General features: G+C 46.3%; 1 protein-coding gene across 1 annotated transcript; it reads right to left on the bottom strand.

The window, feature by feature from the left end:
- Positions 1 to 7150: 7150 nt before the first annotated feature.
- SLC20A2 (solute carrier family 20 member 2) lies at positions 7151 to 54517 on the bottom strand (the record flags this gene model as incomplete). The annotated part of the gene is made up of 10 exons (XM_079726756.1): positions 7151 to 7315; positions 18146 to 18230; positions 19505 to 19690; positions 28357 to 28924; positions 30424 to 30627; positions 35063 to 35179; positions 44318 to 44414; positions 47120 to 47205; positions 48472 to 48612; positions 54229 to 54517. 10 exons carry the CDS (start codon positions 54515 to 54517, stop codon positions 7151 to 7153), a joined length of 1938 nt encoding a protein of 645 aa, XP_079582882.1.
- Positions 54518 to 63522: the final 9005 nt, after the last annotated feature.

The raw sequence follows: 63522 nt of genomic DNA, 5'->3' as shown, positions 1-63522 counted from the left end.
TATCCTTTTGTCTCTGTTTATTCTTTTTTCTTTTGCCCTACGCAGGTATGTGGGGAGCTTCTTGCCTTTTGGGAGGTCTGAGGTCTTCTGCCAGCGTTCAGTAGGTGTTCTGTAGTTGTTGTTCCACGTGTTGATGTATTTCTGGTGTATCTGTGGGGAGGAAGGTGATCTCCACGTCTTACTTTCCTCCATCTTCCCCGGAAGTCTAGGAGCTGCATCCTATTTTTAGTTTTTTAAGGAACCTCCATACTGTTCTCCATAGTGGCTGTATCAATTTACATTCCCACCAACAGTGCAAGAGGGTTTCCTTTTCTCCACACCCTCTCCAGCATTTATTGTTTGTAGATTTTTTGATGATGGCCATTCTGACCGGTGTGAGATGATATCTCATAGTAGTTTTTTTGTGTTTTTGTTTTGTTTTGTGGTATGTGCATCTGCGGTACACGGGCCTCGCACTGTTGTGGCCTCTCCCGTTGCAGAGCACAGGCTCCGGATGCGCAGGCTCAGCGGCCATGGCTCACGGGCCCAGCCGCTCTGCAGCATGTGGGATCTTCCCAGACTGGGGCACGAACCCGTGTCCCCTCATCGGCAGGTGGACTCTCAACCACTGCGCCACCAGGGAAGCCCTCATTGTAGTTTTGATTTGCATTTCTCTAATGATTAATGATGTTGAGCATTCTTTCGTGTGTTTGTTGGCAATCTGTATATCTTCTTTGGAGAAATGTCTATTTAATTTGTATGGAAACACAAAAGACCCCGAATAGCCAAAGCAATCTTGAGAATGAAAAACGGAGCTGGAGGAATCAGGCTCCCTGACTTCAGACTATACTACAAAGCTACAGTAATCAAGGCAGTGGTACTGGCACGAAAACAGAAATATAGGTCAGTGGAACAGGATAGAAAGCCCAGAGATAAACCCACGCACATACGGTCACCTTATCTTTGATAAAGGAGGCAAGAATATACAGTGGAGAAAAGACAGCCTCTTCAGTAAGTGGTGCTGGGAAAACTGGACAGGTACATGTGAAAGTATGAAATTTGAACACTCCCTAACACCATACACAAAAATAAACTCTAAATGGATTAAAGACCTAAATGTAAGGCCAGACACTATCAAACTCTTAGAGGAAAACATAGGCAGAACACTCTATGACATAAATCACAGCAAGATCCTTTCTGACCCACCTCCTAGAGAAATGGAAACAAAAATAAACAAATGGGGCCTAATGAAACTTCAAAGCTTTTGCACAGCAAAGGAAACCATAAACAAGAGGAAAAGACAACCCTCAGAATGGGAGAAAATATTTGCAAATGAAGCAACTGACAAAGGATTAATCTCCAAAATGTACAAGCAGCTCATGCAGCTCAATATCAAAAAAACAAACAACCCAATCCAAAAATGGGCAGAAGACCCCTGTTCTTTTGCCCTCCACTTAAACTTGACGTTCAGGTTCTGCCCTCAGCCTTGGTCATTCTCCACCTCGACGCCCTGGGGGTATGTTGGAGTGAGGAGCTTTTTCGAATGCACTGGCCTGTCCTCCTCAGTGTAAGGGCAACAGATCCGTCTGCCCTCCCTGGGGCTATGAACAGACTGCGGGTCAGGACAAGGTGGCTTCGTCCTCACCACTGTGAATGCTACCTGACACTAGCTCGGGGCGACAGTGACAGCAGTCAGCAGTGTTGGGCCGGGCTGCCCAGCCTGGGTGGCACGGAGGAGAGGGGCGCTTGTGCTCCGACCGGTCATTCTCCCCAGTGCAGCAGTCAGACGCACTCCCTCCCACAGAGAGTCCGGAGTGTGATGCTGACAGTGGCCCATCACACGGAGACGTCCGGCATGTTCACACCTGCTGTGTGCGCTTTTAACCCTCCCTCCCCGGAGAGATGGCCAGGCAGGCTCCCGGCTGGCGCTGAGTGCGGCGTGTGCTCCCTTCCACAGCCTCGAGCTGCTTCTCATCCCTCACCGCCCACCGCGCCCATCTTCCTTCCTGGACGGCGGAGCCTCTCTGGAACTTTCCTGCGAGCGGCCTGTCAGACGCCTCCGCTATTCCGCCGGCATCTAAAAGGTGCCATTTCCCAATAGAACTAGTGCTCTCACTGCCACGCTGCGCTGGGAGTCTTTGCCAAATTTCTGCCTCTTCCGTGAAAGCTTCCCTTCCCCAGGCTCCCAGCCTCCAGACATATCCCCCCCGCGGCGGCAGTCACACCCTACTGCAGATTTCCTTTCCCAACTCCCCGTGAAGATGAGCTCCCAGAGACCGATCCTTCTATCCTCCTAGCCTTCTGTCCTCTAGCCTCCTGTGGCCAGGCCAGCACTTGGCACATGATGGGCGTACAGTGGTCGTTTACTGAATGAAGAAAGTGAGCCGTCAGGCAGGTGGGCCTGGTTTGGAGTTTCTGCATCCGGATTGCGGTCCTCCTTTGGCAGGTACTCATAGTTACCTGTGGCCATCAAAGCAGCACAGATAATTCCTGACATTTCTAGGAACTCTTTGAATTATGACATAATGAACATTCCATGAGGTGACTTCACTGCTGCAATTTTAAAAGTTCTGGAAAGAGGGCCATGACCGCAATTACATCTGAGTCCACTAGGTGCCGCTGTTGTCGCTGCCCATGGAAGGTGTTGGCCCGGGGGTGGGGTCCCTGCCTTCTGTCCTGGAGGTCAGTCTGTCTCCTTCCTTTTGACCTCCTCCCTCCCTTCCCCAACACCTCCCAACTCATAGTTTGGAATCTACATTTCGGGTTTGGTTTAACCTCTGAATTTCAGGCCTTGGGGAACAGGCACCAAATCCATCCTGCTGTGGCTCTGTGGATGGTCTCATTTTGTTCCAGGCAGTGGAGATTGAGAGCAGTTGCTCACCCTTACTGAGTCTGAAATTCCCTACTTAAAATCCGATTTAATTCCTCGTGTTTCTTTATAAAAACAGTCAGAATAACCCTCTCACCCTTTTTCCTGGGCTTCCTTTCCAAGGTCTTAATCGTGTTCCTTCTCTGACCCTCTCTTGGCCATGGCACCGTCCTTTATCTAGAGACCACATTTGTGGACACGGTCTGACAGCCGCTGAACTGGAGGAAACAGAGATCCAGTCAGGCCCGGGGCTGCTCTGTCCTGTTACCATTGGGCTGCCTGAACTTTTTCTCATCCCGTGCCTCAGTTTCCCCAGTGGCTGGCCAGCTCCAGGTTTCAAAGGCCAATGTTTCAAAAGGAATGGTGGTGGGGTGACGGAGTGTAGGTGATTTTTTTCTTAATATGTTTCGGGGGCGTTTTATTGTCTTTTCAGTAATAAAGGATGCTGTGCTGTAAAGGTATTTAGGAAGGTGACAGTCCGAGAACAGAGTTACATCCCCTCGTGAGAGTTTAACCACATTCCACCGGCGTCCCCAAGCCTGTAGAGAAGCCATTCTCCCCGTTCTTTAGCCTCTAGTTTTGCCTCGCTCAGCTTACCGCAGTTAGTCTACTTTTCTTCATCACCTAATTCAACGATGCCCTTTGAGCGCTCCTGTGGGAAATCATTCTTGAAAAGTGGTAGGAGAACAGGCCCCTGCTTACGGAGCCCTACTGTGGGGACCCGCTCCGGCCCCTCTCCTGCCACTGTCCCAGGGACCCTCACGGCCCGTGTGGTCCCATTGCCCCATGAGGAACGTGCGCCCCGGTGCCCCCCGGAGAACCTGGAGGCAGTGGGTGGGGTGGCCTACACACAGCCTCCTGTGAGGCCCCACAGAGCCTGTGTAATCTTCCCTCAGGCGCCCTTTTCCTGCCTCCCTCTGTACTTGAATAAGCTCACTCATGCCACAGATCTTTACACTCTACCATTTTCTGAGGGATGAGATAATTTTAAATCTCTACTGTGCAGCTTATTCTGAGGAGACAGGGAGATCGATTCTTTAAATTATCTTCTAGAAAATGAACAAATGTGTTTACATATTTGCTCAGGAGGTCAGTTCATTTGGAAAAGCAGAGAATGAAGTACAAGAACCTTGTCCTGGAGCTCGAGCTCCTTCTGCAGCCTGTGCTGCATGCAGGCTCTGCCCCAAGGGGAGGCCGTGTCCCCAGGTGCTCCTGAGCTGCACGCCACTGTCTCTGCACAGCGCAGTATCTGGTGATAGAGTCACGGTAAGGTGCCAGGGATGCGGGAGGGTCCCTTGTCCGAAGAGTGTTTGCATTTTTAGAGGAAGAGGCTGATTAACTCAAAGGAAAGACTATCAGGCGTCCCCTCCCCTGGCAGGGGGGATCCCTCCTCTGCCCTCATCCCAGTCATGTAACAGGCAGGGAGGGGCAGCGGGGAAGGCTTGTCTCTGCACACAGCTTAGTCATTGCCTAGTCTCAGTGTTGTGGTTGGAAAAGATGCTTGATATGATTTGTTTTCTTAAATTTACTGTGGGCCTAGCATGTGATCTATCCTGGAGATTGTTACATGTGCACTTGAAAATGGTGTGTATTCTGCTGCTTTGGGGTAGAATGTTTTATAAACAGCAATGGACTGGCCTGAAGGCCAGTGTTTCTGGACTGATTTTCCGTCTGGATGATCTCTCCACTGACGTCAGTTAGGTGTTCAAGTCCCCTGCAAATATTGTGTTACTGTCAGTTTCTCCCTTTATGTTTGTTAATATTTGCACTATGGATTTAGGTGCGCCTATGTTGGGTGCATATATACTTACAATTGTTATATCTTCTTGGATTGACCTTGGATTAATCCTTTGATCATTATGTAATGTCCTTGTCTTCTGTTACAGTCTTTGTTTCCATTTGTATGGAATATCTTTCTCCATCCTTTCACTTTAAGTTTGTGTGTCTAGATCTTTTTTTTTTTTTTTTTTTTTTGCAGTACGCAGGCCTCTCACTGTTGTGGCCTCTCCCATTGCGGAGCACAGGCTCTGGACGCACAGGCTCAGTGGCCATGGCTCATAGGCCTAGCCGCTCCGCGGCATGTGGGATCTTCCCGGACTGGGGCACAAACCCATGTCCTCTGTATCGGCAGGCAGACTCTCAACCACTGCGCCACCAGGGAAGCCCTGTGTGTCTAGATCTTAAATGATTCTCTTGTAGGCAGTCACTGAGAGCCCAGTGTGGGTGTGGCCTTTGTCCCACTTCATATCCAGGGCCTCTGCCACCCTGGCTGCGGGGCTGAGACAGCAGCCTTTCTCCCAGGACACAGCTTGCAAATTGACACCGTGTCGTGCTGTTATTTTTCTTACAAAGTTTAGGAGGAAAGAGAACTTCTTGAATGCGTGGTTTTAACAAAAGCAGGGACATGAAAGGCTTAAAATGCCATTTAAAAATCAGGGTGGGCAGGTTTCTTTGTGGAGGAGAACTGTTTACACCTGGCCAGCTCTCCTCACCTCTTACCTTTCCGGCTCCAGAGGAGATGGACTCCTGCTGCAGAGACTGGAAGAGTTTCCTTCTGAAGCTCCTGATGCTTCGTGGAGCTGGGTTTTTGAGCTGCTTGAGCAAGAAGGGAGATAGGACATGCGTTCCTGCTGGGTCCTCAGCTCTGGACGTGTGAGCTGCGGCCCCAACTCCCCTGAGTCTGGCTGACTTAAGAGCGAAGTGGGAAGACGGAGCAGAGTGTGACGGTCCCTTTAACAAAGGTCCCATGGGGGACCAGTCCTCCTGGCAGACGGCTCATCACCGAAGGCTCAGTGTGTGTGAACGCATGGCAATTTTGGGATGCCGGGCTGTGCGGGCCATTCTTTCCTTTTCTCCCTCATGTGTACTTTCTGCACAAACATGTAGTAGTAGTAAAATAAGAGGAAAAAGGTATTTGAAAAATAGAAGTAAACAAATTATAGCTTTTATTTTTGTGGAAACTCAATAAGAAACATTATATACGTATTTAGAAAAAGACTTGAGAGGCCAAACTTTTGAGGGGCATGTTTTTATTATAAATGTAATATGGTTGATTAATGAAAAATCACAATGAAGTACCGAGAAAATGTTTGTCAATATAAAAGTTTTAGCAGCATTTCCATAGTTTCAGGCTCTAGCATTAGTTACACTTCCTCCCGCTATCGAAAAAGAAGACGCCAGTGGGGCTCCAGCAGCCCCACTTGGTGAAGGCCTCAAGGAACTCCTCAAGTCCAGTGTATTGTCTAACAGCTCAGCCCTCCCCACTCCTGAGCTTCCACAATGTCAAAGCACTTGCCTCCGTGTCTGAGGTTAGAGGCCCATCCTTCAGGCTCCAGGGGAGGACGGGGCGGAAATTTAAGCTGGACTTGATGTGTAGTGCTCGATCACGCGTCCTCACCGCTTGTACCTTCTCTACACGGACAACAAGGAAGGGCCAAGATCTGGCACGGGGCAGCGGTGGCAGCGTGGTGGCGGGGAGGGGGACCGGAAGTGGGACGTGCACAGGTGGGGGGCTGGTGCCTCACCATACACCCTGCTCCAGGGCAGCTCAGAGCATGGTGGTCCTGCCGCATCCCAGGCTAATGGTAGGATTAGTGAGAAGGGGAAACAAAGAGTATGAAAATATAATACTGGCAAACTATTCCCCTGCTTCTTTGGTACTTTCCAAACTTCTCTGATCAAAAAAGGATAAGGGAAGCACACCATTAAAAAATTACAGTTTTAAGTATTTACAGAAGCAATTATGATATATTACATAATCAATACACAGTATATGAACAAATTCTTCAGTGAAAGCACTTGTGAACTCCTGTTCCAGTATTCAATAGCACACTGACACACATACACCTTCCCAAATGGGTATCATCCATCCTGTATCTCACTTACGTTACAGTATATTCAATGGGAAAAAAATACCGTTTTCCAATCTACACTTTCCTTTTCAAAGGTTCTTAAAATTTGCCACTGAAATCAGTATGTACAAAGATTTGTTGAATATCGAATCCTAGGCAAGTGTCTCCACTCCCATTTCGAGTATGTCTGAAATAGCACTACCTATTATTCTATGTATACCATATATATTTAATATATAAGTAACCGCACCATGTTATATCACCACGATACCAGTTTAGTGCACATGATTATGTACAGTAGTCAAGTTAGCTCTGGAGGACGACTCTACACCTGGGTGGACGGTGTGGTTTGGAACATCACAGAGGGTCGTGGAGGCGCTGGCGGGAGACAGCACGCAGCGCCCACACGCAGCCCGGCCCATCCCTCGTTTACCGGCTGGAAGAGGACCGGTCACACGAACGGAAGGATCCCGTACACGAGCAGAGCCATGACAGCAGCACTGAACAGCCCTGCTACAGGCACGGTCACGAACCAGGCCACAAAGATGTTCCGGAAGAGGCGCCAGTCCACGGCCTTCCGCGAGCGAATCCAGCCCACGGCCACCACCGAACCCACCTGGAGGGGCACAGGTGTTTCAGAGTCAAACCAGAGGCGAGACACAGTCTACACACTCGACCGATGTTAACTGGCTAATCTCAGAAATAAACTACATCACAGGATTCCCAATTCTTCCCCCTAAATTGGGTAAAAGCTTTTTAAAAGACTTTTTAGATTTTAGGTACAATTATTTTAGGATTATTCCATTCAGAATACGGTTCTGATGCACTTTTCCACCTGTATTCTGCTCTATTTGAGTGGAAGCTTAGCCAACCAAATGTTTTCTATTCCCCCTGCACTTTATCAACTAGCGATGACCGCCCTCATTTTAAAGATTTAAAGTATCCCAGGCAGGATACTTCTTATTACAGTACGTGAACCTGCTATAAGTACACAAGGAAATGGCAATAAAGTATCCTTCTCCTGGAATAACAGCATCATAAAATGTTGGAGCTGGAGACCTCTGCAAATATCTAATCCATCTAATCCCCGTGGCTCAGTTTCCAGAGAATAAAACATTTCCAGAGGGTCTGGGGCATGAGGAGATTTGTAAATCACGGCAGGTTGAGAACTAGAGCTGAGGCCTCTTGATCTTAAACTGGTTTTCTCCACTATCTCCAACTGCCTTGCAGTCCTTGTACTTTAGCTGATTAAAAAATTAATTAACTAAATGGAGCATAAATATAATTGGATCTAAACTGTCAATCATGCCTCACAAAATGATAGAGATACTTGAAAATCAGAATGTTAACCTGGATTAAGATATTCTTCTGTACACTCGCAGTTCATTTTGTGATTTGTTGAAAATGTACAAGGGAGAACCCCACAACTTTAAGTATCTAAAAATGGAAATCATAAGAAAGTACAACTCCTGTAGCATCTCACGCCTCACTCAGGCTCTGGTGAAGCTCAGAGATGTGCCCTTGACGGCGCCCTTGGCCACTGGGAGGTGGCCCCTGAAGATCTCCAGGAAACAGGCTTCGTCTCTACTGACCCACAAATAGTTCAGAGTCAGAAGGGGCCAATGAGGTTCAAAGAGCAACTGAGGTCTATTCTGGGGTCAACAGACAAAATAAAATCCAACACTTTACTTGTTTATGGAAGCAAACTGGAACACCAAAACCAGCAGCATATGTAAAGGCAGTTAATCTGACATTTTGACAACCCAAGCCGTGATTAACCAGCGATTCCATACACCTCCAGGTAGCAACGAACAACCCATCAAAGGGGCGTCAAAATGATCATTCTATGTAAACCCTTTGTCTATAACCAGTGTACTGCACGAACCTGATTATCCTGCTTAGCAGTTCCTAGCACACGCCAGCCAATTGAGACTTTTCTACTGCAAAAGGACTAGCTAGGTTCTGCTGGTCCTCGAATATGGTCAAATCCACTAACACTAGTTTCCGAGATTAGACTCTCCTTGTTACCATCCCTCCAGGGCCTGTCCCTCTTCAGCGCACTTCAGCTCGGCTCACACACAGAGAACATGCTCAAGTTTCAAGGTTATCTATGCCCTCTTCCTTTGTTAAAACACTTTTCTTAAAAAAGCATAGAAGTAATATAATCATATTATAGCAAGTTTATGTAATAGGAGTGGACAATTACCCACTACTAGTGGGTTACCCAAAAACACCACTATTGTCATGTTTATATATTCCTTTCTACTATTTTTTTATAAATATACCTTTATTTGTAAACAGTAGGGTACACTACTATTTCCTTTCTTTAAGAAAGTAAGCATCTTCCCGTAGTGCTCACAGACTTCATGAGTATCATGTAAAATGGTACACCCTATAGGTGTATGTACCTTAATTTATTTAAACATTTCCAATTTGCCTCTAATCTTTCCCTATTAGAAATAACTTCATGATTAATATACTCATTCATATAGCTTATATTTAGGCTTTAAAAAATAATATTCCCTGAAATGGATTATTAGTTACAGGGGGCATTTAAAAAATATCTTGAAATAATGTGGAAACTTAGAGAAAATCTGCAAGAACTCTCACACACCCCTTACGCAAATTCACCAATTTTTAATATTTTGCCACAATCATGAAGAAACATTTTAATACCACTGAAATATCCTGTTCCTCACCAACTGCCCGCATGCCCCCCCCCCCGCCAACTTCTGCTAAAGATTTAGCAATCCAAGCTTTATTACAGGGGTTGCAAAGTGGTGATTTACCAACTCCCTTCCCATGTTATCAGATGGAATGTTACTTTGAGAAAGAACTCTTTCCTCTCCTAATGCATCTTAGGATCTTGATACCTACTGCCAAATCAGTTGTAAATGTACAAGGGCATCCATCATCTGTGAATTTCAGCATACTATAACGATCCTGTAAATTGTTCTCTTTTTGCTCATCAATCAACAAAACATGTGTTACTGTTGCTTTTATTTGCATATCTTTAATTACTACTAAGGCTGAACTTTATTTATATATCCAATTTTACTCCCTCTAGTCTTTAGATATAAAAACTGTCCCTTCCATAAAGATGCAAAGCATGACACCAAAATATAAAACATGGGAGATGGGGGAGGAGTAAAAAAACGTAGAGCTCTTAGAATGTGTTGGAACTTCAAGGACTATCAGTTTGAAACAAGTAGATATAGGTTGATGTATATGAACTACACGAAAACCACAAATCAAAAACTTGTAACAGATGCACAAAAAGCAAAGAGAAAGGAACTCAAGTATAACACTAAGGAAAATCATCAAACTATAAGGGAAGAGACTAAAAGAGGAAGAAAAGAACAAAGGACTACAGAAACAACCAGAAAACAAATAAAGTGGCAACAAGTACATACCTATCAATGATCACTTTAAACATAAATGGACTAAATGCCTCAATCAAAAGACACAGGGCGGCTGAATAGATTAAAAAACAAGACCCATCTATATGCTGCCTACAAGAGTCTCACTTCAGAGCTAAAGACACCCATAGACTGAAACTGAAGGGATGAGAAAAGGTATTCCATGCAAATGGAAATGAAAAGAAAGCTGGGGTAGCAATACTCATATCAGACAAAATAGACTTTAAAACACAGTCTATAACAAAAGATAACAAAGGGCATTATATAATGATAAGAGGGTCAATCCAAGAAGAGGATATAACATTTAGAGACATATATGCACCTAACATAGGAACACTTATATAAAGCAAATATTAACAGACATAAAGGGAGAAACTGACAATAATACAATAACAGTGGGGGACTTTAATTCCCCACTTACATCAATGGATAGACTGATCATCCAGACAAAAAATCAGAAAGGAAACACTGGTCTTAAATGAAACATCAGTTGATCATCTACAGAACATTCCATCCAAAACCTGCAGTATATACATTCTTTTCAAGTGCACGTGGAACTTCCTCCAGGATGGATCACACAAAACTAGTCTCAATAAATTTAAGAAGATTAAAATTATATCAAGCATCTTTTTCAACCACAACAGTATGAAACTAGAAATCAATTACAGGAAAAAAAATGGAAAAAACACTAAACAACAAAAGACTAAACAACCTGCTACTGAAAAACCAATGGGTCAATGAAGAAATCAAAGAGGAAATAAAAAGATACCTTGACAGATAAATGAAAGTAAAAACACAACTGTCCAAAATCTGTGGAATGCAGCAAAAGTAGTTCTAAGAGGGAAATTTATAATGATACAGGCTTACCTCAAGAAACAAGAAAAATCTCAAATAAACAACCTAACTTTCCATCTAAAGGAATTAGAAAAGGAAGAACAAAGCCCAAAGTAGCAGAAAGAAGGAATAATAAAGATCAGAGAGGGAATAGAGACCAAAAAAAAAAAAAAAAAATAGAAAAGATCAGTGAAACCAGAGATGTTTTTCCTCAAAAAAAACAAAACAAAACAAAACAAAAAACCTGACAAACCTTTATCCAGACTCATGATAAAAAGAGAGAGGGCACAAATCAACAAAATTAGAAACGATAGAGAAGTTGCAACCAATATCAAACAAGCATAAGAGACAACTACAAACAGTTATATGCCAACAAACTGGACAACTTAGAAGAAATGGATAAATTCCCAGGCACATACAATCTTCTAAGACTGAGTCAGGAATAAAAGATCTGAACAGACCAATAACTAGTATTGAAACTGAATCCATAATCAAAAAACTCCCAATAAAGAGAAGTCCAGGACCAGAGGGCTTGACAGAGGAATTCTACCAAACATTTAAATAATTAATACCTATCATTCTCAAACTATTCCCAAAAATTGAAGAGGAGAGAACACTTCCAAACCTGTTTTACGAGGCCAGTATTACCCGGATATCAAAACCAGACAAAGATGCTACAAAAAAGGAAAATTACAGGACAATATCCTTGATAAACACAGATGCAAAACTCAACAAAACGTTAGCAAACTGAATTCAACAATACATAAAAAAGATAATACACCATGATCAAGTGGGATTTATTCCTGGGATGCAAGGATAGTTTAATGTCCACAAATCAATCAACATGATACACCTCATTAACAAAATGAAGGATAAAAATCACATGATCACCTCAATAGATGCAGAAAAAGCATTTAACAAAATTCCACATCCTTTTATGATAAAAAAATCTCAACAAAGTTGGTATGGAGGGAACATATCTCAACATAATAAAGGCCATTTATGATAAACCCACAGCTAACATCATACTCAATGGTGAAAAACTGAAAGCTGTTCCTCTAAGATCAGGAACAAGACAAGGATGTCCACTCTCATCGCTTCTATTTAACATTGTATTGGAAATCCCAGCCACAGCAATCAAATAAAAAGAGAGAGAGAGAGAAATAAAAGGCATCCAATTGGAAAGGAAGAAGTAAAACTGTCACTGTTTGCAGATGACATGATCCTATATTTAGAAAACCCTAAGGACTTCACCAAAAAACTGCTAGAACTAATAAATGAGTTCAGTAAAGTTGTAAGATACAAGAGTAATATAAAGAAATCTGTTGGATTTCCATACACTAATAATGAACTATCAGAAAGAGAAACCAAGAAAACAATCCCATTTATAGTCAAACCAAAAAGGATAAAATACCTGTGAGTAAATTTAACCAAGCAGGTGAAAGACCTGTACTCTGAACACTAGAAGACACTGATGAAGGAAACTGGAGACAATACAAATAAATGGAAAGATACCTTGTGTTCTTGGACTGGAAGAATAATATTGTTAAAATGTCAACACTACCCAAAGCAATCTACAGATTTAATGCAAAGCCTATCAAAATACCCATGACATTTTTCACAGAACTAGAACAAATAGTCCTAAAATTTGTGTGGAACCACAAAAGACCCTGGATAGCCAAAGCAATCTTGAGAAAAGAGAACAAAGCTGGAGGTATCATGCTCCTTGACTTCAGACTACACTATAAAGCTACAGTAAAGCTACAGTAATCAATACAGCAATATGTTACTGCACAAGAACAGACAAACAGTTCAATGGAACAGAACAGAGAGCCCAGAAATAAACTCACGCACTTATGGTCAATTCATCTATGACAAAGGAGGCAAGAATATAAAATGGGGAAAAAACAATCTCTTCAATAAGTGGTGCTGGGAAAACTGGACAGCAACATGTAAAATAATGAAATTAGAACATCTTCTCACACCATATACAAAAACTCAAAATGGGTTAAAGACCTAAATGCAAGACCTGACGCCATAAAACTCCTAGAAGAAAACAAAGGCAGTATGGTCTTTGACATTGGTCTTAGCAATATTTTTTTGGATATGTCTCCTCAGGCAAGGGAAACAAAAGCAAAAATAAACAAACAGGACCTAATCAAACTAAAAAGCTTTTGCACAGTGAATGAAACCATCAACAAAATGAAAAGGCAAGCTACTTAATGGGAGAAGATATTTGCAAATGATATGTCCAATAAGGGGGGAATATTCAAATATATAAACAATTCATACAACTCAATATAAAAAAAGAAACAACCCGATTAAAAAATGGGCAGAGGACCTAAATAGGCATTTTTTCAAAAAGACGTATAGATGGCCAGCAGGCACATGAAAAGCTGCTCGAAGTCACTAATCATCGGGGAAATGCAAATCAAAACCACAATGAGACATCACCTCACACCTGTCAGAATGGCTATCAACAAAAAGACCACAAATAACAAATGTTGGCAAGATGTGGAGAAAAGGGAACCCTGGTACACTGTTGGTGGAAATGTAAAATGGTGCAGCCACTATGGAAACCAGTATGGCGGTTCCTTAAAAAATTGGAAATAGAACTACTATATAATCCAGCAATTCCACTCATGGGTATTTCTCCAAAGAAAATGAAAACACTAACTTGAAAAGATATGTGCACCCAACATTCACAGCAACATTATTTACATACAAGAGCCAAGATATGGAAGCAACGTAAGTGTCCATCAACAGATGGATAAAGGAGAAGTACTGAGGCACAAGGGAATATTACTCAGCCATAAAAAGGAATGAAACGCTGCCATGTGCAACAACATGGATGAATCGGGAGGGTATTATGCTAAGTGACATAAGTCAGAGAGACACAAATACTGTATGTTTTTACTTATATGTGGAATCTAAAAAATAAGACAAATAAATATAACAAAACAGAAAGAGACTCACAGAATCAGAGAACAAAATAGTGGTTACCAGAGGGGACAGGGGTGGGGAGAAGGGTAAGAGATGAAGGGGATTAAAAGGTACAAACCACTAGGTATAAAATAAATAAGTTATAAGGGTGTAATATACAGCACAGGGAATATAATCAATATTTTATAATAACTTTGCATGGAGTATCATCTATAAAAATATCAAATTACTATGTTGTACACCTGGAACTACTATATTGTAAGTCAACTATAATTCAATTTAATAAACACCAGCTAAAATAACATCATGATAACATAAAAAAATCTCTTCATGTATTTTGCCCATTTACATATTGGAATCTAAATGTGTCTCTTATTTGTTTATGTGGTGTTTAAATAAATATTAACTCTGATATTTAATGCAAATACTTTCTCAATCCAGTATTTTGCTTTCACTTTTAAGTTTCTAATTTCATGCAATATAATATGCTATGCTTTCCTTCTGTGATTTATCCTTAGCTTGAATATTTGATAAATTCTCATTTATTTTAAATTTTCTAAGATAAAATTCTGTTTTATTCTAAATTTTAAAATAGTTTAAAAACATCAAGCCATCAGATATATGTTCACATATTTTGAGAACTGTGGGTCTACTTTTATTTTTCTAGGGTGATAGCCAGTTACTCAACTTCACTTATTGGTTAAAATTTTCCTGCCCCAAACTATATGCTCATATTACTAGGTTCTATCTCTGGTCTATCTACTTTTTTATACAAGTATCTAATTTTCTATTATTGTGGTAAAATACATAATGCAAAATTTATCATTTTAACAATTTTTAAGTGTACAAGTTAGTGGCATATAGATCCTCATTGTTTGGCAGCCATCACCACCATTTATCTGCAAAACTTTTTTGTCATCCCAAACTGAAACTCTCTGCCCATCAGCCCTCCTTCCCCCCACCCTCCTGCCTCCTGTTTCCTTGCAGCAGACTTCCCATCTGGTGAGGCTACTCCCTCTTCATCGCTTTTCTCTGTAGATCATTTTATATTCTTGCTAATTTAACCTACCAAATTAACTTTAGCTTTATTTTGGAAAGTTATGAGAAAAATTTGGGTGGGCTAGTGTTTGAGGACTTTCCCACCCAATGACAGTGTGTCTCACATTCAGGTTTTCTTTTACCTCTGAGCAAAGCTTTGTGCCTTTTTCATGTACATCATTCACTTTACTAGGATTTTCAAATGTCTTTTTGGCACGTATTTCAACAGATGACCGTACGTTGTTTCCTAATGGATCGCTGAGCCGTGTGTTACTGAGGATGTCTGTAAACACCCATTTGTTGAGCCCTGTGAGGGGCCAGCCCTGCATAGGCACCAGCCCTGCCCTGTTCAGAGCCTGCATTCTGATAATCCAGATCAATGTGGTCCTGCTGAAACGTTCTTTCATGATATTGTTGATGTCATTTACTAGCATCTTAAAGTTTTAAAATCAACATTCATATGTAAACACAGCTTTCATTGTTTGTGATCTTTTTAATCAGGTTTCGGTATTAGGGTTATTCAGTATATGTTTTATAGACCAAACGAGAGTTTCCTGTTTTATTTTGGTTTTTTCTCCTACATTATGGAAAGTTCATATAATGTGAGAATTATCTATTCTTTTAAGATGGAAAAGATTAGCCAGTGAATCCATCTACAACTGGAGTCAGCAGTGTCCTCCTCCTTTTTGCCTTTTCAGGTGAGAAGAATTGTTTTTGGAGAACTTCCTTAATTTCTTCCTATTGCTCTGGTCAGGTTTTCCACTTTTTTTCTACTTTTTGTGTCACACTTATTTGTCATGTATATTTTTGCAAAAAATAATTCATTTTACAGAGGTTTTCAAATCCTTAGCATACAGCTATATGGTTTTATATTTTAAAATTCTCTCCCAAATCTGTTATGATGACTTTCGTCTTTCTAACTTAATTCCCCTCCTTTTCTTTTCTAAGAATTTGATGTTATTTTGTTAGTAAACACTTTCCTCTCCCCTTCTCCTTCACTAGTTTTGTTTTAAAATTTATTTTGCCTTTATATTCTTCTTGCTGTTTCCTGAGAATTTTTATTGTTCTGAACTTTTTATAAAATACTAATCTGTTTGGTTCTTTTATTTTCCCTTTGCGCAATTAAAGCATGTAAATATATGAATTTTTATCTGAGCATAAGTTTGCTATGTATACACACACGGACACACAATTTGTTTTTTTCTCTTTTCCAAGAAATCTATGATTATAATTTTTCAACTCCTTGATTCAACTGTTACTTAAAAAGAGCATTTAAAAATGTCCAAGGGGATACTTCCTTTTTTCAACATATATTTTTAGTTTAACTTATTTGGGATTAGAGATTGTGTAGAATATCTGTTCTTATTTTATAAGTTTAGTTGTGATTTTGATCATGGTCTTCTGAATTTATGACTAATTTTTATAAACGTTTCATGATATGTGACAAGAAGGCATAAAAATTTGATATATATTTATTAATTATACTGCTATAAATCAAATCCTTTGTATTCCTAAGTACTTCTGTCTTCTTCATTTGTTACAGACTCAGACACATTAATTTCTGAGTTCTAACAGCTTTTGCCTTATGTTTTTAGTTGTTATGTTATTTGGATCACAAGGGGCCCAGAGTCCCATGTCTTCACTACTGATGAGGTCTTTTGTTGATATAAGGTGGTATTCTTTGCTGCGTTCCGACTTGCCTCTTAATAAGTTGAGTGTGTTTCCAGATTAAGTCCATCACCAGGCACTAACAGCAACAGAATTACCGAGAAGTAGGGGAACCAGACAGCATCGATATTACAAGTCATCTAAGGTAGCCCTTTCATCTTCCAGACTAGAAACTGAAACCTAGAGGCTAGTGGTCCTATTTGTACTTATTTTTTAAATTGAAGTATAATTGATTTACAATGTTGTATTAGTTTCGGGTGTACAGTAAAATTATTCAGCCATATATATGTATTTTCAGACTCTTTTCCATTATAGGTTATTACAAGATATTGAGTATAGTTCCCTGTGCTATACAGTAAGTCCTTGTTGTTTATCTATTTTACATATAGCAGTGTGTATCTGTTAATCCCATACCCCTAATTTATCCCTCTTCCTCCGTTACCCCTTTGGTAACCATAAGTTTGTTTTTTATGTCTGTGAGTCTGTTCCTGATTTGTAAATGAGATCATTTGTATCATTTTTTAGATTCCACATATAAGTGATATCATATGGTATTTGTCTTTCTCTGTCTGACTTACTTCACTGAGTATGATCATTTCTAGGTCCATCCATGTTGCTGCAAATGGCATGATTTCGTTCTTTTTTTATAAGCCTTTCACATTTAGCGGTGCTTGTTTACAGACACACTGGTTGGAGTTTTCAGGCTGTGTGTAAATGGAGAGCCCCTCGCTGTCTTGGTCACTGCGGTACCCTTGGTGCCCAGAGTGGGAACAAACAAGCTTTTCAGGAATGACAGGAATCTACGAACCTAGGAGAATCTGCAAGTCGCTTTTGCTTTGTTGAAGTTGTTGGTGGGTATATTTGTATATAGGGGGCCCATTGGAGATATTTTAGAATTCCTCCAGGTACTGGGCAGCCCTCGGTTACGAGGCCTGGGTTCCAGCCCCGACCCACCCCGGGGGTCCTTGGGTAACTCCCTGAAACTCGCGGGGCCTGTTTCCTCTTCTTTCATCTTTAAGGTTCCTTGTGGCTCCAACAGTCCAGGTACTAGACAAGGAATTCCCTCTCCCACTGAGTTCTAGAGCACACGACAGTGGTTAAGATCATCCGGAATTCACTCGAAACGACTTGAGTCGCTTCAACCACCTTATAGAAGAAAAAAGAACTGAAACAATCGTGTCTTACGATTCCATGGAAACGATTTCTGCCTACGTCTGTCCCCCTGTCAACTCCTGGGCCCCTGGGCCTACAAACACGGTTCGTGGACGCACAACCTCAATGCAAAAGCCACTGTGGAAACAACAAGAGAACCAGGACACGTGGAAGGAGGGTGAGCTCCCGCCGGGCACGCATGGAGCGGCCAGGTCTGCGGGATGGGAGGCGACCCGCACCGCTGTCGGCGGGAAGGGCCGGGAGGGGCCGTCTGAGGAGGCAAACGCCCCCGGGAGACCCCCCCGTGGCTCTTCCACCGACCGCGTGCCGAGCGCTGCCCGAGGTCCCCTCGGCCCCGGGTGACCGGGCAGGACGCGCGGGCGCCGGCCTACCTTGCAGTGCGTGGTGCTGACGGGCAGCCCGACGTTGGAGGCGGTGACCACGGTGAACGCTGAGGCCAGCTCGATGGTGAAGCCGCTGCGGAGGAGACAGGGGACGCGTCACAGGCGCTGCCGGTGGCTCGCCGGCCCTGGGTGCCCAGGCCTCACCAGGACGCTCCTTGGGTGGACTGTGCCCCACGGTATCAGCAGAACCAGGGACTGCGGCATAGCGGCAACATGGCACCAACGCTTGGCATGAGGCTGCTTGCGGCCCTAAGGAGCCTCGTTTTCCCGGTATGTTTTCAAAAACCACACCCTGTAGGAGCTGGGTCAGCAATTCCTGCTGAGCCGAAGACGGTGAATTGTCATGTCTAAAGTGGCGCAGGGAAAACTACGCTCTCATTTTTAAAACGTGTACGTATCATAAAGGAGTGAATTTTTTCTCAGATCACTAATTTTTCTTCAAATCAATCTTATAAGAGAATCTTTCATTAAAATGACTTTCAAGGGGGAAAAGATCTCTTACAATAGGTGGTTTCAAGTTTTAGCTGTATTTGGAAAGTTCTCCTGTGAATTTGTTATTTAATCCATAGCTCTAAAGCAGTGGTCCCTGACCTTTTTTTGGCACCAGGGTCCGGTTTGGTGGAAGACAACTCTTCCGCGGGGGGATGGTTCAGGCGGTAATGCGAGCCAGGGGGGGGATGGTTCAGGCGGTAATGCGAGCCATGGGGAGCCATGGGGAGCGGCAGATGAAGCTTCACTGGCTGGCTCACCCTCGCCTCCCACTCACCTCTTGCTGTGTGGTCTGGTCCCTAACAGGCCACGGACCGCTGCCGGTCTGCGGACCAGGGGTTGGGAACCCCTGCTCTAGAGGATACACACTAGAAGGACCATAGGAAACCACGTGGGAGTCTCCAAACCCCACCCCAGGGCATGGGCACCCCTCCTGCCGGCTTAGCCCAGGAAGCAAAGGAAGGCTGTAGAGTAAACCTTGAAGGGCCGCAGGGGACAGCTGCCTGCAGCCAGCAGGTGGCGCTGGTGAGCAGAGGATGTTCGGGAAAGGCAGGCGCAAGAGCGCTTCTCTCCCTCCCCACCTGCTTTCCGGACCTCAGCAGTGGGAGTGCCGGAGGGGAACGGGGTGCGGGTGTGGCTGCAGGTGGATTCGCTTTTTCTCTTCCCTTCCTGCTTCTCCCTCCATTCTCATCCCTCCCACTCCCGCCCTCACCTCGTGCCACCGCGGACCAGGGCTGAAAAGTGCATGAGGGTGACGGGTGAGGATGGCGCACGGGGACCCCGCTGCAGACCCGGCTGTGCAGAGAGCCACGCTGGGACGTCCAGACACACCCCCTCCGCGCCGCCCCGGAGGCTTACCTGGACGGCGTGATGGGGGTGAGGTCCTTCCCCATGGTCTGGATCACTCTTCTCCCCCAAACCCAGAGGCCTGTACAAATTCCAACCCCTCCGTAAAACAGCAGCCAGACGGGAGTCGCTGCTTCTTGTAGGACCGCACCTTGTTCGTAAATCAGCCACAGAGCTACCAGGGGACCAATGGCATTACTGGGAGGAAAAAAGAGGTTAATTGTACAAACATGGTACATGCATACAGATGACGCTGTACATGACATGCAGGGGCTTCTCTTCTTGAGAACAGCCCATCTGTCGCATTTGTGGCTTGCCTACGTAATCTACAGGTGATAAAAATGATTTAGTACCTTTCTTGGTTGTGGTTTTAAAAAAACAGAAAGTTTACCATCTTGACTATTTTTAAGTGTACAGTTCAGTAGTGTGAAGGATATTCACACTGTTGGGACACAGGCCTCTAGAACTTTTCATCGTGGAAATCTGGAACTCTGTACTCGTTAAATAAGAACTCCCTCTGCCCCCATCCCACCCCCGGTAACAACCGTTTAACTTCATCTCTAGTTGGAGTAGCTCTGCGAGGTTTCTCCTTAAGGGCAAGCGTATAGTATTTGTCTTTTTGGCTAGTTTATTTCACTTAGCATAATGCCTTCAAGATTCATCCATGTTGTAGCATATAACAGAATTTCCGTCCTTTTTAAGGTGGAATATTCCACTGTGTGTGTGTGTGTGTGTGTATACATACACACACACACACACATCTTGTTTAGCCATTCATCTGTTGATGGACGCTGGGGTTGCCTCCACGTCTTGGCTATTGTGAATAGTGCTGCTGTGAACACGGGTGTGAAAATGTCTCTTTGAGACCCTGCTTTCCATTCTTTTGGGTATAAGCCCAGTAGTGGGATTGCTGCGTCATACGGTAATTCTATTTTTAATTTTTTGAGGAATCTTCAGACTGTTTTCCACAGTGGTTACACCATTTTACATTCCCACCAACAGTGCACAAGAGTTCCAATTTCTCACATCCTTACCAACACTTATTTTGTTTTTAGAGTAGCCACCTTAATGGTTGTGTGATTTGTTAATTTTTTTTTTTTCTGGCTGTGTTGGGTCTTCATTGCTGTGCACGGGCTTTCCCTAGTTGCGGTGAGTGGGGGCTACTCTTTGCTGCAGTGTGCGGGCTTCTCACTGCGGTGGCTTCCCTTGTTGCGGAGCATGGGCTCTAGGCGCACGGGCTTCAGTAGTTGCAGCACACAGGCTCAGTAGTTGCAGCACGTGGGCCCTAGAGCACGCAGACTTCAGTAGTTGTGGCATGTGGGCTCTAGGGCGCACGGGCTTCAGTAGTCGTGGCACGCAGGCTCAGTAGTTGTGGCTCGCGGGCTCTAGAACACAGGCTCAGTAGTTGTGGTGCAAGGGCTTAGTTGCCCTGCGGCATGTGGGATCTTCCCGGGCCAGGGATCGAACCCATGTCCCCTGCATTGGCAGGCAGGCTCTTAACCACTGCACCACCAGGGAAGTCCCTAGTTTTTTTTAAAGTACTGAAAAATCACAAGAAGTGGATACAAGTTCTTTTTTTTCTTCCTTTCTTTCTCTATTTCTTTCCATTTTCACTGCCAGCACAGCTACTAACATTAGCTACCATTTTGGGGCAGCTGTGCCAGCCTCCCCACTATGGGATCACAAACATTACTGCTAATCATTAGTTCTCAGGCCCACCCCTTAAACTGGCTATTGTCACTCCCATTTTACTGATGAGAAAACTGATGCCAAAGTCATGTCCCTAGCAGGGAGCAGAACTGGGGTGTGAGCTTAGGACTCACTCAGGTGCTTACCCCTCCCCCCAGACCCCCTATCATCACTCAGGCCCTTGGAAGGCATGCACTGACTTTTTTGGGGGGATGCCACAGCTCTTTTTCTTTTTTAAATTAACACTTTATTTCTTTAGAGCAGTTGAAGATTCATAGCAAAACTGAGGGGAAGGTACAGCGGTTTCCCATATACCCTCTGGTCCACACATGCATAGCCTCCCCATCATCAACATCCCCACCAGAGTGGAACATGTATTACAACCGATGAACCCACACTGACACATCAGAATCATCTGAAGCCCATAGTTTACAGTAGCGTTCACTCTTGGTGTTGTACATTCTATGGGTTTAGACAAATGTATAATAAATGACATGTATCCATCATCAGGGTATCGTACAGAGAACTTTCACTGCCCTAAAAATCCCCTGTGCTGTACGCATTCATCCCTCCTTCCCACCCCACCCCCGATCTTCTGTCTCCATAGTTTTGCCTTTTCCAGAAAGTCATACAGTTGGAATCATACAGTATGCAGCTTTTCATATTGGCTTCTTTCTTTCAGTAATATGCATTTAAGGTTCCTGCCTGTAATTTCATGGCTTGATAACTCATTTCTTTTTAGTGCTGAATAGCATTGTGTAAATGTACCAGTTTTTATCAATCCACCTATTGAAGGACATCTTGGTTGCTTCTATGTTTTGGCAATTTTGCGTAAAGCTGCTATAAACATCCAGGTACAGGTTTTTGTGTGGATATAAGCTTATTAGGATAAATACCAAGGAGCACGACTACTGGATGGTATAATAAGAGTATGCTTAGTTTTGTAAGAAACTCCCACTGTCTTCCAAAGCAGCTGTACCATTTTGTATTCTCACCAGAAAGGAATGAGAGTTCCTGTTGCTTCACATCCTTGCCAGCACTTGGTGTTGTCAGATCAGTTGACTGTCATATTTATGTGGGTCTATTTCTGGGCTCTCTATTCTGATTTATTGATTTATCTGTCTATTCTTTCACCAATACCATACTGTCTTGTTACTGCGGCTTTACTAGCAAGCTTGAAGTCGGGTAGTATCAGTCCTTCAAGTTTGTTCTCCTTCAGTTTTGCGTTGGCTAGTCTGGGTTTTTTGCCTCTCCATATAAACTTTAGAATCAGTTTATCAGTATCCATAAAATAACTTTTGGAGGTTTTGATTGGGATTGCATTGAATCTATAGGTCAAGATGTGAATAATTGACATCTTGGCAATATTGAGTCTTCTTATCCTTGAACATGGAAAATCTCTCCATTTATTCCATTCTTTGATTTCATCCATCAGTTTTACAGTTTTCCGCATATAGATTCTGTACACATTTTGTTAGATGTATCCCTAAGTATTTCAAGGTGCCAGTGTACATGGTACTATTGTGTTTTTTAATTTCAAACTCCACCTGTTCTCTGCTAATATGTAGGAAGTGATTGATTTTTGTATATTAACCCGTATCCTGCATCCTTGTTATAATTGCTTATTAGTTCCAGGAGTTTTTTGTTTTTTGGTCAGTTCTTTCAGATTTTCTACATAGATGGCCATGTCATCTTCAAACAAAGACAGTTTTATTTCTTCTTTCCTAATCTGTAAATGTTTATTTCCCTTTCTTGTCCTAGTGCATTAGCTAGAACTTTCAGCACAGTTTGAAAAGCAGTGCTGAAAGGGGACATCTATGCCTTGTTCCTGATCTTAGTGGAAAAGCTTTGAGTTTCTCACCATTAAGTATGATATTAGCTGTAGTTTTTCTGTATTTTTTGTCAAGTTGAGGAGTTCCCCTTCTATTCCTAGTTTACTGAGAGTTTTTATCACGAATAGGTATTGGATTTTGTTAAATGCTTTCTTCTGCATCTATTGATATGATCATGTGACTTTTTCTTTTTAGCCTATTGACATGATGGATTACATTAACTAATTTTCGAATGTTGAACCAGTCTTGCATACCTCAGAGAAAGCTCACTTGGTCATGCTGGATAATTCTCTTTATACATTGTTGGATTCAATTTGCTAATAGTTTGTTGAGTTTTTTCTTCAGCAAAGTTCATAAGAAATACAGGTCTATAGTTTTCTTATAATGTCTTTCACTGGTTTTGGTACTAGGATAATGCTGGCCTTACAGAATGAGTTAGGAAGTATTCCTTTTGCTTCTATCCTCTGAAAGAAATTTGTCGACAAGTATAATTTCTTCCTTAGATATTTGGTAGAATTCATCAGTGAACCTATCTGGGCCTGGTGCTTTCTGTTTTGAAAGGTTATTAATTATTGATTCAATTTCCTTAATAGATATAGGCCTATCAGATAGTCTATTTCTTCTTGTGTGAGTTTGGGCAGTTCTGTCTTTCAAGGAATTGGTCCATATCAACTTCATTAATATTTTCAAAGAACCAGCTTTTTGTTTCATTGATTTTCTCTATTAGTTTCCTGACTTCAATTTCATTTATTTCTGCTCCAATTCTTATTATTTCTTTACTTCTGCTTACCTTGGATTTAATTTGCTCTTCTTTTCCTATTTTTCTAGGCTGGAAACTTAGATTGATTTTATTATTATTTATATTATTATTATTATTTATTATTTACTGATTTTATATCTCCCTTCTTTCCTAATATATGAATTCAATGCAATTTGAACCAGTCTTGCATACCTCAGAGAAAGCTCACTTGGTCATGCTGGATAATTCTCTTTATACATTGTTGGATTCAATTTGCTAAGAGTTTGTTGATCTGCCTGCCAATGCAGGGGACACAGGTTCGATCCCTGGTCCGGGAAGATCCCACATGCGACGGAGCAACTAAGCCCACGCACCACAACTCCTGAGCCTGCACTCTAGAGCCCACGAGCCACAACTACTGAAGCCCGCGTGCTGCAACTACTGAAGCCCGCATGCCTAGAGCCCATGCTCCACAACAAGAGAAGCCACCGTAATGAGAAGCCCGTGCACCGCAACAGGAGTAGCCCCCGCTCGCCACAACTAGAGAAACTCCACGTGCAGCAATTCAATTCAATTTTCTAAGCACTGTTTTTTGCTGCTTCCCACAAATTTTGATGTGCTTTCATTTTCATTTAGTTCAAATATTTTAAAATTCCTCTTGATATTCCTTCTTTGATCCAAGTGTTATTTAGAAGTGTGGGTTTTTTTTTTTTTTTTTTGCGGTACGCGGGCCTTTCACTGTTGTGGCCTCTCCTGTTGCAGAGCACAGGCTCCAGACGCGCAGGCTCAGCGGCCATGGCTCACGGGCCTAGCCGCTCCGCGGCATGTGGGATCTTCCTGGACTGGGGCACAAACCCGTGTCCCCTGCATCGGCAGGCAGACTCTCAACCACTGTGCCACCAGGGAAGCCCAGAAGTATGTTGTTTAATGTCCACATATTTTGGGATTTTCCAGTTATCTTTCTGTTATTGATTTCTAGTTTAATTCCATTGTAGTCTGAGAGCACACACTGTATTAGTTCTACTCTTTTAAATGTGTTACGGTGTGTTTTATGGCCCAGAACGTGGCCTATCTTGCTGAATGATCCATGTGAGCTTGAGAAGAATGTAAAGTCTGCTGTTTTTGGATGAAGTAGTCTACAGATACGTTATGTGCAATGGACTGATGGTTTGTTGTGCTCAGCTATGTCCTTACTGATTTTTTGCTTGCTGGATCTGTACATGTCTGCTCTGTCTGAAATCAATACAGTTATTCCTACTTTCTTTTTATTAGTGTTAGCATGCTATATTTTCCTCCTTCCATTTACTTTTAACCTGTATGCATCTTTATATTTAAAGTGGGTTTCTTGTAGACAACATAGAGTTGGGTCTTATTTTTTAATCCACTCTGACAATCTCTGTCTTCTTTTTTTTTTTTTTTTTTTTTTGCGGTACGCGGGCCTCTAGATGTTGTGGTCTCTCCCGTTGCGGAGCACAGGCTCCGGACATGCAGGCTCAGCGGCCATGGCTCACAGGCCCAGCCGCTCCGCAGCATGTGGGATCTTCCCGGACCGGGGCACGAACCCGTGTCCCCTGCATTGGCAGGCGGACTCTCAACCACTGCACCACCAGGGAAGCCCTGTTACGGTGTTTTTGATCTCCAGAATTCTTTTTGGTTCTTTCTTAGGATTTCCTTCTCTCTGCTTACCTTGCTCATCCAATGGATGCCTACTTTATCCATTAGAGACCTCAGCATATGAATCGTAGCTGTTTGAAATTCCTCGTCTGATAATTCCAACATCCCAGCCGTGTCTGGTTCTGAATTTTGCCCTGTCTCTTCAAATTGTGTTTTTTTGCCTCTTGGTATGCCTCGTAAATTCTTCTGGATAACCCGACATGATCTCCTGGGTAGAAGGAACTGCTGTAAATAGGCCTTTAGTGATGTGGTGGTAGGTCTGGGGATGGAGAAGCCTTTGGTAGTCCTTTGATGAGGTCTCGGTCTCTCAGTAAGCCTGTCCCTCTGGACTGTGAACTTCACAAGTGTTTCTCAGTTTCTGCTTCCCCCATAAGTGGGACAGGATGGCTGGAGGTGGGTGCTTCTCTTCGCCCAAGTGGAAGGTGAGGGAAGTCTGGAGTGCATTTCCCCTCCCCAGGTCAGTTAGGCTGTGGTAATCCCCCTGCAGGCTGGGCTCCGGGACCTGGTTTCCCCTGGGAGCAGGCCTGGTTAAGCACACAGTTGCTCTCTTCTGTCAGATGCTTTCCCTCCCCCGACAGGAGCAGGAAGGGATTTCTCTTCCCTGATATTCACTGTGAGAACCTGGTACAGCTCTTGGATGTAAAACTCACAATATCATGGGGTCCCCCTACTATGGGTCCCCTGGAGCCTCTAACTCTCTACTTGTCCCCCCTGAGCCTCCAGGGTCCACCATTCCAGTCCCGGTTTCCCTGGTTCCCATGGCAGCTTCCACTCCTGAGTCACTCTTCCAGGACTCCCTGCATCTGTCTGTCCCTCCAGTCTTGGGGGCAGTGGTTTGTCCTGTGCCCTCCTGTCCTTTCCGGATCCAAGAAGAGTTGTTGATTTTTCTTTCAGTCCATTCGGTTTTCTCCTGTTGTTAGGGTGGAGTGACAACTTCCAAGCTCCCTATGGGCTTTCAACAGCCTCTGTAGCTCTCAGCCCACCCTCCACTCTGCAGACTGAGTCACAGAGAGCCAGCTCCCAAGTCTGCTTCTCTCCAGCTGTGTGACTCTGGGCAAGAAAGTCACATTTCTGAGCTTCAGATTCCCTGTCTCTGAAGGATACCACTTAGGACTGCAAAGGACTGCTCTGTGGAGGGTTACGGTAAGTTACAAGTGGTTCAGCTCTGAGCCCTGGTACACACTTGATAACTTCTTCTGGAATGAACAGAAGCCCCCTCTTCACATCACACTATTATTTCTAAAACCTTGCTTTCATCAGACCATATCCCTGCTCAAAAGCCTCAAAAGCAGGCCCCAAACTGCAATCAGTTGCTCTAAACTCTGGTCACCTATAGCAGCTACTGCCTAGACTTTTCCTCTGGCCTTTTTTTTTTTTTTTTGCTGTACGCGGGCCTCTCACTGTTGTGGCCTCTCCCCGTTGCGGAGCACAGGCTCCAGACGCGCAGGCTCAGCGGCCATGGCTCACGGGCCCAGCCGCTCCGTGGCATGTGGGATCCTCCCGGACCGGAGCACGAACCTGTGTCCCCTGCATCGGCAGGCGGACTCTCAACCACTGCCTCACCAGGGAAGCCCTTCCTCTGGCCTTTAAATGCTGTTTTGGGGTGTTCTGTTACTTTTCTACGTGTATGTCTTTCTTGTCTCCTTAACTGGAATTTAAACTCCTAAAAGACAGGGACCCAATTCATAACACTTTGACAGTACCAGGCTTTCAATAAAGAATTTGTGGATAAAGAGGAGGAAGTGGGCTGGTGGGGAGGGCAGAAAAAAAATTATTAAGAGGAGACAGAACATGGTGCCCCCAATTAAGTAACATGGCGACCCCTAGACGACACTGAGCAGAACATAAGATGTCCAGGCCTCTTCTCTGGCACAAAGACTTCTTTTAAAAAGAACAGAAACGCTGTTGCACGTGGGTAGACAGTGTAAAACAGTCATATAACTGAGCAAAAACAAAAAAGCAACAGTGGCATGTTTTCCTGATTTGGACAGAAACATTAGCCTGTGTGATAACTGTAATAATAGTAAGAGTGAAAATGTAGGGATACTGATTATGGGAGAGCACTGTCTTGAGCTTGTTATATAAAGCATCTCACTTAATCTTCACAGAAATCCCATGTGTTTGGTACTAGCTTTACTCCCACTTCACAGATTGGGACACTGAGGCTTTGGGAAATTCAGTGACTGGTTCGGAGCTGCCCAGCCAGTGAGAGGGGGTAGAGACTACACATTTGGGGCTTCCACGATCTGCCGACCTGAGCGTCTCCACGCTCTTGCTTGTGGCTCTTCCTGGAACACCCCCCTCCCCCAAGGCATGTCCTGCCTCGGGCCCTCGCACCTGCTGTTCCCTCTTCCGGAATGTTCTCCTACAGACGAGCACACGGCTGCGCCCTCAGCCCCTGCAGGTGTCACTCGGCGAGCCCTCCTGACCCGAGCAGCCGTCCAACACGGCAGCCCCCCAGGGGTCCCACCCCCCTTTCTACTCTTCTCTTCCCTTTAACGCGTGTCACCGTCTGGAACACTACAGGAGCTACTTATTCACAGGTGACCCTTGAACAACTCGGCGGAAATCCGGGTACTGTTCTCTCTGCCTCAAAACCAAAAGGAGCTGATGAATGACTCAGGCAGGGCAGGAAGCTGGAACGGGGCGGGCAGAGTCAGGGCTGAAAGCCCACGGCTTCTGATCCCGCCTGTTGTGCTCTCCGACCCAACACAAACCTTCCCCCACACCTAGTTCATCTAAAGATCCGTGCAGTGAAGATGCGGGTGCTACACTCGTGGGGGAAAAGCCCATGTCGGTGGACCCGGGCAGCGCAGACCCGCGAGGTTCCAGGGTGGCCGTGTGTCTGCCGTGCGCCCCACCCACCCCCGCCCCGCCCCGCCCGCGCGCCCGCCCGCGCGCCCGCCCGCCCGCGCGCCCTGGGCACTGACCTCACGTCGTTGCCGCCGTGCGCGAAGGAGCCGAAACAGGCGGTGAGGACCTGCAGGAAGTGGAAGAGCAGGTGGACCTCGGCCGAGTCCTTCTCCTCCTTCTCGTCGTCCGCCGCGTCGTCGCGCGGCGGCTCGGGCTCGGCCAGCGGGGTGGCCAGGCGCACCTCCACGCCGCCCTCCTCGGCCTCGATCTCGGCCTCGGCCACGGCGTTGCAGTAGCTGGAGTAGCTGTCGTAGCGCAGCCGCCGGCGGGAGTAGGCCACGGCGTCGGCCACCAGCTTCTCGCTGTCCTCGGGCGCGGGCACTTCGCCGCGGCGCGTGGCCAGGCCGGGCAGCCCGCAGATGGCCGCCGTGTAGCACGTGTAGCTGTTGTTGCGCCGCAGCAGCCGCGGGGCCCCGTCCGGCGCCGGCCGCTCGTCGCGGATGCGGTGCAGCAGGTCCTTGTAGAGCCCCGAGTCCTTGTGCACCGTGTGGTACACGTGGCCGTCGCCGCGCGCCGGGCCATCGAAACCGAAGGTCCCGTTAGACACGGGCGACTTGGCGCCGTGCGTCATGGACAGCGCCCGGCCTGCAGGGGGACAAGGGGACAGACTGAGAGCCGAGGTCATCTGGGGAAGGCGGGGTGGCGGGTGCTTTTGCTTTTTCCCACGTGCTCCATTTTCTAACTTGACTATGAAGGCCCTGCAGTATGGTTCAAATAACAAGGGAAACTTGGAAACATACAACAAAGGGTAAGTAAAACTAATAATATGGTAGTTAAAAAATGATGTTATGGTCTCTTTAAATGTGTCTTCCAGAAATCGCGGTAGCACTCTCTTCCTTTTCTAGGAACCAGTAAAAGGAGGATTCCCTGTAAGGAGCTCATTTTACAAAAAACTTCATACAAGAGGGACCCAACCCAGAACCCTGTGAGATACACGCTGTAGGTGCTCCTTAAAAATATGACACAAATGGACTCATCTATGAAACAGAAACAGAATCACAGACATAGAGAACAGACTGGCGGTTGCCAAGGGGGAGGGGCTGGGGAGGGATGGAGTGGGAGGTTGGGATTGGCAGATGTAATCTATAATAGAGAGAATGGATAAACAACAAGGTCCTACTGTATAGCACAAAGAACAATATTCAATATCCTGTGATAAACCATAATGGGAAAGAATATTTTTTAAAAAGGATGTATATATATGTATAACTGAGTCACTTTGCTGTAGAGCAGAAATTAACACAACATTGTAAATCAACTATACTTCAATTTAAAAAAAAAAGGCCAGGGTTTGGTGGCGCAGTGGTTAAGAGTCCGCCTGCCGATGCAGGGGACACGGGTTCGTGCCCTGGTCGGGGAGGATCCCACATGCCGCGGAGCAGCTGGGCCCATGAGCCATGGCCGCTGAGCCTGCGTGTCCGGAGCCTGTGCTCCGCAACGGGAGAGGCCACAACAGTGAGAGGCCCGTGTACCGCAAAAAAAAAAAAAAAAAAAAGGGCAGTCTGGGCAGTCAAAGGCGGATCTGTCAGATCAGTGGGCAGAGTTTGTTTGCCTTCTTTGGCGAAGTCCCAAACGCAGCCTGGAAATCGGTGCCAGTGCCCCTGCAGGGAGGTGGGCCAGCAGACGCTGGTGCCTGCCCATCACTGTCCACAGATGCTGTAGGACAAAGGACCCCCCCCAAGATGGTCCTGATGGTTTCTGTGATTCTCTAGCGGGACCCCCTCCCGTTCCAATGTCAGCTTTCACCCTGCGTCTTCCAGGAGGAAGGCGTTCGTATTCAGCTGGATAAACCGACCTTCCGATCTCCAGCAGTTAGGTGACTGCACGTGGAAGATGCAGGTGAGGCACTCAGAGGGGTGGTACGGGGTGGGTCTGGGCGCCACTGGGAGACTGTAGGTAAATGGCTCTTGGAGGAAAATCACAGGACATGAGTAAGCCTGCTCTGCAACTGCATGGTCCCTGAGGCCTCTTTAGCGCCTGGGTTTTCTCAAAGCAGAACCTGGGGGACACTTGTGTGCACTGGAGCCTCAGTGCCACACGCAGGCCGGCAGGCCCAGCGCCACCCCAGCCCCCAGGGGTCTTACCGTACGGTACACGGGGGTGGTGTCCCCCTGTCGTGCTTTCTGAGGTCCCGGACGGGTCCGCGGCCGACCCGGTGAGGGGGACAGTGCTGTCGTCATGAGCCCTGGCACCCGGTAGCTCTTTAAACACTGGGGACTCCGCTTCCTGAATTTTGTTGAGGCTTTCATCAGAGACTCGCGATAAAGCACTTTCTTTTTGTAATTTGCCTAAAGAAAATAGAATCATAACTGAAAATTTTGTCAGAGAATTCTTGTTACTGACAAATGAATATAAAAATAAATATTTATCTTGTTACTTACGTACTTACTTTGGGAATGAAGAAAAAAGTTAGACAAAATAAAGTGGAGAGTTCAATCATCTGGGAAACACAGGCTAGAAAACTCAGCTATGGAGGGAAAGATGGAGGCTTAGGCCTGAGTTATCTCATCCAAGACCAACAAAAAAGCAGGATTAGACTGATTCCCAAGGTAAACAATCTGTAAGTTCTACAACCATCTAGACTGGCCTTCTGTTTTCTTAAACTAACCTCAGAATCCCTGAAATGTTTATCTTTGTCTTCAAAGATACTGTTATAGTCTGCTTGGTTTTCTTCTGTTCAATAAATGACTGCTCTCAGATTTCTTCAGGTCACCAAATCTTAGCAAACAAATAAATCATTTTCCTCAAAAGGAACAGAGAGGGCTTCCCTGGTGGCGCAGTGGTTGAGAGTCCGCCTACCGATGCAGGGGACACGGGTTCGTGCCCTGGTCCGGGAAGATCCCACACGCTGTAGAGTGGCTGGGCCCGTGAGCCATGGCCACTGAGCCTGCCTGTCCAGATCCTGTGCTCCGCAACGGGAGAGGCCACAACAGTAAGAGGCCTGCGTACCGCAAAAAAAAAAAAAAAAAAAAAAAAGGAACAGAGAGATTCTACTTACTTTTAAAAATCCTTTACTTTCAAAAGAAACCAGGGATTTTTAAAAAACAGTTTGAAGCTGGAGAGCATTCTTTTTAATCAAATCTGGTGTGTGGTGCTGGTGGTTTATGACCTTGCTCCCTCACCCGAGCGATGTCTAAGCTCTTACCTACGCAGCTGAAATGGAGACATTCTCGGTTCCTCTGAACACACTCAGCATCACCTCTATTTCTATACTTACCTAGATAGTCAGATACAAGATAGATTTTTTTTAAACTAAATTTATTACGTACTGCAAGGAACAAAAAAAGTGTGTATACAGATCTCTGACCTCAAGTTGCTTACAATCTAGATGAGAAAAGATAATATTTGTAAAGATTATAATAACAATTTTTTAAAAACACCTTTTTGTTTTTGTTTTTGTGGCCGCACTGCGCGGCTTGTGGTATCTCAGTTCCCCGACCAGGGATCGAACCCATGCCCCCCTGCAGTGGAAGCGCGGAGTCCTAACCACTGGACCACCAGGGAATTCCCAAAAAAACCTGTTAACACATGAAACAGGTATTATTATTTTCTCTCCTTTATAAACAGCAAACTGAGGCCCAGAGAGATTAAGTCATTGGCCAAAGGTCACATAGGTAGCAAAATGCAGTCGGTTTACTCTCTGTCCACGCCTTTAACCACAGTCTGTACTTAAATTCATAGAAAAAGATACGTATATGATGAAATGTCAAAATACATGGCATTGACCAAAAAATCTCTTGGGAAGCCAGTATGGGTAGTGATGTCAGTTTCCTGCTGTAACATTATAGCCTAAATATGGAAGAAAAGATTTTATGGTCCACTTCACATTAAGGTTCAGCTATTAGAAAAAGCCTTTAGACATCAGAGCATTTAAGTATAGTTTATCACTTCCCATGGGGTTAAGTCAGCCAAGCAGGATGTTTAAGGGGGGCTCCTTCTCAGCCCAGAGTGGGAACGGCTACACAGGAGACGAAGCAGCAGCTGGTTATCAATCTGTCATCAATGTGGCTTCACCACTTAGCTTCAAGTTGTATGTTTTTTTTTATTATTAGTTTTTAAATTTACATGCAGTAAATTGGCTTTGTCTGTGTGTGTAGAATCTTGAGTCTAACAAATGTCTAGATTCCTACAGACAATCCACAATCAGGATAGGGAAGGGTTCCATCAGCCCCTAAAGCCCCCCTGGCAGTCAGCCCCTCTGCCCATCCCTAGCCTGTGACAACCACTGATCTGCTCTCTGTCCCTACAGTTTTGTCTTTTCCACACGTCATATAAATGGAACCGTAAGACATGAGCTTTTGAGGCTGGCTTCTCTGACCTGGCATGATTAATGCGTCTGAGGTTCATCCAAGTTGTTGCGGGTTTCAGTAGCTCACTCTTCTTCACTGCCAAGTAGTGTTCTAATACATGGATGTATTTACTTACATAAATATGTAAATATTTATATAAATATTTACATAAATATGTGCTTGCTTATTCGTTCTGTGGATAATCCATGCTGTTTCTAGTTTTTGGTGATGGCAAATAAAGCTGCCATAAACATTCATATCCAGGCTTTTGTGTGAATTTAAATTTGCATTTCTCTAGGGTAAATACCTAGGAGTGGGTAAGTGTATATTTAACCTTATAAGAAACCACCAAACTGCTTTCCTGAGAGGCTGCACCATTTTGCATTCCCACCAGGAGTACACGAGCATTCCAGCTGCTGCTCAGTCTGTAACTTGTCTTTTAAAATTCTCTTAATAGTGTTTCTCACAGAGCAAGTTTCTAACTTTGATGAAGTGTGATTTACCAACTTCTTTTATGAACTGTTTTTGGTATCATATCTAAAAACTCTTTGCTTTACCAATGGTCTCAAAAGTTTTCCCTTTTTTGTCCTAAAAGTTTTATAGTTTTCTATTTTACATTTTTATCTGTGATGCATCTTGAGTTAATTTTTACAAGGTGTAAGGCTTAGGTCAAGGTTCTCTTTTTGGCATTCAATATCCAGCTGTTCCAATACCATTTATTGTAAGGACTATTCTTCCTCCATTGAACTGACTTTGTATTTTGTCAAAAATCATTTGGCCATATATATTTGTGGCTCTGTTTCTGGACTCTACTCTGTTCTGTTAATCTAGGTGTCTCTCTTCACCAATTCCACACTTTCCTGTAGCTTTATAGTAGCTCTTAAGGCCAAGCAGTACAGGTCTTTCAAATTTACTCTTTTCCAAAACTGCTTTGGCTATTCCATTTCCTTTCCCTTTCCATATAAATTTTTAAAGTGACTTGTCTAAATCTACAAAATATCCTGCTGGGATTTTTATTTAAATTGTGTTAAATGTATAGATTGATTTGAGACGAACTGACATCTTTCCGGTATTGAGTCTTTGTGTTCATGAGCATGGTATGTCTCCTCATTTGTTTTGTTCTTCTTTGAAATATGGGTTTCTCAAATTCAGATATATCCGTATGAACGTGCGATTGTAAGGTACACTCTGAGGCCAAAAGTAAATACTTCTTTTCTTTTGAGAGCCCTGTAAAAGGCTCTGTGTGGCCTCCAGACTTGGAATTCAATCATGTTACCACTGACAGGAAAATACCTCCTGCAATTTTCTAAGCCACAGTCTTCTTCCTTTTTTTTTTTTTATTGCTTTCATTGAGATATAATTTCCATACAGTGAAATTTATATATTTTAAATGTACAGGTAGATGACCTGTGACAAATGACTACAGCCTGTAACTACTCCCCAATTAACAGAGTCCTGCAAAGTGCCTCCTGTCCCTAAAGTTCCCTCCTGTCCCTGGAAAGTTCCCTCCAGTCCCTACAAAGTTTCCTCCTGTCCCTGCAATGTTCCCACCTGTCCTTACAAAGCTCCTTTCTGTCCCTACAGAGTTCTCTCCTGTCCCTGCAAAGCTCCCTCCTGTCCCTACAGAGTTCTCCTCCTGTCCCTAAACTTCCCTCCTGTCCCTGCAAAGCTCCCTCCTGTCCCTGCAAAGTCCCCTCCTGTCCCTAAAGTTCCCTCTTGTCCCTTGTGCCCCTTTGCAGTCGGTTTCCAGCACCCAGTGCTTTCTACCGCTGTGGATTACCGTTCCCTGGAATCATGCAGTATGCACTCCTTTGTGTCTGGCTTCTCCTGGTACTTCTCCTCTTCACTGCTCATTCATCTTCTATTGTATGAACAGACCATAATTTGGTTATCCATTCGCTTGTTAATGAGCATGTGGGTTGTTTCCATTTTTTGCCTAGTATGACTGACCAATTTGTGTACAAGTCTTTTTATTTCTCTTGGATAAATACCTAAGAGTGGAATTAATGGGCCACATGGTAAATGTTTGCTTAACCTTACAGGAAACTGCTCAACTGACTTCCCCCATGGCTGTACCAGTTTTTATTTCACCATAAATATATGAGAATTCCAGTTATCACACTTGTCATCTAGTCTTTCTACCTTTAGCCATTCTTGAGGGAGGGAAGTGCTATCTGACTGTGGTGTTGATCTGTATAATCTAATGTTTCTCATCGGGCAGTTACCTTCCATTAGCCGTGGCAACTAGGACCTCACTCTCACCTGGGTCCCAAGTTACCAAGGAAAAGTTTGAGCCAGAAAGCCATCAGGAGCCATCAGCCAAGGACTGGCCTGACCTCGGTGTGTGTTCCCTCTGTCAGTCAGGATCACGTGGATGACAGCGAGGGCTCAGCTGTCAGAGCACTCTTGCAGATCAGAACAGCAAAGCCCTTACCTGCTATCTTTCTCCGCATCCACGGACACACAAAGAGCCACACGAAGAGGGCGAACAGCAGCGCGACCCCGAAGGAGATGAGCACGATCGCCCACATGGGAAGGACCAGGCCCAGCACTGGGGATAAAGGGGATACTTCTCAAACGTTGGGCATCACGTCCACATCCCTACCATTCCCCAAACCTGAAACGAAATCACCTGGATTCCGTGTTTAATAAAACTCTCAACCAAAACAGATGTGCTAGGCTTTCAGGGGTACAAAGCTGTGTGTTTAAGACACACAGCTTTGCAAATATGTGGTTAAATCAGTAAGTAACCTAATTATTAAAAATCAACCAACTTGGCACAGACGGCATATTAAGTTGGGAATAAACCCATTTACAGTATTATCTCAATATCTAAATTCCTGAGTGGACAAACAGGGGTAACAAATGGTCCGTCTTCCCTCCTAGTTCCCCCGCCCCCGCCCCCGGGCAGCACGAAGCCCTGGGCTGCAGCGGGCACAGCAAGGCTGGCAGCTGCCTCTTTGGTTTCTCAATAGTCAGCAGCCTGGCTTTAAATGGACATGATGCTCAGACCACACACACAAACCTTTTTTAATGTCAGCTTAAATTGAGAAACAGCAGACACAGGAAGAGTCTGCTGCCCCCTTCATAAGTGCCTGAAAGCAGGGCATAAATTTCTTGTGAGAAACGTGCCTTCCTTGTTCCAGGAAGAGCAAAGTGACCCTCACCGCTGGAAACAAGGCACCAATACCAAGATGAGTCTGCACAAACAGACCTTGCTAAAATAACCATTCTATTCTGTTTCCTCCCTGTATTTCCTAGTCACTTTCCATAATTTATCACCCTTTGTCAAAATGGTATATAAGTCCCAAAGTCAAACTGCTTCTTTGCGTGTTCATGTCTTTTCTGTGAAGGCCTCCATATGCATAAATCAACCCTTTCTACTGTTAAAAATAAAATAAAATAAAAACTTAGATAGGAAAGTTTTTTTAAAGGACACTGACTTTCAAACTCAACTCTTCTTTGAAGTGTCAGCTCATGGAATTACAACACAGAAAAACTTTTCATTACTATCCAGTCCAGCACACGAAGCGGCCATTCCATCAGCCAGTGAAAGTATGGAGGGTGGAGAAGCATCGGGCTTCCTAGCCCTGTGGGCCCCAGAGCCCAGCTCTCCCGGCCGCACAGGCGTGACTCACACACGCTCACAGGTGCACCCTTGCACAGGCACAAAGATACAGGCACAGGAGCACTCACTACAGCATTATTTGTAATGGGAAGAATTTTCAAGACGACTGATACACGCATCGTTCCATGGAAACGTGAAGTCAGTGTGGTGCAGAGTGTATAAATGAGGTCGATCTAAACGTACTCATAAGGAAAGAGGCCGCGATCTAGTTAAGTAAGAAAGGCCATCTGGATCATGGTGTGTGTAGCATGACCCAATTTATGTTTAGAAGAGAAAACAACCCCACACATACACTCCTACCATATGTGTGAATAGACAGAAAAAGTTCTGGAAAGAATCAGTGGTTCCTCCTGTGGAGAGATGAGAAATTGGAGGGCGCTCTCCCTTCTCACTACATATACTTTTGTACTGTTAACTTTGTAAATTTATAACGGGCACACACTTTTGTAAATTGTTAAACTTTTTTTCAAAGTTTGAAAGGAGTGAACTATTTAAAACTCTGCTCTTAAATCTCTAATGATACAGGCTTTGTTAGTTACACTGTTAGCCACTCTATACCTACAAACCAACTTACAGTTACTCACTCAGGTAAGGTATTATTAGACATTTTGGTAAAGGTAAGAGGGAGAACAGGTAGTTAATACTCTAAACGGGGAGTCAGGATTAACATATATAAATATAAAAAACAAAAAACCAAGATCACCCAGCCTTAGTACAGTGGAGGGGTCACTGGTGGCAGCAGACACTCAGCGGTCAGGCCACTCCACCCTCAAACGCGCGGTTACACCAGAAAGCACATGGCCCCATGGAGGCTGTACTGAGGCACCTGGCAGTCCTGCTCCAGCCCCGGCTGTGGCCTCGGATCCGAGGCTCGGAGCTGCCTGTAGAACCACCCAGGCTGACCTCACTGGCCGCGCTCATGGCCACGGCTTCCTGCTTCTGCTTTCTGTCTTCGTGCCAGTGTCTGCTACATGTGGTAAAAGACCACTCCAAAGCTGTTTCTTGCTAACTGTTAATTACCAACATCAAACTGATGAACGAACATCAACACCAAGTACAGCTTAAGAATACTTGGCTTTTGAAGAGGTTTCACGGTTTCCTTGGTGGTTCCTGGTTCCGTTGATGACAAAATTGTTACTTGGGCTACTTTTGGCTTCACTGCGTTAACTTGATCTAAGACAGGCGAGCTCTGGGTACCCTGGGGAGGGGATGCAGTTTGGGAGCTGGATACGGGAATATTTAAACGAGTGAATACTTTTGCTCCCAGGCCGTGTTTGCTTCCTTCCCTGCCGAGCAGAGCGCACAACAAGGCGGGGCAGGGCTGCTCTACATGGCGCCTCCCGGGCCCGTCTCCACGCTCTCCGCGGAGGTCACGTGAGTTCTGGAGGGTGTCAGGACCCACATCCGAAAGGGAGCAACTGAGGCCGGCTACACGACTGCTGATGCTTCTCTTAGACAATAAGCCACAATGTCACCTGGCCCTTGAACCTTTACCATTACAACCACCTTCGCCATCGGTTTGGCCTGGGAAGTGGCCAAGAAGGTCCGAAGTCACCCTCTGAGCCACAAGAACTGGACGGGAGGTCAGGGGCTCCACACATCACTGAGGGTGGAAGGGGTGGGAGACAGACGATAAAACCAAGGGTGCGAAGCACAGCAAAGGAACCAGGAAAGCGGGGGCAGCCATCAGTGGGGAGTAAGAGGGGAGGGGCTTCCCTGGTGGTGCGGTGGTTGGGAGTCCGCCTGCCGATGCAGGGGACGCGGGTTCGTGCCCCGGTCCGGGAGGATCCCACATGCCGCGGAGCGGCTGGGCCCGTGAGCCATGGCCGCTGAGCCTGCGCGTCCGGAGCCTGTGCTCCGCAACGGGAGAGGCCACAACAGTGAGAGGCCCGCGTACAGCAAAAAAAAAAAAAAAAGAGGAGCGAGGAACAGAACGGGGACAGGATTTGGGTCTTACCAAATTATTATACCAACTTAGTAAATTAACAGAGCATCAGAAGTGCACAGGATTAACGTACATACAAAACAGAAACAGACTCACAGGCACAGAAAACAAACTTAGGGTTACAAAGGGGAAAGTGGGGGGTAAATTAGCAGTTTGGGGATTAACAAATACACACCACAATATATAAATAAGGATCTACTGTATAGCACAGGGAACTATACTCAGTATTTTGAAATAAGCTATAAGGTTAAATCTTACAGTAAAAGAACCTGAAAATATATATATGTGTGTGTGTGTGTGTGTGTGTGTGTATAAAACTGACACCTGAAACTGTACACTTGAAAAAAAAAAGAGTGCACCAGCATTTACTTTTACTTTTTTTTTTTTTTGCAGTGCGCGGGCCTCTCACTGTTGTGGCCTCTCCCGTTGCGGAGCACAGGCTCCGGACGCGCAGGCTCAGCGGCCATGGCTCACGGGCCCAGCCGCTCCGCGGCACGTGGGACCCTCCCGGACCGGGGCACGAACCCGTTTCAAACCCCTGCATCGGCAGGCGGACTCTCAACCACTGCGCCACCAGGGAAGCCCAGCATTTACTTTTAAAGCCTGCATATAAGAAGTGCAGACTGACAGTTACGGGACGCGGCTCTAAACTGTACTAAATACATAAAATCAACTTTCATGGATAAAAAAACAATTAAATGCAAAAGTCCAGCACGGAAAAGCCTTTGAATCAACGTACCTCCAGGGGAGAACTTTTTTTCTTCTGAAAATTCAAGGTTGACCTTTTCACAACAAAAGTTTTGACAAAAATACTTCGCACTGATCAGCCTTCCTGCGAGGATCTCAAATTGTTTTCCGGTCACAACGCGCCGGAGGGCACTGAGGCCCGGCGCCGTCACCCCGCGGAAGGCAAAGCAGGACTCGGCTTGAATTGCTCCGGTCCCCGCGGCCAAGAGCGGCTGCCAGGAGCCCACACTGGGCGCTCGCAAGCCCAGGCCTCACTCCAGCCCCTAAATGGCCTTTCATCTCAAGCTCTTTCATTTTCTGAACAGCAAAGATACGATGAATAGTGATTTAGCTCTAACCACAAGCATCCTTGCAACTCTCTCCCAGATCCCCCGAAGATCAGGATATCCAAGTGACATGGGGAAAAGCAGAGAACTTTTTAGAAACACAGTCTTCTGGAGTCATTATTACTTTGCTACATCTCTTGGTTTTCATATATAACCATCAATTTTAGAATCTAATAAAATAAATTAAGCTTCTGTAAAACCAGTAAGGCTTTTTAGCCCATAGTAGTTCCCTTATACTACTCATCAGCGTCTCCTGCACCCTCTCTTCTCTCTCTCTCTCTCGGGTTTAATTTTATAAATAATATATGGTTATAAAAATATCAGCCATAGATAATCATCAAGGGCCTACTCTAGAGCACAGGGAACTCTACTCAATACTCTGTAATAACATATATGGCCAAAGAATCTGAAAAAGAATAGATATATATATATGTATATATATATGTATAACGGAATCACTTTGCTGTACACCTGAAGCTAGCATAGCATTGTAAATCAACTCTACTTCAATACAAAATAAAAATTAAAAAAATGTCAGCTGTATAAAACCGTATCACGTACAAGTGTGAAAATCCCTCGTTGTCCATCCTTCTTGACCCCACTTCCCAGAGTAACACTGTTAACTATTCGGTGTGTATCTTTTCAGGCACTTTCTAGACATAAACATATGGTGCAGAGTGTTTGTGAGAATTTTTTTTTCTTTTCCTTAAATTTAATAGATGTAAATCACACTGCATATATATTCTCCTGTGCCTTCATTTCTCACATAACAATATATTATGGACATCTTTCCACAGTAACACCCACACACAGACACACGTCTGCCTCATTTGTAGAATCACTTTTTACTAGTCCTCCCTTCCCTGATAAATGAAGTTTCTAGGTTTTGTTTTGTTTTGTTTTAGATCAACACGTTCAAGCATTAGAGGAGCTCCCTATGTGAAAGGAATCCTGGGGCAACTTTAAGAAAATGAAGCATTGGGCTTCCCTGGTGGCACAGTGGGGGCTTCCCTGGTGGCGTAGTGGTTGAGAGTCCGCCTGCCGATGCAGGGGACACGGGTTCGTGCCCCGGTCCGGGAGGATCCCACGTGCCGCGGAGCGGCTGGGCCCGTGAGCCATGGCCGCCGAGCCTGTGCGTCCGGAGCCTGTGCTCCGCAACGGGAGAGGCCCCAACAGTGAGAGGCCCGTGTACCGCAAAAAAAAAGAAAATGAAGCATTGTTTTGAAATTCAAAAATGCTATTTCCTAATTTGTCCTATAGTTGGGATTTTTCTTTTATGCATATGGTACCAGCTTTCTCAAACCAGGGTTCATTCATAATAATTCTGAGAAGGAAGTGAGTTGAAATCACTCTGTTCTGAATCAAGCTCTCAGTGATACTGGAGATGCTTCTCAGCCCAGGCCTTCCCCACCCAGGGCCCTGGGCTGGGAGTCACTGCAGCTCCAACGCCCAGCTTCTCTACAGCCCGGAACATTATCTACAGCTAACACGGAACACAGAGGTCCTCTGGGAACAAAGCTCCTTCTCCCAAGTCAGTGGGGACCTGAGGGGTGGCTGATGCTCTGGTTCCCTCGGGGGGGCTGGACCAGAAGAGCTGCCACTGGAGGAGGAGGAGATGGAGGAGGGAGGGGAGGCAGCCCCATCGCAGGTGCAGACCACTCTGGGGAAGCCAGAAACCAGGCCTGGTTAAGTCTGAGAATTCATCTGCTAGTAAGGAGCGAGCAAAGGTTGCTAGCTAGAGCTTTAGAAGGGCACCCCTTACATGAGGACCGTGATAAGCCAGCAGCGTTTACGGTAAAAGGTTATGATAAAGAGGTGGTTAGCGCAGGGGTCCTCTAAATGCACACGCATCCGATCACCCAGGGTCTCCCTGGTAAACACAGACTGCTGGGCTGCATTTCTGGTTCATCGGGTCGAGGGCGGAGCCTGAGAATCTGCATTTTTGACCAGTGTCCATGTGATGCTGATGCTGCCGGTCTAGGGACCACACTTTGACTTAGAAAGCTTCGTTAGCTGATCTGCTCTGATGCCTCAAAACCATGTGCCACGAACCTCAGCGTTTGTTCTTTAAATGCTGAACAAAAAACAGGTCCTGTACAGCCAAAGGCTTTCCTTAAAAATAAACTTCAGGCTTCTATCTAACCCAACCCAAGTGAGTACTTTATTTTCCTCAAGTTATTTTTGCTGCTTGCAAATTATTTTTTAAAGGACAAAAATGCAAAGACAATGTTTTAAAGTGCAACTCAGTTTCTGAAGGATGACTTCTGAGAAAAGTCATGTCAAACGCAAAGTAAAACAAATCAAACTAGGCTCAAGATATAAACAACTTCAAAATAACTTAGGAGGAACAGAGGAAGTCAAACCAGAACCCTGTAACTCAACAGCCCACGGGTCCCCACTGAATTCACGTCCATCTGGAAAAATGCGACTTATCAGAATCTCTGAGAGTTGACACGGGGTAAGGTGAACGCTGCCACTCTTTTTTGTGAGCAAACTTTTCATTCTTTCTTTTTATCTCTGGGGCCTCTGTGTTGAATGGAAGCGTTCTAAGGAAGAAAAGGACTAGGAAGAATAAATTCCAACAGGCAGAAAGGCAGGCAAATTCTGAAAGAGGCGGAGGACCGAGTCACTGGGGAAGTGATTCTTCCCAGCCCAACCCTATCCCCACCTATGACGCCACAGCCACAGATGACCATAGGATGGAATTAATGTCTAGTTTTAACCTTAGACGTTTACATAAAAATAGGATTTAGACTCACCTATTGAATATCCCATAAACACTCCCCAGGAGCCAAGACATTAGCAAAGTCCTTTTCTGACTGAGTGTATTCTGATCATCATTAACAGGCACTAGATACTGCGTGTCTTTCCCTGCCCCATTGTGTGTCAGAAGAACGTCCTATAACTGGGGCTCGGGACCAGGCTGCCCACTTAAAGTCTGCTTCTGCACCTGACTAGTTATATGACCTTGGGCACTCAGTCAGCATCACTGTGCCTGCTGCCCACCTGTCAGGGGGCGTTAGCAATATTACCAATTTCCCAGTGGAGTTCAGAGGACGCAAAGGATTAATTCCTGTAGAACTCAGCTCAGTAAAAGCGTTTATTTATTATTTATTTTTCACAACTTCTCTATGACGTATTTATATTACCCTTAGTTGCCTCATCCGTTATCTAGTTTCATTTTCTCTAGAATTTACTCTCTTAGTGATCTGCTTCTTCTAGCAAATTTGCAATAAAACTGCAGCAAAAGATGAGAAAAAGAAAAAGAAGTGATGGAAAAAATAGGTAAGTATGGGAAAAGTCAAATTTTAATAAAAAATCATACAGCTGTGGTCTCCTGACATTCAGACCGAGAACCAGGGAGCGAGAAGAATAGAGGCTAGAAAAAAAAAATGCAGAAACAGAACTAAATGGTCGTCATTTACACCAATTCCCACTTCCAGGACTCGCACCCCGGCCTTCATTTGTTTAATCTCTTAAATCACTAGCCCGGGAGGTGTCTGGCTATTGACGGCTGGTAGGCTTTTTGTTCCGTTACCCTGGGCTCTGAGAGCCTGCACAGAACCAAGAACAAGCGCTCAGGTGGACAAGACATCTCTCTGCTACAGCTGACTTCCCACCTGGCGCTCCAGGACCCGCCCAGCACCACATGGAAGCTTCGTGAGATTCACAGACTTGGGGTGGGGTGAACTTCAACTTCATGGTATGCAACTGCTTTTTCTCTGCCTCTGTTGTTTTGTTATGGATCATGAAAACAGTCTGTGACAAACACACTTCATATTCCGTGAAGGATCAAGCCCGAAGGGCCGTCAGGCCACTGTCATCCGAGGCTAGGGTTTCATCTCCCTCCAGCTCACCATGACGTTCAGCCTTGTGCTTTTCAGATAACTTAGAGCCGCTGTGGTGCCTCACGCTCCCTCCCTTCACCCAAAGTCTGAAAGCCCGGACCGCGAGCATTCAAGCTGTAAGAGCGGTGCTTTGAGCGCTGAGAAGATGCCAAAGTAGAAGGTTACACAGCGTTCAGAATCATTCACAAAGAGTGTAGTACACAAACATAGAATTAGGTATGGCTACACAACCCGAGAAAACCCAGCTGGAGAAATTAATAAGGATCTCCCCCGTTTGGGAAGAGGGCGCTTTCAACTGTAATACGACACACCATTTAGCAGAAACTTTATCTTTTGAACAGAGAGAGGGAGGTTTTTATCAGATATGGCCCGTAACTGAATCTTAATCCTTAAAGGACACTTACAAGAAGGAAAACGACGCACACAAACGTCTCTGCTGACTCTGGACATCCCACAGCAATGGACGTGTTCAGGATCTAGCTGTAAGAGGCACATCTCACAGGGGGGAATGGGGGACCCTCTCCACCAAGATACGCATGGAAACGGTGAGTGAGAACGGTTCACCACCTCCGCCACACTGTACGTAAGTTCTTCTTTACCCACGGAAAACGTAAAAGAAAGGAACTTTTAACCCTGTTCCACCCCAAACCCCAAACCCTTGGAAAGAAAGAACAAAAGACATCGGAATGGGAAGAAAAGGAGTAATTCTGAAAAGAAAGTCATCACTGGTTCCAGTATCTGAAACGCAGAACCAGAACGGCAGGGCTCTAGTCCCTGGACTCACTGGTCTGACGAGTTCTGGGGGGGTTAGATGTTTGTGCTGTAGACCACGTGACAGCCCCGCCCCCGACTGTCCCGAGGTGGTGACCTACTGCTTATGCGAGCTCCCCCCTGCCTCCAGGGGCCCCCCCAGCTCAGGGAGGCTCAGGCTGTCCGATCATGTTCTGTGACTCAGCACCGGGAATCGGAGGCAGAAGGGGGATTGCAGTTTTCTTTTTTTAACCTGAAGCCTGTTGCCTGTGCACTTCACACCTCTCTTGAGTATTTAGAACAAGTAAAGGCATCTCCTACTCTTTTCACTGCTCCGTAATGAGTAAGGATCGTGAGTAGTGCTTCTGACTGTTGGCCAACAAACCCACCACGGCTGCTGGACTCTGACACCACCTGCTGGCCGTGACCTTCCGAGGGCTCTTACCTGGGGCTCCTGTGTACATGATGGAAAACACATTGATCGCGATGGTAGCGGCATAGAACACGGGAAGCGCCCGGAGGCCGTTGGGAACGGGGTCCTCCTGCGGGGTAAGGAGATAAGGGGGCAGGTCAGGACTCCAGGGGCATCTGCAGGCAGCACAGGCAAAATGACACAAGTCAGTTCTGGGAAAGCCCTGTCCCTGCCGCGGGCTGTGTGCACCTCCAGACCCGGGGCTGGCCTGGGCTGACCCTCCTCCTACACGAGTGCTGTGGCAAAGGGCCCACGATGGTGACCAGCAGATGCGTTAATGTGCTGGGATCACATGAAGTGGTGGCAGATGTGGGGACAGAGAAGGGCTGTTGGTGAGGCCAGTTTCTGGGACTAAAGCCCCGACCCGGAGCACTCACTATCCTAGCTACATTGACATGGGCCCCAAAATCCACTTTCAACAAATATTTTGAGGCCTGACCCTCTGAGGATGCCCTGAGAAAGTCAAATGACTTCAGTACCACGGCATTACTACTAGATTTTATGGTACTCCGTGACACGATCCGGGTTTGCTGTGTTGAAATATATAAAGCAAGGAAATACAGGACCACGTGCTATGACTTTCAGAATCCTTTCACGAGGTGGAGCATTTCACCTTCAACTATTAAAAAGTGAAAAGAACTGTGGGTTCTTTGTCTAAGAAAACATTTTTTTACGACCTTAGGCTTCTGGTACAACACTTCCGAAATCTAATATTTCAGCGAGAACAGTACTGCACGTGTTTTAGGCAAAGTCGCACCTGGGAGAATATTCAAAATTCAGAGTTTACAGAGGAAAAATATAGAGTTTGAGGGTTTAGATCTACAGAGGATTTTGAAGCAAAAATATGAACCGGAACTCCCTGACGCAAAACTGGCATGTAGGTGTTGCTTAAATAATTCAAACACGGGCTAATTTCTGATGACCATGTAAGACACTCTTGTACATTGGTATGAGTCTGTGACCCACCCACGATAAAAGGAAAATTAGGTCTAAGCCTTGATGTGAGCTACAGAAGTCAGGATCAGTAGACTATCTCACAGGTTCCTACTGTCAAGTGCAAACGTGTGCAAATCAAGTACATTTGCAGAACTGTAAACTCATCAAGAACCCCGCCTGCAATGTCTCAAGCGGCCACCAGCACTTGTCAGGAGGCCTGAGGTGAATGGAAGTGAGATGTCAGGAAAGGAAGAGCTGGGGTGGAAGGTGATTCAGCCGCACGGGAGTCCCAGCCACAGTCACAGGCAGGACAGGTACAAAGGGATGGGCAGGAGCCTGGGATGAGGCACATCACCTCCCGATCTGCCGTGGACCCGGGACAGGAACCCAGGCTGAACTGAAAACGAAACGCTGAGCTGCTCACATGCCTACTGCCTCCGCTTCCAAAATGCTGTTTTCTGGGGGACGATGGCTGCTACAGAAAGACTCCCAGGCAGTAACTTCTGAAGGCGTAAAGTCTTCAGTTTGCGTGTTGTAACTGAATCACCTTATGTTTTCTCAAATAACCTATTCTTAAAACGCAAATGGCAGCTGTCTCATTGAGACCCGTCTCCGTTCCTCCTCCTGTCTCGATCCCTCCCTCCCTCCCTCCTTCCTTTCCTTCCTTCCCTGCACCCATCACCTGCCCCCCATCCAAGCAGCCATTCCTCTCTCTTAACAGATATTCAACCGGCGTCTCTGAAGGGCTAAGCAGCACTGGGCGCCGTCTACACGTGCGAAGAGACAGCCACGGTTTCTACTCTCACAGACCTTACGGTCAAATAGCGAACAGGGGGCCAAGCAGGAGATAAATCGCTGCACAACGACGCGAGTGCAATGATAAGAAGGCAGTGAGCGTGTGGGGATACAGAGGGGGGTCCCCAAGAGGAGGCTGGGGCAGGAGCACCTGGGAAGTGACTCCTGGCGGGGGGCAGATGACGGGGGTGCAGGGCGGGCAAGAGTGGGTGGCACCTTCCAAGACGTTGCTGGGTCCTAGGACAGCTGGACCCCGGAGAAGGGCTGGTAAGTTTGTGATCATCCAAGAGACTGAGCCCCGCCTAGAAGAAGAGCTGTGCCTAGAAGAGCTGTGTCTTCAAGCAAGGAGACGGCTGAAGGCAGGCGTGTCCCGATGGTGCTTGCGTGTGCTGAGCAGCCAAAGGCAAGCAGCAGGGCTTATGAAACGCTGCAACAACCCCTTGACAGGCAAATCAGAACGTAACCAAGGTTTTTTTTTGTTTGTTTCTTGCCGAGAATACTGATCTCAGTAAGCTTCCATTTTCATCTCATTTTATTTTTGATAAAAATGTACCCACACACACCCTGCCCCCGTAGGTGTTATTTCCTTCTTTTTATCCTATCCTCTAGGATAGGAAGAAAACCAGTGTCTGAAGCTTCCTTTCTCCATTAAAAAACAGAAAACACCTTACATTTGGGTAAAGAAATTCTCCAGCTGTTTTTAGTGCTAGTTAATTTCAAAATCGTAACACTATCTTTCTCTATTCTGTTTACTGTTCACAAAATAATTACCTTTCCTTTTTTGAGGTGTGAGCACAGTGCCCAAGAATGCTGACCAATGAACTAAGTCATATGGCAGGACACCTCATGTCCAGTGCTGGTTCTGGGGGAGCCCCTGGGTACTCTATCCACCTCTTCCCGCCTACTTTAGAATAATGTCTAATTCCAACTTCAGGGGGCTGTGCCTTAACAATTATTCCTCTGACCCCTCTCACTATTAATCTCTATTGAGTAGAACCAAAATTAGGTCTAAAACTTAATTAAAAAAATAATAGCCTCACTTACCTTTTTTAAGATGAACATTCTGATCAGTACAAACAGCACGCCAGACATGAAACCAGACAACAGCGGAGATATAAACCAAGAAGCAACTGAATAATTAAAAGAAAATCTAATGAATGTTAAAATTCTACATAATTCAGGTCCTATTTATATAATACAGTGATACCAACATATAGCACATACATTAGTAAACATTCCTGGAATTGTTCACCTTGACTCAGAACCCAACAAACCCACTGCCTTGGCAGACTGACCTCCACACAGGGGTCACCGTCCTCACACACAGACCCCAGGCCACGGCACACACACCACCTCCCAGCTCCGGCCTCCGACGATGGTTCCTTTGATTCCCACTGAGCCCCTTCTGCCTGACCTTCATGCAGCCCCGTCCTGTGCCAGCTGTAAGGGCCACGGAAAAGGGGACCACCTTCCCTTTCAATTTCCAAGGCCAGCCTGGTACTGTCACCCCGTAGCCTCTGGCTGCACATTGGAAACATCTGCAGAGTTTTCAAAAACTAGTTACATTCTGGGTCCACCCACAGAATTCTGATTTAAAAGGTTTGGAATGGGGTCTGGGCACTGATATCTTTAAATTGCTCTCCCAGGTAATTCGAAAGTGCAGCCAGAATCGAGCACCACTGTTCTAGAAGCCTGGGACCTCGGGTGAGTTTCCTGGGATGTCAGGTGAGTTTCCTGGGGTCAGCAGAGTTCCCTGGCAATCTGTGTCCTGCTTGCAGTTCAGGGATCCGCTTATCCTAGGGCTCCTAAGGCCACTATGATTCGTAAAAGGTTGGAGATGGGCGAGAGAGAGTGTTTTTCACAATGGGCGTGTTGGTACTTATGGGGCTGAAAGGACTTCCCCCTTGCTGAAAAAGTCAGACCCAGGAAGCAGGTTGTCAAACCTCTCTTAACAGTCCCCACTGGGCAGCCCACATCCCAGAAGGAGCACCAGGCAGACTGGGCGTCTCCTGGATGCAGTGGGGCAAGTAGCACTCGGCTCACTTCCACGCTTCCCCATCACCAGGAACTCTGACTCCTGGACCAGGGCCCAGTTTTTCTCTGCCTACACACTGATTTCAACCAGATAAATTTCTTAACGCCCGGGAACAACAGATACTGATTTTCAAAGCTGGATGACAATGTAGCATCTGAAAAGAGCATCTGGAGTTAAAAACTGCATAACAGTTCATAATCTCTGCTAACAGAAATTTTAAGGGAAAATGTTCATAGACCTATCCATATAGGTCTTCTAAATGTTAACATTGAAAGAAAAAAGTATAACCGTGACTTTTAATAACACTTACTCTAGAAAATGTAAAGTTTCCTGCTTATAAGTGAAAGAAAATGGCAATTACCAATCTTGACCAGCTCCATCCACTGCACACCTTTTGTACCAATTGCGACGAGGGAGAATCCAATGGTGGCCCCAACAATGCAGTGAGTCCCCGAGATCGGGAGCCTCAGGAAGGATGCAATGAGCTGCCAGACGGCGGAGCCTGCGGGTTGAAGATAAAAAGCAAAGGCAGAAAAAAGTCAGATATACAGCGGGGTGTCTCAAATAGCCATAGAAGGAAGAAACCCAAATTACCTTCTCCTTCCCAATGCCTCCCTGGGGTTAATTGTCTCTGGATTGTTTCTTTTTTTTTTTTTTGTAATTTGATATCTTTATTTCTTAAAAATAATATATCATTTTTCTACACCTTTATTGGAGTATAATTGCTTCACAATGGTGTGTTAGTTTCTGCTTTATAACAAAGTGAATCAGTCATACATACACATCTGTTCCCATATCCCTTCCCTCTTGCATCTCCCTCCCTCCCACCCTCCCTATCCCACCCCTCCAGGTGGTCACAAAGCACCGAGCTGATCTCCCTGTGCTATGCGGCTGCTTCCCACTAGCTATCTACCATGCCACTCTCTCACTTTGTCACAGCTTACCCTTCCCCCTCCCCATATCCTCAAGTCCATTCTCAAGTAGGTCTGTGTCTTTATTCCTGTTTTACCCCTAGGTTCTTCATGACATTCTTTTTTCTTAGATTCCATATATATGTGTTAGCGTACGGTATTTGTCTTTCTCTTTCTGACTTACTTCACTCTGTATGACAGACTCTAGGTCTATCCACCTCATTACAAATAGCTCAATTTCGTTTCTTTTTATGGCTGAGTAATATTCCATTGTATATATGTGCCACATCTTCTTGTTTCTTTACAAAGCCCCAAGAGAAACCACTCAAACTACTTTAGCCAAAGGAACATTCTTCAACACTGAAGCGATAATGCTGACTTACTCAAAGGAAAGTCTTTGAAAGTATTTAAAGAAAAGCCCTGTGATGTCAGTTCCTAGTTGCCCCTGTCACGGTCAAGAAAGGGTGCTGGTGATGAGGTGAGTTCTGATGTGAAGTGTGGCCAGGACCAAGGAGGAGACTGAGGACTAATGAACACGGAGAAACAGGAAAGGCTGCGTACTGGAAAAGATTCTGGTGTAGTTACGCTGTTCGGTCACATCAAGAGGAGGCTAGATACTGCCTATGTATATTAGTCGGTACAAGAGAGAGTATAAAATACAAACATCAAGTCACGATGCTGTACACCTGAAGCCAATATAACGTCACGTCGAATATACCTCAATAAAAACAAAGAGCGAGCGTGTGTAATCCCACGTTACTTTTCGCAGTTCTGCCTCTCCTGTGAGAAGTAGCTATGATATTTAACCCCACGCTGGGCATCTACCCTCTGTGCCTGCCCGGGCGGCTGGGCCTTTTTTGGCCCGCCCCCTCCAGGCCTTCTAATTCTCAGGAATCAAGAGGATCCCTGGGTTCGGGCTTTGTGTCCTTTTACCTCGATTTCGCCACCCTTCTCTAGGCTTCGTGTTCTTCCAGGCTACAGTTCACTTCAGATATTTTCATAAGCAGATCAAGTTTTGCAAGGAGTATTAAAAGCATCGGCTGGGGAGAGGTCACTTTCGGAAACAGCTGTTGAAAAGCTCACACAGGGCTGCAGGGGACAAAGGGCCTGGCTGATAAGCAGGGCACGGCATTAATCCCAAGTGTTAACTCTGGAAATCTGGCTGCTTGGTAGCAGCAGCTTTAAACAGACCCCTGGCATTTTCTCCAAAAACACCTGCGTCACGGAGGCTCGTGAGAGGTCGTGCGGGTCCCCATTCGCGGAGCAAGCCTGACAGCTGCTCTGGGAGTGCCAGGCAGGCTGACCTTTGTGTCGCAGCGGGCCGTGACCCCGAACCTACCCCCTGAAACGTGTGCTGGGAGGAGGAGGGCCAGCCTTGGGCTGCCAAACCAGTGACAGGCTTGATGGCAGCAGCCAGGCTCCCCCGCGGGCAGTCCTGCAAGCCCGGACATCTAAGCCCTGGGCTCCTCAGGGACTAGTTGTTTTAAAAATAAAGCCGGACTCTGGAGCGCGTTTCACACCACAGAACCAGAACTTAAAAAGCAAATATTCTTACAAAAAGTAAAATAGTGATGTTAAGAGAATGGGATAAACTCACTCACGTGAATTCAGACCATGAGGTTTTCAATCCTGAAAGCCACTCTCTCTGGCTGACTTTATAACAGGAGGGTTTGTAAGGAAAGGTAGGGGGACGGGGCTGCCTGAGAGAGGGAGGAAGGGGGCGGTGGGCACTGGGGAGCAGGGGACAGAGGGGAGGACGGGGCCTTGCAAGGCGAGAGTGGGCCGGAGGCCCTCCTTGACCTGGGGAATTCCTGGAGGTGAATGGGATTAACGTTAAGAAAAACAGAGGGAAAAAGAGAGAGTTTCACCTAAGATAATGATGTCCTGCAACGAAGGAGGGGATTAAGCCCAGGAAGAGGCTGCCAGACAAAACCTGGGCAAAGTGGAGGTTAAAATGGGTGTCTGAGGCCACGGGCTCCTGGAGGATGAAAGAATGGCAGAGAAGGTACAGGTCATGCGGAGGCAAAGAAGACTCAGCACTTCCTAGGGTGCTTCCAGGAGAGGGCTTGGTCGTGCTGTCGTGGGTATTCCCACGAAAAGATGGCGCGTTCTGAATTCTCAGTGGATCTGGGGAACCATGGGCGGTTTCACCCTAAGTGGATCGACTGTTGCTTTAGGGCTGAGCTAGAGTCCCCGGAAATGCCTTGTTCAGGAAGTGTGGCTCGCATGAACAATTTCTTCTACCCAATCAACTTAACACTACCACAACGTTACCAGCAAGCACAGAGACCCATGGGCTTGGGGTGACGATTATAAAGAGAAAAGAGAAAAAAAAATAAAGAGACGGGGAGAAAAGGGACAAAGAAAGGGATGTTGACTTTGAAAGAGGAAGATTGGGAGAACTCAGGCATCTGAACAGAATCATCTTGGTTTGGGCCAATCATGATTATACCACCACCTTAAAATTCCCCAGTTCCCATGTACAAGGAACCCAGTTTTAAAAGTCTAGGTAACTCTCACCAATTCCCAACAAAATTAGGCTTTGAGATTCTTCTAACCACACACCAAAAAAAAAAAAAAAAAAAAAAAAAAGACACCAAAGCAAACAAAATCAAGTTATTCAAGCAAAACCCCCAAATGCTTTGGTTGACCTAAATTCTAGTGGAGGTAAGTATCCTTCATTCTTTGAGTGTAGAGACCAAGGCCAGGGGTGGGAAAACCCCAAAACTGGACAACTTATGATGTCTACACAGCAAGTTAGTGGTGACGTGGAGCTCAGCCCGCAGGCCTTCCGTCCACCCAGGGTCCTGGGGCAGCCTCACAAACAAACCTCCTCAGTAAGCACCACCACTCCCCAAAGGGCTCATCCAACGCAAGGAGGAACCTCTGTTAAGATTGAACTTCATCACTGTATAGCACAGGGAACTCTACTCAATACTCTGTGATGACCTGTATGGGAAAGAATCTATAAAAAGAGCCGATACATGTATATGTATAACTGACTCACTTTACTGTACACCTGAAGCTAACACAACATTGTAAATCAACTACACTCCAATTATAAAATTAAAAAAAAAAGACTGAATTTTATCAGTGTTTTTCTTTATTTCTCTTCTACTTTCAATATATCTTGTCCGCATCATACCGACTGGCAAAATCTTAATTTCCACTTGATATGATTACATCTTAGATATTGATCATGACAACTGAGGGTGAATTTGACAAACAACTGTCAAACTGTCAGGGAAACGTCAGTTATACCGGACTGTGATGAGACGTACATGTTCAGTGAAGGTGAACAATTCAATCATTACAGTAGCTGTTGTAGTAAATGATTTTTAATTCTTAAAAATAATGATGGGGGCTTCCCTGGTGGCACAGTGGTTGAGAGTCCGCCTGCCGATGCAGGGGACGCGGGTTCATGCCCCAGTCTGGGAGGATCCCACATGCCGCGGAGTGGCTGGGCCCGTGGGCCATAGCCGCTGAGCCTGCGCGTCCGGAGCCTGTGCTCCACAACGGGAAAGGCCACAACAGTGAGAGGCCCGCGTACCGCAAAAAAAAAAAAAAAAAAAAAAAAATGACGAATTAAAGTAATCACGAGCCTTACATCTTTCAAACAACATGTGCAGCTGACAAAGAGAAACTCCTCAGCACATATGACCTGCTTACTGTGCTTTAGTAGTATTTAATCCCTTACTGAGGACATCCATCTTCCAATCAAAGGCCTCAACGACTCTACTTCTCCAACTAACCCGCTGTAACGAAAAGATGATGGGCCATCTTCAACCTGGCAAATGACCTGCACATTCTGGGGGCTTAAGAAGTGCTGGTGGTGGTAAACCCCTGGGGATCCGTGGGATGTAGCCGTGTTCTTGGTCCACCAGCATCCGGCCTCCCGGTGCAGGGCTCTCCCCACAAAAGCACGTGCCCTGTTGAAAGCAGAAGGTGGCAGGACTCCCCTCTCCGCGCCCCCTACTACCCGTGTAGACACGCCATCTGCTGTGCATCACTTCGACCTAGAGGCAAGCACAGGAGGAGCTTGCCGGCGGCACCTAAGGCCCTGCTGCCCGAATCTTCCAGCTCAGCAAGGGCAGCGCCCACGGTGCTGCCAGTGTGGAGTCGCCTCGGGTAGGGGAGGAACCACACGCCCGACACCACCAGTAAAAGGTCCTACTGCAAACAGGTGACATACAAGTGATCTTCCGGTGGAAAACAGAACAAGCGTACTAGGGTTTCTCTGGTGGCGCAGTGGTTGAGAGTCCGCCTGCCGATGCAGGGGACGTGGGTTCGTGCCCCGGTCCGGGAGGATCCCACATGCCGCGGAGCAGCTAGGCCCGTGAGCCATGGCCGCTGAGCCTGCGCGTGCTGAGCCTGCGCGTCCAGAGCCTGTGCTCCGCAACGGGAGAGGCCACAACAGTGAGAGGCCCGCGTACCGCAAAAAAAAAACAAAAAAAAACACAAGCATACTAGATGGAGCTCCCAGGGGTGGAATCAGAAAATCCAAACAAACACTAACAAAAGGAACACAAATGACAGAGAAGACCAGAATTTCTTGAAAACACAGTCACTTAAGAGTCAATTGGCAACTGCTCTAAAACTTCAACGGAGAATACAGAAGTTAAGCTAATAAATACTGGTTTTGGGCAACCAAGTTTTCAAAACATTACTTCCTAACTGATGAAAAATCTATGAAAAAATAGAAATGAACCTTCAAGGTTTATAAATAAACCTAAGTAAACCTCTCAAACACATTCACTTAGACGTGCTCTTTCTTTAATAACTTTCAAACAGCTTTAAAATGACAAAGAGCTATGCTACAAATATCTTTTTCTGGACTTTATGAAAAGCGCTGACTTAGCCAAAATCTATTTGAACAAGCAAGTCTGCCATACATTCAAGGAAAGAAATGGTTGCTTGATATTTGAACACTGACCAAAATCATAACAATTAAAACACAGAGAGCACAAATAAGATATAGTAAATGAGAAATCTGAAAAAGTATACATACATATATATATGGCTGAATCACTTTGCTGTACACCTGAAACTAACGCAACATTGTAAATCAACTGGACTTCAATTAAAAAAAAAAAGAACCATCAAACCAGTTTTTGAAAAGTGAAAACAAAAATCTCATTTATGGATATAACAAATGAGAAATGGGTCAGTGGACACATTCCCGCGGGTGGAAAGACGAGGCTACTTACCGACCATGGCACTGACCTCCCCGGCCATAAGCGTCTGCACGGTGTGGTTGTACAGGTTCACGTCAATGATGCCTTTCCGGATGGTCTCTCCGACTTTGGCCCCCAGTAACACCGAGCCGGTGGTTTCAAAGATTGAAGCCAGGATGCAAGCCTGCCTCAAGGTCACCACACCCGAGCCCACGGCGGTACCAAACGAATTGGCAACATCATTGGCACCCACGGAAAACGCCAAGATAAAAGCTATGAAAAAACCCAAGATGACCATCCACAGATACTCATCTGTGGCCATTTTGGAAAGGGGGCTCCGGGTACTTTTCTTTTGCAGAAGTATTTGAAAGCCACCGAGCTTGAGGTTCAAACGTCGTCAGGCCGAGAGTTCTCGTAAACAATGAGTCTGCTCTGGAAAGTGCCAGATGATGTTGGAGCTGCACAAACTGCTAGCTGCTGGTTTTCAAACTACTGTCAGGACAGTTCATTGGGTTGTGTTCAGTCAGCAGTAAAACACATTCCATATTTTCCTTTCCAGCCTGGGGAAGCTGTGAGGTCTCCCCCTGTAACAGGAAGAAGACAAAAGAGATCAATTACCCTGAGGAACCGGTGACAGCAGTTTGTTCTTTCAGAAAGAAATGTTTGGAAACTGCTGATAGGATCTCACGCTGGCATGTGGCAGATCTGACCATAAAGCAACGCAAGGAAGATTATCATCAGGCTAACTGCCCAGCCCACCCCCAGAAAAGCTGATTCTAGAACCTTCCAGGGTGGAGCTGCTTTATGATCACAGACTGATAGGAAGTCTTAATAGGATACATTTTTATGCAATTTGAAAAATATATGTGGTCTTTATTTTAGAAAGAAAAAATTGCCTTGGATGAGCACAAGATAAGGAAACGAGAAATTCAGAGTTACCGAGTTTTTCAAATACGTGGATTGTGCCTAATTTCTTGGAGCAGGGTGACCCGATGTGGCTCTGTGACACTGTGGGTGGGGTGTGGCAACTCTCTACCTGACCATTTGCACACCCTGAGCTCAGCAGGCCCCGGTCAGACATGAAGTGACTCTTTCAAAAGGTGACAGGGTGGGAACTGAAGGGGCTCCCGGGGACAGGGAAGCTGGAGTGAAGCCACCCTGTCAGAGCAAGAAGCAGATCAGGTCACTTCGCCCTGCTTCCCACCTCGCTCGGGGAACAGCCAGAGGCCTGACCACGGCCTGGGAGGCCCTCCCAGATCTCCGTGGGGCTCCCCCAGCAGATGTCCTTGGGGCTCCCCACCAGATCTCCTCGGGGCTCCCCCACCAGGTCTCCTCGGGGCTCCACAACCACATCTCCTTGGGGGTCCCTCATCAGATCTCCTCGGGGCTCCCCACCAGATCTCCTCGGGGCCCCCCACCAGATCTCCTCGGGGCTCCCCACAAGATCTCCTCGGGCCCCCCCAGATCTCCTCGGGCCCCCCACCAGATCTCCTCGGGGCTCCCCACCAGATCTCCTCGGGCCCCCCAACCAGATCTCCTCGGGGCTCCCCAAACACATCTCCTTGGGGGTCCCTCACCAGATCTCCTCGGGCCCCCCCACCAGATCTCCTCAGGGCTCCCCACCAGGTCTCCTCGGGCCTCCCCACCAGATCTCCTCAGGGCTCCCCACCAGATCTCCTTGGGCTCCTCCCCCACCAGATCTCAGGGCTCCCCGCCCGACCTCCTCATGCCTCCTCCCAACCCCACCCGGGCTCACTGACCTCAGCTCCTGCCCACCCCCACCCTCACTGTCTCGCTCACCTCAGGGCCTTTGTACCTTCTGGTCCCTCTGCCAGAAACAGCCTGTCTGATGGCTGCACAGCTCATCACCTGCTCCAAGTCCCTCTCCACCCAGATGTCACCAGAGCAGCCCCCCCCGACCCTGTCGAGGAGCACCCCCCACGCCCTTACCCCTCCCTCTCACCCGGCCTTTTGTCTTTTCTACCGACCACCTCATTCGTTCACTCACTCACTCACTCACTCCTGTCTGGCCCCTCACGGGACACAAGGACTTTGTTGTGTCTCCAGCACACAGACTAGCGCCTGGCACGGGATAAGCCCTAATCAAGCTGTTGAACAAGTGAAGAAAGAAGCTGTTAAACAAATGAAATAATTCTTGCATAGGCTTCCTCCTGGGATGAAGATGTGACATCACAAAATTAATACATATGTGAAGTAAACATGTCACTAAAAGCCTCAGAATGGTGGTGTTCTATTATTATATAGTCAAAATACCACATCTGTGTAGTTCCTTTGAGTGGTTCTAGGCATCGGGAACGGTGCCCATAAATGCTAATTGAACTGAATAAAACAGGCTCATACACCACATCATACACAATATAATGATCAATCAACATTAAGGTTATTTAGAGGGAAAAAAGCAGGACATAAAATTTATGTACCTGTGATTGTGGCAATGTTAAAAGGCATATAAAAGACCAAAAGGTAATCACTAAAATGGTAACAGTGGTTGAGTTTAAGAAGCAGTGTCAGAGATCATTTTTTCCTTTCCTCCAAAAACTGTATACCATGGTGACGTGCTTTTCAAATTAAAATAATACATAAAAAACAAATCAATAGAACCATCTTTTTAAAAAATATAATTCACTAAAATGTGGTGAGTACACGTGCTGGGAGGGCAGGGTAGGCAATGCTACAAGGCACACGATGAAATAAAAACTGTGCCCTGACCACCTTCTCATTTTCTAAGCTTTGTAGAGAATCTGGAGATTCTGGGCCCAATGGAGACACGGGAAAAGACCACTCTAACGGCAAGAGACAACGTTCTATACATGAAAATACAAAATTAAACCATTCTGGACCAATATTATCTATCTTAAAATATAAAAGAATTCTAGATGAAAGCTCATCTGTCAGGGTAGGTGGCCCAGAGAGCCAACAAGGACAATGCTCAAGAGATATTTACTGCATGCCCCCGTGTGCCCGTCATGAGGAGGATGCTGAGTGATGACGGACGGGGTCCTGCACGTGCGGAGCTCCCGTCCAGGGAGGGAAACACATGCTCATCGACAAACACACGTCAGACCATCAGCTGCAGCCGATGCTATGGAGGCAGGAGGCTCTTGCTGTACGTGCAGCATCCTGAGCCCACGAATGGGGGCAAGTCCTGGTCTGCGCGGGCAGGAGAGGGTCCCCTGCCATCTGAGGATGGGGGGGGTCAACCTGCGACTGGGGTAGACGTTCCAGGCGGTTCCCAGCTGGGAAGGAGCGGGATGAGGGGAGGGGACCGGTGGCAGCCGGGGTGAGGCGACCCACGATGGAAGCTGAGCTGGACCATATTAAAGACTGTGGTCACCGCCTAACAACAGGGGGCGCTGAAAGGGAGCTGACATGCTCAGACCCTCCTTCTGGGAGGCCCCCTGGCCACAGTGGGAAGCGGGGACAGGATGGAGGCCGGGGTGGACGTGGGGAGACTGCCTACGAGACCCCTGCTCGGCGCAGACGGGGTGTCCTGGGCCCAGGGCAGGGGTGGTGACGGGGAAGAGAAGTGATGTAAAGAAGCCAACCATGGCGTTGGCTTGTCAACAGCGGTGGAGAGAGGAGAGCTGGCGCCTACCTGTGGAGCTGGGCTGAAAAGTCACTGAGCGGGGTGTGTTCTCCCTTCTGCACTGTACTTGGTTTTGTGTGTCGGTGGCAGGATGGTGTCTGAGCACAGCTCGTGGCTGGACACGGCAGACACAGGGGTGAAGGCAGCTCAGCAGCGATGCCCTCAGCCCAGCTTTGCTTGGAGTGAGGCTTTTCATTGTCTTTATGGTCCCCCTGGCACCATTTCAGAGCAGGGATTCCCTCTCCTACTTAGATGACCTTAGATAACTTGTCTCCACAACTGTGTCTATGTTTTCTCCTCCACACTCAAACCCTCAGCCAACCAGCTTAAGTCCAAAAGCAGCTGGTTGAGGAGAAATGCTTGCCCCTTTTCTGAGACCAGATGATTTCTATCTTGCATATTTACCTGGCCAGCTTCTTATTGCAAGTACCAACACCCTGACTTTCTCCATTGATTTATATCAAATGTGAGCAAAATACAGAGCTTAAATAACCACACAATCTGCTCTATGGAAAAAGATAGCAACGCCACTGAAACCGAGCCCTTGGCGGGCCAGAGGACCACTGTGCAGGAGGCCACAGTGGGAGTTTGCCAAGAACACGGCCCAAATTCAGAGCGGCTGAGGCCCGACCAGGATGCCATCGGGGAGTGCTGGTGTCTGAAAGTAGGATTTTGAAGGGAGGTGATCACATCAGTGGGGAAATCTGACTTATTCAATAAATGATGCTGGGACAACGTGCTAGCTGCTAACTATCTGGAAGGAAGAAAAAAGTGAGATCCCTACCTCACACCAAGTTAAAGATTTAACCGTAAAAATTGAAACCTGAAGAAAATTAGAACATAGGTAAATATTTACTTAACATTGGGATGGGGAAGCCTAGACATGACATTGAAGGCGGTTAATGGAAAGAATCAACACATGTGAGTTCACGGGAATCCTGCAGCTGGAGACAGAGGAGTCTGAGGTGTGGAAGCATCACTTGGAAATGCCTCTTCTCGTCCTCAGCAATGGTTCTCAACAAGGGGCCGTGCTGTTTGGAACCTCCAGCAAATGCCTTCTTCCTTCTAACTCTCCTAGGAGGGTTTTTCTTTTTTTTTTTTTTTTTTTTTTTGCGGTACGCGGGCGTCTCACTGTTGTGGCCTCTCCCGTTGCGGAGCACAGGCTCCGGATGCGCAGGCTCAGCGGCCATGGCTCACGGGCCCAGCCGCTCCATGACATGTGGGATCTTCCCGGACCGGGGCACGAACCCGTGTCCCCTGCATCGGCAGGCGGACTCTCAACCACTGCGCCACCAGGGAAGCCCTAGGAGGGCTTTTCTGAAAACGGTCAGGACGAGGAGGGGGGAGGTTGGAACCAGCTTCCTCTTTGCCTCTCCTTCCCCAAGTGTGAAAGCCCCTAAATGGCCGGGATTCACAGGACCGAACGTTACGAGACAGTCGTCAATTTTCAGACGCCATCAACCTCCTGCACTGGAGGAACAGAGCCCTTCAACTGTTGGACTTATCGCAGGAGATACTGAGGGTTCCATCAGCTGCGTCGAAACGCGTCCTGTTCACAGGATCCCGTCTTTCCTCCGTGCCTTCTGAACAAGCTGCTTGGCTCGGCTCTCCGGCCCTCGTGTCTAGGCCTTCAGCTCTGAATGAGCCCTCCTCAGGGCTCCTGAGTTGAGGCTTACAGATTCTCTTCTTCCACGAGCCTCCGCCTCAACTCTCCCTAACACCCTCTTCTCCACCCTAGAAACCGGAATGTTAGAGGAAGGGTGAACACAAACGTTCTCAGGATATTTCTAGTCCCGTTTGTACGCTGTTTAAAAACAGCAATGTTGCTGAGCTGTAGCACTTAACAGACATTTGTGCACAGAGGAGCGTGGGTGGGAGGGTCCTGCTCTGAAATGCTGCCAAAGGCGACACCCGAGGAGACCCCTGGCCCTTCCAGCAAAGGTGCTGCTCCAGCCCCTCTCCACCCTGCACACCCCTCCCCCAAGCCTGGGGTCTAACCATCTCCCCAGTCCAGCTACCAGCCCCAGACAACCAGGTTGGTGGCAGACTGTGGCCTGTTCAGGAGCTCAGACCCACACAGAAAAGAATCCCCAAGATGACTTTTGGCTTCTTCCCCAAGCACACACCTATTTTCATCAATTCATGTGCCAATTCCAAACTCAGCTTTTTAAAGAACGCCTCTCATCCTGAAGGATGCTTACTGAGCTGCCCTTACATTTCACCCAATAACTTTGCAGTCCTTCTCCTGTCCCTATGATGCAGAAGGAATTCAATACATCTGTAAAATGTCTTATTTCCTGGGTCTGCTAGGAAACAGCTAAGTAGGGCAAGGTCCTACTTGACCAGGCTTCATCTCATTCACTGACATGAGCTGAGTCATAATTAATAGTTGCTTACATCCTCCAGCTTGATACACCCAAAAGCAGATACGAGGAGAGTATCCACTGTGTGGCTTCTGGGCTGTGCGGATCTTTTCCCTGACACTCAGGGGCCGCACCCAGGCCAGGCCCTCCCTTTGACAGATGACAGGAAAGAGCCAGGTCCCCCATGCAGAGAACCTGGGGCTCTGAAGTTATTTTCCAACACCTCCCCTGAGGCCCAAGTGCTGCACACACACCCTCTGAAAATGTACCACCCGCTCTTCTGGAAACCGGGGCTGGATCTTGAATTCTGACACTTAAGTCGAAATATCTCTTCAGGGGCACGACGTAAAATCCAGTGACCCTCTGCTACATGTGGGTGAGCCTGACTAGTAAGACAAGGAAACGACTAGCTTTTCCTGGTAATATTGAAATAAAACGGAAGATTCACTTTTGGAATCTTATGACTTGCAGAGAACAGTACAGCAGAAACATTTTTCTTTCACCATTCAGGATGTAGATCTTGTCATAAGGAGTTTCTATTAACAACATCATTCTTGAATAGCTCACGGAAACATCGACGGCAAACGCTTAAATGTTAAAAAGACAGTTTAGGGCTTCCCTGGTGGCGCAGTGGTTGAGAGTCCGCCTGCTGATGCAGGGGGCACGGGTTCGCGCCCCGGTCCGGGAAGATCCCACATGCCGCGGAGGGGCTGGGCCCGTGAGCCATGGCCACTGAGCCTGCGCGTCCGGAGCCTGTGCTCTGCAACGGGAGAGGCCATAACAGTGAGAGGCCCGCGTACCGCAAAAAAAATAAAATAAAATAAAGACAGTTTAAAAAGTAATAGTATATTTAGGGTAGAAAACGCTGAGTTTCATATTTTCACATGAATGATAAAAAATGGAAACATTACTAGAATGGGTCTGAAACTGGCCTCTGCCCCCTTTAAACAGCATATTCACAGGTAAGCGGAGCAGCCCTGGGAGCAGACGTGCCTGGAGAAAGGCAGGTGGATGCTGTTCTGATGACGGCAGAGGCAGGGGGATGGGCACAGGGGACGAGGAGGGGAGAAGAGGGAGAAAATGACGTCAGAAGGCAAGGTGACAACGCAGCCAGAGGTCAGGCACCACCTGGAACAGGAGTTTGGAGGCAGAGGATGCAGGTAACAGAGGCAGGAGAAGCAGGTGTCCTCGCTGGGGCCTGAGCACGGACACAGAGCCTGGAAACAATGACGTACGACGTGCAAAGTGAACGACGCGGGACTTCCCTGGTGGCGCAGTGGCTAAGCCTCCGCGCTCCCAATGCAGGGGACCCGGGTTCCATCCCTGGTCGGGGAACTGGATCCTGCAGGCACGCCGCAACTAAGGAGCCCGGCTGCTGCAGCTAAGACCCGGTGCAACCAAATAAATTAAAAAAAAAAAAAAGGGAACGACGCAAACTGGAACACAAGTGGCCGGGACGTCGGCCAACAGATGCGGCCCCTGCCCAGCCCCGTGTGTCCTTTGCCTCCTCCTTTTCTCTCTGCTGTTAGAAAGGAGCATTTGTTTCTCCTGCCCAGAGAAAGGGAAAGAGCACAGGACCAGTCAGGGCCCCGGGTCCATGCCACTCCAGCCTCCTCCTGGCTCCACAGCCCTGGGCAAGTCATATCAACGCCTCATCTGAAATGTAGGAAGAACGGCAGACAGCACGGTGGTGGGTGAAGGCCCCCGGCTCAGCGCCAGGGATCCACACGTGGCGACCTGCCGTCACTGGCAGCTAAAGCCCTGGGCAATGGTCAGGAAACCTGAAGCCCAAGCCTGGAGCCGCTACTAACTAGCAACGTGACCATGGGTAAGTCCTGTCTCACCATCTGCAAAGGGGGAGGAATAGCAAACGTAATGCATGCGAAGTGTTTTGTAAGTTGCGGTTAGCTTCAAGCAACTTGAAGTTATGGTATCAATGTAGTCACAGGAATTGTAACAGCGTGAGCTTCCCAAATCCTTCTAGAAGCATCTTTCTCACTCGTATGCCCCCGTCTCCCTCCAGTGCGGCTCTTCTTCCTCGATGTACCGACTCTGGCCTTGTCTCTGCTTGAAGACTGACATACACTGTAAGGCGCAGGGACTTCTTTGAGGGGTGGAGGGAGGCGAAGAGGTAGAGAAAAAAGAACCCTAAAAGGTACTAAGAGAAAAAAATCCACACAAAATGGTAAAGCCACTTTGGAAAACAATTTGGTGGTTTCTTATACAATACAGCATACAAGCCAGCAGTCCCATTCTGAGGTGTATTTACCCAAGAGAAATGGAAACACACGTCTCCACAGGAAACTTTCTGTTCTCTCTCTTGAGTATGGTGGTGGTTATACTACTGTGCATGTGTGCCAAAACTCATGGAACTGTACACTTACAACTGGTGGGCTTGACTGTATATAAATTATGCCTCAATCAAGCTGATTAGAAAATAACACTGGAATATATAAATAGTTGAGGTGATGGATGCACTAATTAACAAGATGACAAGAATCCTTTTGTGATGTAGATGTACAAATACATATCAAATCATCACGGCGTACACTTTTTATTTATTTATTTATTATGTTTTTTTTGCGGTACACGGGCCTCTCACTGCTGTGGCCTCTCCCGTTGCGGAGCACAGGCTCTGGACACGCAGGCTCAGCGGCCATGGCTCACAGGCCCAGCCGCTCCGCGGCACGTGGGATCTTCCCAGACCCGTATCCCCCGCATCAGCAGGCGGACTCTCAACCACTGCGCCACCAGGGAAGCCCGACACTTTAAATTGTAACATTTAAATGGTAGTATCTTACCATTTTATTTGTCAATTATATCTCAACAGAGCTGAGAAAAAAAGAAGGAAAACAACAGGGTCATCTTTGACATTTTCCCTTCCTGTACTGCCACACTGTCCCCCCAACCCCCAAGTCCCCTAGGATAAGGTATAAAAGTTAAATAGTTAAAAACAGAAAGAAAGAGCCACTCCCTTACCTGAGGAAAGAAGGAACATTCCACTCAGACACAGTAAAACCAGCCAGTGCAACCAGTGGAGCCAGGGGTCAGGGGCAGGCTGTCACCCTTGCTGCAGACAATGATGTCAAGAAGCAAAGAGCACACCAGATCAGAGGAGGAGGCTGCACTGCACAGGGAAAGGCCCACAGAAAGGGACGCAGACACAGCTTTTCCGAGGCCAGAGACGAGAGAGGAAGGCCTGCTGCTGGGAGAGCCTACTGACTGCCCTTCAAGATGGGCACTTAGTGCTTCCACAGAGAAGAGAACAGCGGCCTTCCCGTGGAGGTAAGTCTCCAGCAGTGCCGCAGGACCCAAAAAGAGGTACCCTTCAAGAGCATTCAAGGTTAGGGCAAATAT

The sequence above is a fragment of the Hyperoodon ampullatus genome (genome assembly GCF_949752795.1).
Source record: "Hyperoodon ampullatus genome assembly, chromosome: 20".
Taxonomy (NCBI): domain Eukaryota; kingdom Metazoa; phylum Chordata; class Mammalia; order Artiodactyla; family Ziphiidae; genus Hyperoodon; species Hyperoodon ampullatus.
This window is presented reverse-complemented; position numbering and strand designations above follow the sequence as displayed.